We start from the raw sequence: 72,089 nt of genomic DNA, 5'->3' as shown, positions 1-72,089 counted from the left end.
CATCTCTCTTGAAAAACCTTCAATCACCATGGGAGCCGCCATTGATAAACTTCATGACTGTCAACAAATCAAGTGCAACAGTTATGAAGGGGTGACTCCGCATCTTGTATGATATCTCAGACTGATATCTGGACTCATTGAACTTCTTCGCAAGTCTGCAAAAGAAATAAACAAAGAGATAAGATTCGTGATGATAGCTGAATCCATTATAAGGTTGTAGAATCAACTTCAAAAATATTTGTTAGGCTAACTAAGAATGAATGGAGCTTCATCTTCAACAAGATTATAGTTCTCGACGTCCGAATTTCATAGGATCAAACTGTTGGTGATTTTAACGCTCCTAGTTCAAGATACAGTTTTTCTGGCCGAAAGCACGCAAACCTGAAAGTTCCCTACGGTCAGTTTGACTTTCAATATTTTTCTGTTTCTAGCCCGAGAAGAGTTCCGGGATGGAATTTTTATGTTTGTAGCTCTAGGAGTTTTCTTTCCAACGGCACAAACGAATTTAATTCCGATACTCCTAGCTCAAGATACAATTGTTTTCGCTGAAGGTACGCAAATCTGAAAGTTCACTGCAGTTAAGTCGATGTCGCAAATTTTCTATTGATAGCTTGAAAGGAGTTCTTCCATGAAATTTATAGGTATTTCAGGTCTCTGAGTTTTCTTTCTAACGGGGCAAATGGATTGTAATTCCGACACTTGTAGCTCGAGATATGAATTTTTCCACCATAGAGCGCAGAGCTGAAAAGCAATTTCGCGGACATATGGGTCAAGTTCAGAAAGTTGCTGCGGACAATCAGCTAGGAATTCTTCTATGATATCATGAAGATTTCATTATCTATGAGTCTTCTTTCCAATGGCGTAGACGGCTCACGATTTGGACATTCCTAGCTTGAGATATATACATTTTGATGATAGCATAGAGAGCAGCAAAGTCAAAATGTCAGCTATGTATACCGGCTTCAAAAGTCGACTCTGGCTAATCCTCAAGGAATTTATCCGTGAATTCTTTAAAGGATGTAACTTTTCAAGTGTTAATTCTTTGAAATGAAGAAGCTTCAGATTTCATTGCTCCTACATCAAGGAATTAATAATTTTGCAAAGGTTCGCCAAGCACTCGCTCGCCAAGGATGAAATATGGTCGCTCGAGCTCCAAGCCTCTTTCTCGCCAAGTCGCAAGGCTGAGATGCACCATGTTCTTACTCGCATGTTGCAAAGTGGGGATATGGCTCGTCGATCAAGCTCTCTTAGGAATACTCTAAATGTCTCATGTCAAGCTGCAAGAAGGGATGTACCAAGTTGCTGTTGTACTCTCTTGAAAACCTGCAAAAATAAGAAAAGATTTGGGAGCCCTCGGTGCCAACAAGATGACGTTTTTGCAGATACGGTGCGAGTAGCACGACGAGTAGCTCGATTAATGGATATTGGTGCCATATCACGACGTTTCTACTTCTTCTGATACGATTCCAGTAGAACAATGTTTCGATTCGGTATGATGGACATCAAGGATTTTCCAAATCAGCATGGAAAGGGAAGTTAAAATTTGGGAGCCTCGCTAATCTCTGGCCTCGACCATGAGTTAGGTTGTTGAGTATCTGAAACCTGAAGTTCCACCAGCCACGCACAAGCAATAAAGACAACGGCACAAAGCTTTCACTCAGCAACAAGAATCGGTGTCAATGACACGACGCTTCAATGCGGATGGTTAGTATTGTGACGTGCACTTCTCCGTCAAATCTCGATGGATCGTACCCTCAATGAACCTACAAAAAAAGGAGTGGTGATCATCCACTTTTTCTCATGATATATATGGGAGAACTCGCCATGTATATCATCTCCGAGCCTGCAACAAAAGAAAAGGGGAAAAAGAAGTATGCTGCCCGAACAATCCTCTCGATTTCGGCGCTCGATTGATCAAAGATTTGTTGCGTATGGATCAAAAGGGCTGGAGCTTCGACGCTTATTGATATTGTATCTCACCGAGTCTTCTTACCAATGGTGTAAACAGCTCGTAGTTCGAACGCTCCTATCTTGAGATATGCATTTTTTTAGCAAGAGCATGTAAAGCTAAAAAAATCGAGCCAGCATGTCAGAACTCGTCTTCCAGATTCAGCAAATTATCTGGGAAAACCTAGGGATATCCTGACTGTGATTTCTACATATGTTGTAGCTCCAGGAGTCTAATTTTCAGTGCCACAAACGGCTTGTGATTTGGATGCTCCCATCTCGAGATAGGTTTTTTTCGCCGAGAGTGCGCAGAGCTGTAAGACCAACGGGTCAGACACATATGCCAAGTTCAAAAATTAATTACAGACAATACAGAAGGGATTTGGCTCTTAATTACTGATATGCTGGATTTGTTTGAGTCTAGAATCAGTAGAATCAAGCGGTTTGCGATTTGGACTCTCTAATCTCAAGATATGAATCTTTTGTCGAGAGCACGCAAAGCTGAAGGAGCTTGTATGTCGAAATTCAGTCACCTAAATCCTAGAATACATCTGGGAAGATATAGGGTCAATCTGATTGTGATATTTACAGAAGTCGTAGTTCGGGGAGTCTAGTTTTTATAGCTGCAAACCTCTGATGATTCCGATATTCCTGCACCAAGATATGAATCTTTCTTTGAAGGCACGCAAAGTTGAGAAATTGAGCGCTGCAGAATTCGAAGCGAAGTTTTAGAAATACTTCTGAGACAGTACATAGCCAATTTGGATTCCAATTTTTGAGATGTTGCAGCACCCCGTGCTAGTGTCAAGGAAATCAAGTGGCCCATGTTTTCAATACTCCTACACCATGATGCGACTTTTTCTCCGAAGGTGCGCAAATCTGCGAGATCAGTAGGCAGATGAGTGCATCAACTTCAATGATTAGTTCCAGATAATCCAGAAGGAATTTGGCTATGAATTTGTGATATGTAGTAGTCCTCCGAGTCTTAGTTCTAGTAGGATCAAGCGGCTCATGACTTGGATATTCCTACAACAAGATGCGCATTCTTTTGTGCAAGCGCGGAAAACTGGCAGTCCCGGACAGCTACTGCAACAAAGAAGAAAATCGTCAGTTTGAAACATTGTTTTGCAACCATGGCAAGTAATTACACACTCCCCTTCATGAGACTATGGATAGCAGTTATGAGAAGTGCATATCCCTCTTGTACAGTTATTGAAGCCGATGGTTTACAAAAGAGTAGGATAAAGAAACCATTGCAAACGTAGGAAACAAAGATGCCAAAAGTGATCAATAATTTTCTCAAGCTAGGACTCTTGCTCACGAAAAAAAATTGCAGGAAGTTTTGATCAATAATTCTAGGGGAACAACTCTATTTATAGCTTTTTCAAGGAGGTTGTATTTTCTTGACCTACAAGAATTTTTCTTTCAAGGAAAGAGTAATTTCTTGTTGATCAGGATTTGGGAAGCCTTGCAAAGTAATAAAAATAAATCTGAGGCAATTATGAATCGGGAAAGTTAAAAGGAAAGTGATCTTGGTTCAAAAAGTGCAGGAGAATTCCTACCAAATTTGCTAGCCTTTACTTGGTCCTACATAAAATGGGGTTTGACATAATAAATTTAAGTTCATCCCTTCATTTTCATAAAAAGAAAGTCGCCTGAGTTTGTATTGGACTAAAATTACTTACGCGAAAACTGAGTTATTTTAGGAGTTTGGTTATACTATTGCTTAGCTTCACATTGATGGCTAATTCACATCGCAAGTTAGCAGTCAAAATGCAACGTGGTTATTATGGTATTTAGTTACTTACCGACGGAAATTGACGCAACTAAATTCTTCTCTGAAATACTAAATTCTTCTCTGAAATGGAGAGAAAATCAAGATGGTTCACTTTGGTACATCTGACTTTTTGGTTAAGTGATTCATAAAAGGACATTGTCTTATGTGGTGCTTCAGGTCTTCTCTTTGATTTCGACAAGCCTACATCACGATAAGTCCTGAAGCAAGGGGCATCTGTAGACATATAAAATTTATTGGGTTTAATCCATACAAAATTTGAATTAAATTCAATTGGGTTAAATAATTAATTTGGGTTTTACAAGTTAAATTAGTCCATTTTATTAATATTTTCAGGCCCAAAGTCCATTTATCTTGAGACCCAGACTTATGTCATGTGACATGGCATATCCAGTCAAACTCCAGGCCAATAAGGTGACGCCACGTGTTAAATAATGTGGCAATCCAAGTAAAAAATCAAGAACCAACCACAAGTCACCAAGTGGCTAAAATGACATGGGCCAATCAGAATTAAGCAAGAGAATTCTTATGTAGCTGGACTGTCCATCCTCTACAACTATAAATAGAGGGGTTACATAACTTTTAGGGGACATTCAGAGTTGGAGAAGAACACTCCACAATTGGTGAAGGCATCCACAAACAGAGAGATCAATCAACAAGTGCTTAGTTTTTCGACAAAAGAGTGATCAACGGAGTTCTTCCCGGAGATCAACCCGTAACAACAAAGTGCTGCTCGATGTTTTTGGCGATTAAATACATCACAAGAAGGTCCGCATCATCCTACATTCGAAAAAGACACTTCTCAAGCCGAGAATTTTAGAAAGGAGAATCAAGGGATACATAGAATTGTACTCATAAATATTTATCAATAAAATCTCTTTTTCTTTATATTACTTTTGTTGCAGTTTATTTTTCGTCTTACGAAAATTTGTTGCAGACAAATAAGTATTCGCCCGAGTTTAAGTGTCTAAATGAAAAATGGTACCAACTTTAGGTGTCTCCGTACGTATTCCGCCAATAAAAAAACTATAGTTCACGACCTGTTGTTTCGTTTTCCTCCCAGTAGCTACTATGAACAATCACCATTTTTAACGTTTTATATTGTTCTTGGTCATACTATCCTGTAGCCCTCTTCCAATATCCCCAGTTTCACGATACTCTAATTATTGATTATTATGCTAATTACTACGAATTAGAGATTATTATTTTTTTACATTTTCTTTTCTTCAATAATGGTCTTGATCATTTCTTCCAAATTTGGGTTGTAGTAAGGCACGTAACATGAAATGACAGACAGAGAGACTATGATTCTTTACACACATAACTAACATTTTTACCGGCCGGTATATGATAGATTATATACTGATTTTTCACAGCTATACATATATTATATGTATAATTTTTTTATATAATATACATCCGCGGATTACTTTTAATTTAAGCAATTGGGTGGAAGATTATTTAGGTTAATTCTTCTTGTTCTTCCTCTTCTTCTTCCTCCTAATTTTAGATGGAATTAATGGACCCGTAAATTAAATTACGAAAAGGGCTCGTCCTTTCTGTATGATCTAATGATCATTCAGATTTCGCAAATATAAGTTGTTAACTCTTATGAAATTCTTGTATTCGTAATCTAATCATGAGGATCATGGAAAAGAAAGAAACTACTAGAAATTCGGCAAAAACCGACCAACTTTGGTCGGTCAAAAAATCGACCAAAAACCAACTAAAGTTGGTCGATTTTTCAAAATATTTTAAGTTTTAATTTTTTTTACGAATCGACCAACTTTGGTCTGTTTTCTTTGGCGCAAAAATGCGGGAAACTATTTTTGAGTCCCGCGAAATTTATTTTTCAAGAAACCGACCAACTTTGGTCGGTTTTTGCAATTAAAATAAATAAAAATTAATATTATTTTTTAACAAAACTGACCAACTTTGGTCGGTTATTTTCGTGCGAAAATACAATTAAAGAGTATAAATAAAAAATAAGACAATCTTAAAACAAAATGCACCAATGGTTTAGTGGTAGAATAGTTCCTGCCACAGTGCATACCTCGGTTCGATTCCTAGATGGTGAATTTTTTGATTACATAATTAAAATACCGACCAACTTTTGTCCGTTTTTTTTTGTGACCAACCTTGGCCCTTTTACCTTTGCGACCAACCTTGGTCGGTATACTAAAACGACCACCAAAATAGCAACCAAGCGTGTTTGGACGCGTTTTGGTCGGTAATTTGTCAAAACCGGTTTTTGTGGTCGCTAATTACCTGATTTCTAGCGGTGAGAGAAGAATCAAAGAGGTGGAAATATAGTAACAAAAGGTTCAATTTTTCATTATTTTGATATTACATTAATAATTTTTCTTTTCAATTAAAATGTATAAAAGCATCGCCAAAAATATTGCAGGAAAATTAGAAGTGAAATATATCATCACTTCCTTAATCATGTCCTAGGTACGTAGTGAATTCTCGTAGACGATGCTTTTGCATTCTCTTTTGACACTTTCTTCGGTCGCACCAAGTTTGATGCCATTTTCGTAACACTCCTTATATGCAAGATCATCTTCACTGTCTGCCACAACAACGTTTGTAGCAACAAACATTGTAACCATGGCGATGAAAAGCACAGCAATTACCTTGTTTGAAGCCATCTTTAAGTGAATAATAGTTTTTTTGTTTTTGAATTTGTTTGTGCGACAGAATTAAGTGATTATATTGTTTAAATGCAATGTATTAACGTAGTTGGATCGATGTTCATCAATATTTATAGACCTTGTGTCACGGCTAGTTAATTTTGAGGTTTGAATTAATTTTAGGAGGATTTGTGGAGAGGTGAACATATAAAAAGTTGGGAAATATTCATAGGTTTGTCCTTGATAAACGAAGGTTAACCGCCTAGTTAAGACATTGTATATTAACTGAATTTATTTAGACCATTCACGTTGTTGTATTATTTTATGTAACAAGTAAATGTCAAAACAACTCAATTTATTGAAATAACTTTTCACATCATTTAAATCTCAAGGAAGAAATCAAAATATTAGGGCAATTTTGAATTATGAGAACTAATTAATATCATGACACTTCTATTAACCGCGAGAAATTAGACGGCAGGTTATATTTACTACAGACCTTATTTTCTTCACTAAAGATAGTACTTGTAATTAGATTTCCAAATATCTTGTTATAGTCATTGTTAAACATTTTCTTCTTCCTTAAAAATTGTGGATCGAATAATCTAACTAAATGCACATAATTCGAAGGGTCATCACCGTAGTTCTTTCTTGTTCCGCGCTTTCGAGACCTTAAAAACCTCGCTTTTAGTTGTCTCGATTGGCGTACACAGTTCGGGCGCGTAGCCGGAAAGTTTTTATGTTAGAATATGTGAATTATGTGAAACATTTGATGAATTTTGGTATTAATATGCATAATGTTGACTTCGGTCAACATTTTGGGTAAACGGACCCGGACCTGTGATTTGACGGTCCCGGAGGGTCCGTAGAAAAATATGGGACTTGGGCGTGTGCCCGGAATCAAATTCTGAGGTCCCAAGCCCGAGAAATGAATTTTTGAAAGAAATTGTTTTTCTGAAATTTGATATGAAAATTTGAAATGAAAAGGGGGTTAGGAAATATAGGTATCTGGCTCGTATTTTGGTTCCGACGCCCGGTACAAGTCTTAAATATGTGTTAAGCACTATCTGTAAAGTTTGGCTAAAAACGGACGTCATATGACGTGTTTCGGACTAAAAATGGAGAATTTGAGTTATGAAAGTTGAAGAAAGAAAAGCATGTGTTTGAGGCTTGATCCTATGTATATGATGTTATTTTGGCGATTTGATCGCACGAGTAAGTTCGTAAGATGTCTTTAAAGTTGTGTGCATGTTTGGTTTGGAGTCCCGAGGGCTCGGGTGAGTTTTGAATGGGGCCCGGGAGGTCTTGGACTTAAGAAAATGCAGGTTCAGGAGTTGCAGACACCAGCGCGGTCCGCGCTGGAGCCGCGCGGCCGCGATGCCTTTCTGTGCGGTCCGCGTGGCTGAGTCTGAGGGCTAGGGTTTCAGGTCAACCAGCGCGGCCGCGCACCAAAACAGTGCGGTCCGCGCTGGAAGGGTTCAGAGAAGCCCCAATTTTTCTCCCACTCGGCGCGGCCGCAACACATTTTTGTGCGGTCCGCGCCAGGTCCTCAGAAAGGTATACAAGTTCGGAAAATCTCAGTCATTTTTTTCACTTTTCAAAAACCCAAAACCTAAGAGGCGATTTTCCAAACAACTTTTTTTTCTCCAAAACAATTGGTAAGTGATTTCTAACTTAATTTCTTTATTCCTTAACATCTTTTAACATAATTTCAACTTCAAATCAAAGATTTTCATGGGAAAAATTGGGTGTTTTGGGTAGAACCTAGGTTTTCTACAAATTGAGAAGTTGGACCTCAATTTGGGGTCTGATTTAAAAACAAATCATATATTGGGATTCATGGGGGAATGGGTAACCGGGTTTTGGTCAGAACCTCGAGTTTCGACCACGTGGGTCCGGGGGTATTTTTGACCTTTTTGGAAAAAACCTTGAAAAATCTATTTTCATGCATTGGGGATGATTCATTTAGTAATTATTAATGTGATTAAGTAACTTATGACTAGATTCGAGCGGATTGGTGGTGGAATCAAGAGGTAAAGCTATACTAGAAGCATGAGTTGAGTTTGGAGCATTCGAGGTAAGTGTTTGTTCTAACTTTGGCTTGAGGGAATAGGATTAGGATGATATTTGCTACTTGCTAATGTGGAGTACGGTGTATAGGCATGGTGACGGTTATCTATGCACCGGAGTCTAGCATGACCGTGAGTCTTGATTGCTTTTAATTCGAATAATGTGACACAAGCTCCTTGTTTATTTGATAAGTTTCATATAATGTGAACGGTTGAGGAAGAATGATTTAAAAGGAGAATGTGTTGTGAATACTCCCTTGTCGGGATGTGTAGACTGATATATATATATTCTCCCTTGTCAGGATATTTTGGGTTGTTAGCTGTACCCCTTGTCGGGTTAAAGGTATTGAGTTGTTATTCTCCCCTAAAGGGGTCTACTATATGAAAGTCAGATATTATGAACTATATTATGGGATCGTGTGGCACGCCGTCCACTTATATATGATATTATGGGATCGTGTGGCACGCCGTCCAATTATATATGATATTATGGGATCGTGTGGCACGCCGTCCACTTATATATGATATTATGGGATCATGTGGCACGTCGTCCACTTATATATGATATTATGGGATCGTGTGGCACGCCGTCCACTTATATATAATATTATGGGATCGTGTGGCACGCCGTCCACTTATATACTATACTATGGGATTGTGTGGCACGCCGTCCACTTATGTATGATATTATGGGATTGTGTGGCACGCCGTCCACTATGTATGTATATATATATATATCATGGAAACCGGTGTTTCTTCTGTTTATTTCCGATATTTCATTTTTATCTGTTACTCCCCGATAGCATGTCCCCTCCCTGTTTTACTTTGTATTGTCTTGTTATTTGTTTTCTTGCACTTGTTGTATATATATCTGTACAGGTTAATTGTGGTAGGTACTGTCTAGCCTCGTCACTACTTCGCCGGGGTTAGGCCAGGCACTTACCAGCACATGGGGTCGGTTGTGCTGATGCTACACTCTGTGCATTTTTGTGCACAGATCAGGGAGCAGCTTACGGACCGCAGCAGTAGGACTTCTGGGAGCTATCTTCAGTCCAGGGACTCTCGAGGTAGCCTAGCTGGCGTTCGCTGGCCGAAGTCCCTTTCCAAGTTTTTTTTGTTTGTTTATCTTGTATCAGACAAACATGATATATTTTCCCTTCAGACATTGATTGTAGTATTCTGTAGTAGTCCGTGAGCTAGTGACACCAGACTCTGGGTAGCATTTTGGTTCAAACTTCCGCACTTTTGGTTTTCAGTTGCTTTAAATTTAAAGTCTTCCGCTTAGATTTTGTCTCGTTTATTATATTGTTTGGAAGAAAGCAGGAAAAATGTTTTATATATTTGGCTTGCTTAGCTCCGATAGTAGGTGCCATCACGACACCCGATGGTGGGAAATCCGGGTCGTGACAAGTTGGTATCAGAGCCCTAGGTTACTTAGGTCTCAAACCTCACGGACAGGCTCAGTAGAGTCTGAGGGATCGGTACGGAGACGTCTGTAATTATCCCGTAGAGGCTACTGATTTAGGAAAACTTTACCTTGTTCATTCTTGTCGTGCGATTCTGTTTCTCAAGTACTGATTGTCTTTCCACTCTGTTCTTTCGCAGATGGCGAGGACACGTGCTTCCTCTTCTACCGCGCAGTAGCCTGAGCCCCCAGCAGCAGCCCCTATTAGAGGCAGAGGGCAAGGCCGTGCCATAGGCCGTGGCCGGGGCAGAGCTCAATCCCGAGCAGTATTTCCAGCGACGGAGCCTCAGGTCGATTTTGAGGAGGATGTTCCGGCCCCAGCTGTTTTAGTGGGCCCAGCTCAGGTCCCAGAGGGTTTTATAGCCACTCCAGTGCTTCAGGATGCTTTGGTCCGACTGGTAGGCTTTATGGAGGGCATTTCTAGAGCGGGTTTGCTTCCCATAGCTCCAGCCACATCTCAGGCTAGGGGAGGAATTCAGACTCCCAATACTCGTACTCCAGAGCCGGTAGCTCCTCAGGCTCAGGTTCCAGCAGTTCAGCCAGCCATGGCAGTTCAGCCAGCTGTGGCAGCCCAGCCAAGTATTGCGGCTCAGTCCAGCGATGGTGCGGCTATGTCCGCGGATGCTTTGTGGAGGCTTGATCGTTTCACCAAGCTCTTCACAACCACATATAGTGGCACCCCATCAGAGGATGCTCAGGATTTCATATTCAGCTGTCATGAGGTTCTACGGACTATGGGCATTGTAGAGACCAACGGGGTCGACTTCGCCACTTTTCGCCTGGCAGGATCCGCCAAGACTTGGTGAAGGGATTTCTGTTTAGCCAGGCCAACAGGGTCGCCATCATTGACCTGGGATCAGTTTTCAGAGTTATTTCTGGGGAAGTTTCTTCCAGTTACTCAGCGAGATGCTCTTCGCATGCAGTTTGAGCGTCTCCAGCAGGGTCCTATGACGGTCACCCAGTATGAGACCCGGTTCATTGATCTTGCTCGTCATGCCATTGTGATACTCCCCACCGATAGAGAGAGGGTGCGGAGGTTTATTGATGGGTTGGCCTAGCCGATCCGTGTTTAGATGGCCATGAGTGCCGGTAGTGAGATTTCATTTCAGGAGGCGGCAGATGGTGCCCGCCGGATAGAGATGGCACTTGCTCAGGGAGGTGGTCATGGGTCTGATAAGAGGCCCCGTCATTCGGGTAGATTCAGTGGTACCTCGTCTGGAGGTAGGGATTCTTATGGTAGAGGCCATCCTTCGAGGCCCTTTCAGTCAGCTCTCCAGGCTTCTCATGGTACACCAGGTGGTCGTGGTTCTCAGCCACAGTATTCTGACCAGCAACTGTTCAGTTCACCATCAGCACCTATCAGTACACCACCACTTCGTTATTCCCAGCAGCCGAGGGCTTGTTATACTTGCGGCGATGTGAGTCACATTGCCAGATATTGCCCTCGAGCTTCCAGTAGCTCGCAGCAGCAGGGTTCTCGCCCAATGATCCAGGCACCAGTTGCCCCACAGCCTGCCCAGCCAGCTAGAGGCGGGGGTAGAGGACATAAAGGTGGAGGTAGAGGTCTTAGAGGTGGAGCTCAGACCGCTAGAGGTAAGGGTCAGCCAGCAGCAGATCGTCCCAGGGATATGATTCAAGGAGGTGGGCCCCAGCCCCGTTGTTATGCCTTGCCAGCCAGGCCAGAGGCTGAGTCATCAGATGTTGTGATTACAGGTACTATTCTGGTCTGTGATAGGGATGCTTCTGTGCTATTTGATCCCGGATCTACGAATTCATATGTATCGTCCTATTTTGCACCCTATTTGGTTATGCCTAGTGAGGCCTTGAGTATTCCTGTATATGTGTCTACGCCAGTGGGGAATTCTATAGTGGTGGGCCGGGTTCATCATTCATGTGTTGTGGTATTCAGGGGTCTTAAGACCCATGTTGACTTGTTGCTCTTGGATATGGTGGATTTCGACGTCATATTGGGGATGGATTGGTTATCCCCGTATCATGCGATCTTGGATTGTCATGCCAAGACCGTGACCTTAGCCTTACCGTGTTTACCCCACTTAGAGTGGAGAGGGACTTCTGGTCATTGTACCCGCAGTGTTATCTCGTATATGAAAGCTCGGCGTATGGTCGAGAAGGGATGTTTGGCTTACTTGGCGTATGTTCGCGATTCTAGCGCGGAGGCCCCTTCTATTGATTTTGTGCCCGTTGTTCGGGAGTTTCCTGAAGTTTTCCCTTCAGACCTGTCGGGTATGCCGCCCGATAGGGATATCGACTTTTGTATTGATTTGACTCCGGACACTCAACCCATTTCTATCCCGCCATATCGTATGGCCCCGCCGGAGTTGAAAGAGTTAAAGGAACAGCTGCAGGATTTGCTTGAGAAAGGTTTCATTAGACCCAGTGTTTCGCCTTGGGGTGCGCCGGTGTTGTTTGTTAAGAAAAAAGATGGTTCGATGAGAATGTGCATCGATTACCGACAATTGAACAAGGTTACAATTAAGAATAAGTATCCACTGCCGAGGATCGACGATTTATTCGACCAGCTTCAGGGTGCGAGGGTGTTTTCAAAGATAGATTTGAGATCGGGCTACCACCAGCTGAGGATTAGGGTGTCTGATGTCCCTAAGACAGCATTTCGCACTCGGTATGGGCACTATGAGTTTTTGGTCATGTCATTTGGATTTACTAATGCCCCAGCAGCATTCATGGAGTTGATGAACTGAGTGTTCAGACCTTATTTGGACTTGTTCATGATAGTCTTCATTGACGATATTCTTATATTCTCCCGCAGTCAGGAGGAGCATGAGCAGCACCTCAGAGTGGTCCTTCAGACCCTAAAGGATAGTCAGTTGTATGCTAAGTTCTCAAAGTGTGAGTTTTGGTTGAGTTCGGTCGCATTCCTAGGTCATGTCGTATCAGCAGCAGGTATTCAGGTAGACCCGAAGAAGATAGAGGCAGTCAAGAACTAGCCTCGACCAGCTTCAACTACGGATATTCGGAGTTTCCTGGGGTTAGCAGGTTACTACCGTCAGTTCGTGGAGGGGTTTTCATCCATTGCAGCCCCTATGACCAGATTGACCCAGAAGGGTGCCCAGTTCAGGTGGTCGGACGAGTGTGAGGCGAGCTTCCAGAAGCTCAAGATGGCTCTGACTACGGCACCGGTATTGGTTCTGCCCACAGGTTCAGGGCCATATACGGTCTATTGTGATGCGTCTCGTATTGGGCTTGGTGTAGTGTTGATGCAGGAAAGCAAGGTCATTGCTTATGCTTCGAGGCAGTTGAAGATCCACGAGAAGAATTATCCGGTTCATGATATCGAGTTGGCAGCCATTGTTCATGCCCTGAAGATCTGGAGGCATTACTTATATGGCGTGACGTGTGAGGTTTACACTGATCACAAGAGTCTTCAGTATCTGTTCAAGCAGAAAGAGTTGAATTTGATGCAGAGGAGGTGGTTAGAGTTGCTAAAGGATTATGATGTTACTATCTTATACCACCCGGGGAAGGCCAATGTGGTGGCCGATGCATTGAGCAGGAAGTCCGCCAGCATAGGTAGTCTTGCTTATATTCCAGTCAGCCAGAGATCGCTTGCTTTGGATGTTCAGGCCTTGGCCAATCGTCTTGTGAGGTTGGATATTTCTAAGCCTAGCAGAGTGTTAGCTTGCACGGTTGCTCGTTTCTCACTATTAGAGCGTATCCGCGAGCGGCAGTTTGAGGACCCCCATTTGTGTGTCTTAAGAGACACGGTGCAGCGTGGAGGTGCCAAGAAAGTAACCTTAGATGATGATGGTGTATTGAGATTGCAGGGGCGAGTTTGTGTGCCCAATGTTGATGGGATTCGAGAGTTGATCTTAGCGGAGGCCCACAGTTCTCGGTATTCTATTCACCCGGGCGCCGCGAAGATGTATCAGGATCTGAGGCAGCACTATTGGTGCCGTAAGATGAAGAAAGACATCGTTGCGCACGTGGCTCGGTGTTTGAATTGTTAGCAGGTTAAGTACGAGCATCAAAGACCCGGTGGTCTATTTCAGAGGATTGCACTTCCCGAGTGGAAGTGGGAGAGGATTACGATGGATTTCGTTACTGGACTCCCGATGACTCGGAAAACGTTTGATGCAGTTTGGGTCATTGTTGATAGGCTGACCAAGTCAGCGCATATTGTTCCTGTTGCAGCCACCTATTCGTCCGAAAGGTTAGCCGAGATTTATATCAGGGAGATTGTTCGCCTTCATGGGGTGCCGCTATCTATCATTTCGGATTGGGGTACGTAGTTTACCTCGCCTTTCTGGAGAGCGGTTCAGCGAGAGTTGGGCACCCAGGTTGAGTTGAGTACAACATTTCATCCCCAGACGGACGGTCAGTCCGAGAGGACTATTCAGATTCTTGAGGACATGCTCCGAGCCTGTGTCATTGATTTTGGAGGCTCGTGGGACCAGTTTTTGCCTTTAGCAGAGTTCGCCTACAACAACAGCTACCAGTCCAGCATTCAGATGGCTCCGTATGAGGTATTGTATGGTAGGCGATGTCGGTCTCCAGTTGGATGGTTTGAGCCGGGAGAGGCTCGATTATTGGGTACGGATCTGGTTCAGGAGGCCTTGGACAAGGTCAGGATTATTCAGGATAGACTTCGTACAGCTCAGTCCAGACAGAAGAGTTATGCAGACCGCAAGGTCAGAGATGTTTCTTTCATGGTCGGTGAGCGAGTATTGCTCCGTGTATCGCCTATGAAGGGCGTGATGAGATTTGGGAAGAAGGGCAAGCTCAGCCCTAGGTTCATCGGTCTATTTGAGATTCTTGATCGTGTGGGAGAGGTGACTTATAAACTTGCCTTGCCACCTAGCTTGTCAGTTGTGCATCCCGTGTTTCATGTATCTATGCTCCGGAAGTATCGCGGAGATCCATCGCACGTGTTGGATTTCAGCACTGTTCAATTGGACAAGGATCTGTCATATGAGGAGGAACCGGTGGCTATTCTAGATCGGCAGGTTCGACAGTTGAGGTCGAAGAGTTTTCCTTCGGTGCGTGTTCAGTGGAGAGGTCAGCCTCCTGAGGCATCGACCTGGGAGTCCGAGTCCGATATGCGGAGCCGTTATCCTCATTTATTTCCCGACTCAGGTACTTCTTTCTTTTGTCCGTTTGAGGACGAACAGTTGTTTTAGAGGTGGAGAATGTGACGACCCGAAGGGTCATCACCATAGTTCTTCATTGTTCCGCGCTTTTGAGGCCTTGAAACCTCAATTTTAGTTGCCTCGATTGGCGTGCGCAGTTCGGGTGCGTAGCCGGAAAGTTTTTATGTTAGAATATGTGAATTATGTGAAACATTTGATGAATTTTAGTATTAATATGCATAATATTGACTTCGGTCAACATTTTGGGTAAACGGACCCGGACCTGTGATTCGACGGTCCCGGAGGGTCTGTAGAAAAATATGGGACTTGAGCGTGTGCCCGGAATCAAATTCTGAGGTCCCAAGCCCGAGAAATGAATTTTTGAAAGAAATTATTTTTCTGAAATTTGATATGAAAATTTGAAATGAAAAAGGGGTTAGAAAATATAGGTATCGGGCTCGTATTTTGGTTCCGACGCCCGGTACAAGTCTTAAATATGTGTTAAGCACTATCTGTAAAGTTTGGCTAAAAACGGATATCATATGACGTGTTTCGGACTAAAAATGGAGAATTTGAGTTATGAAAGTTGAAGAAAGAAAATCACGTGTTTGAGGCTTGATCCTATGTATATGATGTTATTTTGGCGATTTGATCGCACGAGTAAGTCCGTAAGATGTCTTTAAGGTTGTGTGCATGTTTGGTTTGGAGCCCCGAGGGCTCGGGTGAGTTTTGAATGGGGCCCGGGAGGTCTTGGACTTAAGAAAATGCAGGTTCAGGTGTTGCAGACACCAGCGCGGCAGCGGTCATTTCCGCGCGGTCCGCGCTGGAGCCGCGCGACCGCGATGCCTTTCTATGCGGTCCGCGTGGCTGAGTCTGAGGGCTAGGGTTTCAGGTCAACCAGCGCGGCCGCGCACCAAAATAGTGTGGTCCGCGCTGGAAGGGTTCAGAGAAGCCCCAATTTTTCTCCCACTCGGCGCAGCCGCAACACATTTTTGTGCGGTCCGCGCCAGGTCCTCAGAAAGGTATACAAGTTCGGAAAATCTCAGTCATTTTTTTCACTTTTCAAAAACCCAAAACCTAAGAGGCGATTTTCCTAACAACTTTGTTTTCTCCAAAACGATTGGTAAGTGATTTCTAACTTAATTTTTTTATTCCTTAACATCTTTTACCATAATTTCAACTTCAAATCAAAGATTTTCATGGGAAAAATTGGGTGTTTTGGGTAGAACCTGGGTTTTCTACAAATTGAGAAGTTGGACCTCAATTTGGGATCCGATTTAAAAACAAATCATATATTGGGATTCATGGGGGAATGGGTAACCGGGTTTTGGTCCGAACCTCGAGTTTCGACCACGTGGGTCTGGGGGTATTTTTGACCTTTTTGGGAAAAACCTTGAAAAATCTATTTTCATGCATTGGGGATGATTCATTTAGTAATTATTAATGTGATTAAGTAACTTATGACTAGATTCGAGTGGATTGGTGGTGGAATCAAGAGGTAAAGCTATACTAGAAGCGTGAGTTGAGTTTGGAGCATTCGAGGTAAGTGTTTGTTCTAACTTTGGCTTGAGGGAATAGGATTAGGATGATATTTTCTACTTGCTAATGTGGAGTACGGTGTATAGGCATGGTGACGGTTATCTATGCACCGGAGTCTAGCATGACCGTGAGTCTTGATTGCTTTTAATTCGAATAATGTGACACAAGCTCCTTGTTTATTTGATAAGTTTCATATAATGTGAACGGTTGAGGAAGAATGATTTAAAAGGAGAATGTGTTGTGAATACTCCCTTGTCGGGATGTGTAGACTGATATATATATATTCTCCCTTGTCGGTATATTTTGGGCTGTTAGCTGTACCCCTTGTCGGGTTAAAGGTATTGAGTTGTTATTCTCCCCTGAAGGGGTCTACTATATGAAATCAGATATTATGAACTATATTATGGGATCGTGTGGCACGCCGTCCACTTATATATGATATTATGGGATCGTGTGGCACGCCGTCCACTTATATATGATATTATGGGATCGTGTGGCACGCCGTCCACTTATATATGATATTATGGGATCGTGTGGCATGCCGTCCACTTATATATAATATTATGGGATCGTGTGGCACGACGTCCACTTATATATGACATTATGGGAACGTGTGGCACGCCGTCCACTATATATATATATATCATGGAAACCGGAGTTTCTTCTGTTTATTTCCGATATTTCATTTTTATCTGTTACTCCCCGATAGCATGTCCCCTCCCAGTTTTACTTTGTATTGTCTTGTTATTTGTTTTCTTGCACTTGTTGTATATATATCTGTACAGGTTAATTGTGGTAGGTACTGTCCAGCCTCGTCACTACTTCGCCGGGGTTAGGCCAGGCACTTACCAGCACATGTGGTCGGTTGTGCTGATGCTACACTCTGTGCATTTTTGTGCATAGATTAGGGAGCAGCTTACAGACCGCAGCAGTAGGACTTCTGGGAGCTATCTTCAGTCCAGGGACTCTCGAGGTAGTCTAGCTGGCGTCCATGTTTTTTTTTCTTTATCTTGTATCAGACAAACATGATGTATTTTCCCTTCAGACATTGGTTGTAGTATTCTGTAGTAGTCCATGAGCTAGTGACACCAGACTCTGGGTAGCATTTTGGTTCAAACTTCCGCACTTTTGGTTTTCAGTTGCTTTAAATTTAAAGTCTTCCGCTTAGATTTTGTCTCGTTTATTATATTGTTTGGAAGAAAGCAGGAAAAATGTTTTATATATTTGGCTTGCTTAGCTCCGATAGTAGGCGCCATCACGACACCCGATGGTGGGAAATCCGGGTCGTGACAGTTAAACATTTTCTTCTTCCTTAAAAATTGTGGATCGAATAATCTAACTAAATACACATAATTCGAAGATGTTGGAAAAAATTGTTTGCTTTTTCAAAAAAAAAAGATTTAAAACTATTACAGCAGGCGTCCATCTGATATATAACATGAAGAAAAAGTTAATCTCTAAGTTAAATGATATGGGAAGACATGGGATTTTGCCATCAGTTAGAAGTTAGAACTAATCAGGCTAAATTGCTAATGCAGAAGGGGCGATTGTAATGTTGATCGACAGGTTCAATTGAACCCATAATTATCGATGCGGAGTACAAATTTATATGTAAAAATGTAATTAAAATTACAAAAAAGTATACACTACTAGAAATCCGGGGGAAAACGACCGCAAAAAGCGACCAGAGTTGGTCGCTATTGGGCTAAAAAGCGACTAAAAAGCGACCACAGGGGCCTGGTAGCTATATTGATGGTCCCTTTTATTTAGGGACCAAAGTTGGTCGCTAATTAGCGACCAACTTTGGTCTCTAAACTAAATGGACCAATTTTTCCGGATATTGACTATAGAGACCAACTTTGGTCGCTTTATTAATTTAATAATATAAATTTGGCAGCCAAAGTTGGTCTCTAAATATAAAATACGTTATTTATTTATTTATTATTAATCATTAAAAAGCGACCAACTTTGGTCTCTAATCCAAATATTATATTTTAAAATCTGGAAATTAGAGACCAATGTTGGTCGCTTTTTTATTCAATTATTTATTTATTTTATTAAACTAGCGACCAACTTTGGTCCCTAAATACATGAATTTAATTTATTTTTTAAATATTAGCGGCCAACTTTGGTCGCTATATCACCAGAAATTTTATTTTTTTAATGAAATAGCGACCAAGTTTGGTCGTTTTTTGTAGAAATCTGGGTATATAGCGACCAACGTTGGTCGCTATTCTCCAGAAAATTATTTTTTTAACATGAAAAGCGACCAAATAGAGACCAACTTTGGTCGCTTTTCTGTGTATTATTTTGGCAGAAACTGCCTGTTTTGGCAGCTACACCACCTGCCAGTCATACCAAAACCCTAACAAGCAACAACAACAACAATTCAAACAACAATTCCAATAACAATACCAAACAACAACCCAACAACAACAACAACAACAACACAAAAACAACATTAAAAGCTACATTAAAACCAAGAAAGTGTAAATTTCAATAGAACTACCAAACTAAGTTAACTCTTATTACAACCCAATGGAAAACAAATTGCATTTGTCTAGTTCAAATTGTCTAAAATTCATTCATTGTTTGGTACATCATTATCATCACCGTCTGATGAAGTTTCATTATCATCACGGTATTGAGAAGGGTCTACTTGTCGATGACGGGAAGAATGATCACCGGGAGGACGGGAGGAACGACCACTTGAAGGACGGGACGAACGAGCACGGGGAAGGGCAGCCTCTGGCGATGATGGCCGAGACCGGGGAATCGAAAAAGATCCAGCTAGGAGATTTTTGATATGCTCTTGCATGCTCTGGCACTGAGCGACCACGCCAATATACTGAGCATCTCTAAGCTTTTCTCTTTCCTTGGACGCTTCTAGCTCGGATGTGAGCTTTGTCATAGTCTCCCGCATAGCGGAGATGCTCTCCCCATCAAGTTGCTCGGCTTGCGAGGAAGTCCATATTCCTTGCATTCCACACCTATAGCGATGGAATGTCTTAGTAGGAAGGGCGTATACCTTCCCACATTTTGGACCGCCTGCAGCCCGCGTCCATAGTCTTTCAACATCCTCGGCCGAAAGTTGGAATGGCACGCTCGACTCATTAGGTGGCTGGCTGCGTATGAATTCCTCAGCTTCAACTCTGAAGCGATCCTATAAGAAAAAGTAAATTGAATTAGTATTTCAAAATTTACATAAAAGTAAATGAAAATACTTAATGAAAAGTGAAAACTTACATGTACAGTCGAGGCACGTCCCTCGACCCACCTTTCTTGATCTGTCTCTTTCTTCTTCTTCACAATATGAGTCTCCCTGAATAGCTCATCTTGGTTCATCAGATGACCCAACTTCTTTTCCTGAAAACTCATAAATTTTAATTAATAAATAAAATAGATATACTTTGAAAATTAAAATAAATTAAGCAATTACGTACCATTCTTCTTTTTATTGTCCCCTGGCTGACCGCACCTCCAGTGTGCAATTATCCTCCCTTCTCAGATGCGCGAGCTTTATTTCCCTTTTCGCTCGTCTGTAAGAACTCTGCAGTAAGCCATTGCCTTTGCAAATCATCCCAAAACTCCTGAAGCAACCAGCCAGGCTTCTGGTTCAGCTGTCTAGCTATGGAGAAAGAATGCGACAACCGCTTGCGAGCTTTGAGATTAAAATTTGCAGCCACGTCCGCGCTATACTGGTGTTTCCATACACATTTGCTCTGTATTTCAAAAGTTAAATATTATATGGAAATATCATAAATATAAATAATTATCTTCTTAAAAGAACATTTATACCTTAAATTCATTGAAAATTGCCTCCTTCAGTGAGAATGGGAATTCACGCCAAGACGCATAAGGGGCATCATAAAGCTTTCTGGTTGCTTTGGTGATTATCCTCGTAGTAATATTACTCGGGAGGAACCTGAAATTTAATAAATAAAACAAATTAATATTTTAGTAAAAACTGTACAAAAAAATAAACATAAAAATAACAAATAACTCTTACCCATCACCCTCAGGGACTATGATGATCCTGCCATACTGATCATAATGCACCTCCTCATCAGTAGCAGTAGCAGCATCATCGTCCGAAACATGTGTATCAGAGGCATGTGTGGAATGAGTAGGGGGGCCAGAGCTACTATCCCGCAAGCGAAGGCCTCCAATAGGTGGAGTCGCTGATGACGATAGATGTGATCCCTGTGACTGCGACATAGCTGCACAGATCGCAAGTGGCTGTGATACTGACTGCTGTGACCCAAGTGGCTGTGACCCGACTGGCTGTGACATTGATGACTGTGATCCATGTGGCTGTGACATGGATCGATGCGATCCATGTGATGTTGCTGGGCGGGATCCACGTGGTAGTGAGGCAGGTAGACTGTATGTCGGACGCACAGTCCGATGGCCCTGTGAAGAAACACCTGGGGTCTGCACGAAGGTGTAGGGCTGGTGATGCTGTGGCAACTCAGTATAGCCATGGGGTAGAGGCTGTGGCGTAGTGATAGGCAAATCAGAAGATGGTATCGAAGATTGATGAGTAGTATCTTCTACCCTCCTCTTTTGCTTCCTAGCGTTTTCTCGACCCCGAGAATCACTACCTTCATTGTTACCTCGACCCTTGCCTGTCATCTGCATAATATAATACATATTTAGATTGAAACATATAAGGAAACTATCTATAAACGAGAGTTATCGAAGAAATCAACTTTTTAAAGCTCATCAACGTATTCTTCCTCGTTAGAGAATTCTTCTTCCTCGTCAGAGAATTCTTCTTCCTCACTAGTTTGAGCTTCATCAGTTGGTTCTTCTTCCGCGTTTTCTATAATTCTTACTTCATTTATATCAACTTCTTCCAATATGTGTTCAGGATGTTCCAAATCATTTTCTAAAAGTTCGTCCACTATTTGGTGAACACTGGAGATATCGTTTTGATATGCAACATCCAACACATTCTCGACTTCGAACCTACCTACAGGCTTAGTTTTGATTACAACCCACCAATCAGACTTATTCCGCCGAAATGGATAAGGAGCATAATAAACTTGCCTAACATTATGTGCAATTATGAAAGGATCATAGCGATCATACTCCCTCGTATTAACCTCAATTATGTTATATTGATTGTGTACTCTCGTACCTCTTGTTGGATTTGGGTCAAACCACTTGCATCTAAAGAGAATAATTTTCTTAAATGGCCTACCTGAATATTCTAGTTCTATTATTTCTTTGAGCACACCATAATAATCAATATCTCCAACTTGGTTGCCATCACCACCTTGAACCCACACCCCACTGTTGTTGCTTTTTTTATTTTTAGAGCAACCCTCTATATGAAACTTATAACCATTCACAACGTACTTGGAATATGTTGTGACCTCAACCCCAGGTCCCCAAGATATATCTTTCAAAAATTGATTTACACCATTATTTGGATCATTTACCTACATATTGTTAACAAAATTCATAAGTTAGCATAACTTCCAAACATTGTTTACCTACATAGTGTTAGAATATTTTAAGGATATACTTACAAATTGTTTGAACCACCTATGAAATGCCGTATATACAGCATCTTGGCCAAATTGACCCACGAAGTGACTGTGACACATCAAATATTTTTAGTAGTTGCATTGAGATGTAATCACAGTAAATTTTATATTTTGATAACTATTAAATCAATACTTACTTGAGAAATGGTACTACTTCGGGACAATTTAGCAACACATGAAGTGTAGCTGACTTGAACTCTATATCACTCAAATTTCTCTTTCTACCATCCTTAGAACATCGGCCTGGTTGATTGAATATGGACATAGGCGGATATAATGGATCATTCGTAAGGTCGACCGTGTGCCTGTTGGGCCTATTCCTAGCACATGGCACGTTGCTCTCAAAATAATAAGAACAAAAATGAGCAGTTTCTTTTGCAAGATAAGCTTCGCATATAGATCCTTCAATTCTATTCCTCTACTTAACAAATTATTTGCATTTGCCAATTGTCCTACATAATTTTAGGTTAGCCAAGAACATTCAAATAAAACAGAAAATTATATATGGACTATAATATTACCTCTCAAAGGGATACATCCATCTGCATTGAACAGGCCCTCCAAGTCGTGCCTCGTGTACAAGGTGGATTGGAAGGTGTTCCATCACATCAAAAAACCCACATGGAAATATCTTTTCCATCTTACCCGAAGTTACACGAATGTTCTGATCCATCCGGCGTAGGTTTTCTTCCCTTAATGTGGAAGAACACAAGTCTTTGAAAAACAAACTAATCTCAGTGATGGGTTTCCAGATTCTTTCAGGCAAACCAAAAAACGCAATAGGCACTAAGGTCTCCATGAAAACATGACAGTCATGACTTTTCAAATGGCTCAACTTCCCTACCTCCATATCAACTTTTTTCTCAAAATTTGACGCATAACCCTCAGGCATCTTCAATTTCGTTACCCAATCACAAATATGCCGTCTTTCCTCCAAAGTGAATGTGTAATTTGCTTTGGGCTTGAATATATTACCATTGTTTGTTGTCTGCAAGTATAATTCAGGCCACCTGCAATATTCTTGTAAGTCCATTCTAGCCTTCGGGTTATCCTTTGTCTTACCTTTAACATCCATCACTGTGTTGAACAAATTGTCAAAATAATTCTTCTCAATATGCATGACATCAAGGTTGTGACGGAGAAGATTATCCTTCCAATAAGGAAACTCCCAAAATATACTTTGTTTGGTCCAATTATGAGTAACACCGTATCCGGGGAATCTATGCGGTGGAACTTCAGTAACTTTACTGAAGTTCTGGACCCTCTCCCAAATTTCATCACCTGAAAGTATCGGAGGTGGATAATCATATTCCAGTTTATTCTTTTTGAAAGCATTTTTCATCCTTCTAAACTCATGACCCTCAGGCAAGAATTGACGATGGCAATCAAACCATGATTGCTTTCGGCCATGTTTCAAAGTGAATGCTTTACTATTTTCCATGCAGTAAGGACAAGCTAGCTTCCCAGCAGTCATCCACCCAGACAACATTCCATATGCAGGAAAATCATTAAATTGTCCACATTAAATTAGCACGCAAATTGAAATTCTGTTTGGTTGATATGTCATATGTTTCAACACCATCGTACCATAATTGTTTTAGCTCATCAATCAAAGGTTGCAAATATACATCTATCAAACTTTTCGGATTACGTGGACCGGGGATAATACAATTTAAGAATATATATGGACTAGTCATGCACAACTCGGGTGGTATATTATAAGGTGTAAGAAAGACAGGCCAACATGAATACGGTGTCGTAGATACAGAAAAAGGCGTGAAGCCATCCGCACACAGGCCTAACCAAATGTTCCTTGATTCACTAGCAAAACATGGATATGTCCTATCAAAGTGCTTCCAAGCTTCTCCATCTGAAGGATGGCACATAACACCAGGTGGTCTTCTATTTTCAAAGTGTCATCTCATATGAGGAGCAGAACTCATCGACGCATATAACCTCTTTAGCCTAGGTATAAGAGGTAAATAATGCATCGCCTTGATAGCGACCATCTTCCCGCTGGAAAGCCTCTTGAAATGAGACTTTCCGCAAAATTTACAACTGCTTAAATTTGCATCATCTTTATAATATAACATGCAACCATCTTCACAACAATCAATTCTCATTGACGAAAGTCCTAACTTAGAAACTAATCTCTTTGCCATATAGAAATCACCAGGTAATTCAATTTCCTCGTCAACTAGTTCACGCATAAGGTCAATGAAAGAATCCATGGCTGCTTGAGAAATATTCCAATCAGATTTGATACTTAGTAATCTAACTGCAACAGACAACTCAGAGTGCGGACGTCCTTCACGTAGTGGACGACTATCTTCCTCTAACTGTTCATAAAAATGTCTTGCTTCATCATTAGGAGTTTGTTCAACATTTTCGTTGGGCTCACCCCCAAAGTGCATTCCAAAAGCATTCGCAACCATATCATGAATTCTGGAATCACTATTTCTATTCTCCCTCGACCTACTACTTTCACCAACAACCATGTTATGAAATATCCCATGGCTACCATCCATCTCTCCATGATTAGTCCACACAAAGTAATTCGCTATAAACCCTACCATATAAAGATGAACCTTAACTTCCTCCGATTTTCCAAACTTCATACAGTCGCACTTAACACAAGGGCACCTAATTACTCCTTCTTTTATGTATGGCGGAAGTGACATTGCATGTCTAATAAAGTCCTCAACCCCTTCTACAAAATCCTCCCGCAATCCCCGCCGATTAGGATAATTCCTATTGTACATCCAAGAACGATGTTCCATCTATTTAAATAAAGCAAGAACAAATTAAATTAGTTAATTCATAGCCTAATCTTTTTTTAGTTAACTAAAAGTCGAATTCATATCCTATTATTGTTGCTTCATAAAATGAAATTTAACCCCATATATAAATTAGTCTACCTAAATAGTTAATTTATTTGAACCCTAAAAGTATTAATAAGAACCCTAAAAATTACAAATAATATATAACATGGAGAAATTGAACCCTAACATGGAGAAATGAAACCCTAACATGGAATTAACTTTGAACTAAACATAGTTGAACAAATAATATATAACTTTGAACCCTAATATATTGGAATTGAACCCCTAAAATCACTGTTTTTCGGAAAAATAAAAGAAAGGAGAGAGAAACTAACCTTGGGAGTGGAGGTCGCCGGAATTTGCTGCTACCGTCAGGGGTCGCCGGTGGCGGGGGCGTCGCTGCTGCTGGAAGTCGGAGGGGGAAGGGGTTTTGAGTGTTAGAGGAGAAAGATTTTAATTTGGGGAATAATTTTGAAAGAATGGACCTGAAACCCGTTTTGGCTCCTGTTAAAAAAAATAGCGACCAAACATGGTCGCTATTTTGGTAGCCAAATTATTTTTGACTGTTTGACCAAAGTTGGTCGCTATATTTGAAAATAAATAAATAAAATAATTATTTTCCTCTTATATATATATATATATATATATATATATATATATATATATATATATATATATATCCTACAAAAGCGACCAACTTTGGTCGTCTTTTGGTCAAACGGTAAAAAATGGCGACCAATGTTGGTCGCTATTTTGGTCAAACAGTCTATACTTAGTGCATAGTATAGAGTAAGTATGTATATTATATATATAAGCTATATTCGATACGGTATTACCTAATACACTTATACTTAGTGCATAGTATAGCGTAAGTACATATATTATATATATAAGCTGTATTCGATACAGTATTACCTAATACACTTATACTTAGTGCATAGTATAGCGTAAGTACATATATTATATATATAAGCTGTATTCGATACAGTATTACCTAATACACTTATACTTAGTGCATAGTATAGCGTAAATACATATATTATATATATATAAGCTGTATTCGATATAGTATTACCTAATACACTTATACTTAGTGCATAGTATAGCGTAAGTACATATATTATATATATAAGCTGTATTCGATACAGTATTACCTAATACACTTATACTTAGTGCATAGTATAGCGTAAGTACATATATTATATATATAAGCTGTATTCGATACAGTATTACCTAATACACTTATACTTAGTGCATAGTATAGCGTAAGTACATATATTATATATATAAGCTGTATTCGATACAGTATTACCTAATACACTTATACTTAGTGCATAGTATAGCGTAAGTACATATATTATATATATAAGCTGTATTCGATACAGTATTACCTAATACACTTATACTTAGTGCACTTATACTTAGTGCATAGTATAGCGTAAATACATATATTATATATATAAGCTATATTCGATATAGTATTACCTAATACACTTATACTTAGTGCATAGTATAGCGTAAGTACATATATTATATATATATAAGCTGTATTCGATACAGTATTACCTAATACACTTATACTTAGTGCATAGTATAGCGTAAGTACATATATTATATATATATATAAGCTGTATTCGATACAGTATTACCTAATACACTTATACTTAGTGCATAGTATATAGCGTAAGTACATATATTATATAGATATATAAGCTGTATTCAATACAGTATTACCTAATACACTTATACTTAGTGCATAGTATAGCGTAAGTACATATATTATATATATAAGCTGTATTCGATACAATATTACCTAATACACTTATACTTAGTGCATAGTATAGCGTAAATACACATTATATATATATATATATATATATATATATATATATATATAGCTGTATTCGATATAGTATTACTTAATACACTTATACTTAGTGCATAGTATATAGCGTAAGTACATATATTATATATGTAAGCTATATTCGATACAGTATTACCTAATACACTTATACTTAGTGCATAGTATAGCGTAAGTACATATATATATATATATATAAGCTATATTCGATACAGTATTATCTAATACACTTATACTTAGTGCATAGTATAGCGTAAGTACATATATTATATATATAAGCTATATTCGATACAGTATTACCTAATACACTTATACTTAGTGCATAGTATATAGCGTAAGTATATATATATTATATATATAGACACACACGCCCGCTTCGTAGTACTATTCATCCCTTGTATTACAAAAGTGTTAACGACTTACATTTATATTATTTACATAGTAAATACAAAAGTGATTTCTAATTTTGACCATATAGAGACCAACTTTGGTCGCCAACTGTAAATGAATTTAATTTAGCGACCAAAGTTGGTCACTAAAAAGTACATGAATTTAATTTAGCGACCAAATTTGGTCACTAAATTTTAATCAGATTTATTTATATTTTATATAATATTTAAATTAATAATAAAAATTATTAAACGTTAGAACTGGGTCCCACATTGGCGACCAACGTTGGTCTCTATTTCATTAAGCGACCAACTTTGGTCGCTAGCTTTTGAATTATATTTATTTATATTTTAAATTTTTTTAAATAAATATATATTTATTAAAATATTATAACTGGGTCCCATGTTAGCGACCAATGTTGGTCGCTACCAACTTATCCTTCAATTAGCGACCAACTTTGGTTGCAAGTTTTAAATTATATATATTTATATTTTATAAGTTTTATAAAATAATAATAAAATTATTAACAAATTTAATGTGGGTCCCACTTTAGCGACCAATATTGGTCGCTAATCTCAGTATATATTTGACCAAGCAAGTCTGACCAGTCCAGTCAACAATTTGACTAAATTTGCGGCCAAATAGAGACCAACTTTGGTCGCTAATATATTTCAAATATTTTTTTTATTATTTTCGGTAGTTTGGCGACCAACCTTGGTCGCTTTTCTTGACAGACCAAATTTGATCGCTAATTTTTGGTCGCTTTTTCCCGGATTTCTAGTAGTGATATATGAACCCATACTTTTAAAAATATAATGAATTTAATACGAAAACTTTGAAATACCATAGGATTTAAATCCTGGATACGTGGATGTCCATCTAGCCAAGGACAAAAATCTAGCAGACTTTAGTTTCCTGCTTTCCCATTGCCAAAATCCCAAACACTAGAAAACACACTAAGGTGGGTCTATGAAGACCACAAAAGTGAACTTTATCTTAACCAAAGGAAAAGAAGGAAAAGAAGGAAAAAAGTATATATATATATATATATACTCAGACATGGTGATAAGTTACAATATAATAGATTAAAGAGTTACAAAAAGATCTACTCAGACATGGTGATAAGTTACTCCTCCTCTGTTACTTGTTCTACTACTTCCACTACTGTTTTTGATGTAGGAAATTATAAGACTAAGTTTGTGAAAATTGAGCCACAAACATGTAGTAACAGTCATCCTTCTCCTCCAAAGGCTCTCTTGATTGCCACCCCATCATCAGCAGGAAGCTACCCTGTACTGATATTTCTTCATGGCTATCTTCTTTACAATTCTTTCTATTCTCAGCTTATTCAACATGTCTCTTCTCATGGCTTCATTGTTGTGGCTCCTCAGGTTTGTTCCTTTTTCACTTTTTTGATAGTACTTAGCTTATTCTTGTTCTTGGTATCCTCTTCAAAACAATTGAAAGTCTGGTAAAGGAAATATTGATATAATATGAGGTTATTGGGAAGCAGAGATTTATTAGTGCATGCTATTTATAACTAGAATTAACAGTTTTTGGATTAGCAAATTAAGATCTAGGATAATGATTTATAAATCAACCAATCGTTACAGTATACTTAGTGAACAATTATTTTATTTTCACTGAGTTTAAGTGTCATAAAAGGGTAGCCCGGTGCACTAAGCTCCCGCTATGCGCGGGATCCGGGGAAGGGCCAAACCATAAGGCTCTATCGTACGCAGCCTTACCTTGCATTTCTTCAAGAGGCTGTTTCCACGGCTCAAACTCGTAACCTCCTTGTCACATGACAACAAGTTTATCAATTACGTCAAGGCTCCCCTTCATTGAGTTTAAGTGCTGTACGGTGACAGTATTAAAAATCTTTACTAATTCAGGCCATTAATAAGATAACTACTAGTAAATTTCTATGATAAGTATTACTTTGGTAACCGAGTACAGGTGATAACTAATCTGCTATCACACGTTAAACAACTGTATTGATAGTGTAAATTGTTGGATTTTGTCATCTGTTACTGCTATTGTTTCCTAAAATAATTAGTTGTTTAGTTTTAGGAGTAGTCTGCTAGAAGATTCAGAATTTTAATTATAGTAAGAGTTTAGTAATTTAGTTGTAGGAGGAGTCTACTACTTTATTTATTTAACTATTTAAAGCCCTATGATTAATAAAATTTTAGAGACAGTTTTTCAATCCTATTTTTCAACCTTGCTTGTATATTTTCTAAAATCCATAACATAAATTTCAGTGTATGTAACTTGAATCGATTTTCATTTGTGGTTCTCAAAGTGACATTACATTTGCCTTTTACTAGTTATATTTGGTGGAAGGAGCAGATGCAACTGAGGATATCAAATTCACTGCTGAAATCACAAATTGGTTAGCTGAAGCATTGCACCATTACCTTCCATCCGGAGTTGAGCCAAACTTGAAAAAACTTGGACTAGCAGGCCATAGCCGTGGAGGAAAAGTCGCATTCGCGCTAGCTCTTGGAAAAATTGCTAATATTTCTACTAACCTGAAATTTTCAGCATTGATCGGTGTTGATCCTGTTGATGGCATGGACAAAGGAAAACAAACTCCTCCAGCGGTTCTCACCTATACTCGTCATTCCTTCAATCTTGATATGGCAGTTATGGTAATTGGCTCGGGTTTGGGAGAAGTAAAAAAGAACCCTCTCTTCCCAGCTTGTGCTCCCAATGGGGTAAACCATCGCGATTTTTACAGTGAATGTTGCAAGCCAGCTTGTTACTTTGTGGCAAAGGATTATGGACATAATGATATGTTAGATGATGAAACAAAAGGGATTAGAGGCAAGGCTACTTATTGTTTGTGCAAGAAAGGGAAATCTAGAGAACCAATGAGGAGATTTGTTGGAGGGATTCTGGTTGCGTTTTTGGAAGCTTATTTGGAAGGGAAATCAAGTGAGTTGATGGCTATTAGAGATGGGAATGTTACACTACCTGTAGAGCTACAAGATATTGATTTTCTTGTGTAAGTTATATGATTTAGAACTTAGAAGAGATGAAACAAGTTGAGCATCCAAGCAGAGTTATTCTGCATTAATGTGGTATCAGCTGTCTCGTTAAGAATTTGCTATTACAGATTGGACAGAATTTTCCAGTAGTGAACTATGGTTATGAATACATTAATTCTGATTACTCAATAACATTGGTACTGGTTAAGAATTTTGTGAAATATTCTTGTTAAAAAAAAAGTAAAAGAGAAAAGAAAAATTACAACAAATATCCAACAGATGAAACTGAATTAAAAGGACCACGAACAGAAAAAAAAAATGCTTCTATGTGAACCTCTCCTTTTAAGTACCAGATATAGTGATTTTGATTGGATTTATGAGGTTAAACAGGAGACAATTGCTATTCTCTGTTCTTTGATTCATAGCATTGTTCTCTCAAGAAAAGAAGCAAATAACATTTGAAGAACAAATCCAGTTCTGTTCCTGTTTATATTAACTAAATATAAAAAAAGTAAACTAACGAAATCAAGCATTGGTTTGCACAGGAAGAAAATAGCAAAAGAATATAACAAAGTTTCCCCTAGAATTTCAACTAGACTAAAGCTCTCTTCAATCTGTTGATATTGAACATTTGAATAAATATTGATGCAATCTTAAGGTAAATACATATCAGAGTTCACACATGAGATTGCAACGAGTTTTCTGCATAAATCTTGTTAGTAATCTTAATTAACCCTCATGGCCTCGTCTAATCACATGCACTCCAAATCATCTTCCCATTGTTCCAGGACGATAGAAGCAAGAGCAACTCTATACACCGTGGACCTTAAATTTCTAACCAGGACATAGATCTCCTTCCTTCTTTTCCTATCACCTACAGCCTTCCGCTGTTCCTCTCTCAGGCGAGCAAGACAGACAGCTTCGCAAAGAGCCACTGCAACAGGCTTTTTGCTGCAGGATAAATTCAGATGAACTCAGTGCCAAAATGAAAGAACAGATCATAACTTTAGTAAAACTAAATTTTCCTCCAATTTAAATTTTTTTTTATCTGAGATAATACTACAGTTACATTGCAGCATTACTAACCTTCCTCGAACAAATCCTGTTGTAATAAAGCCAATCGGTAATCTACAAGATTCTTTAGCAGCAGGTTCTTCATGTACTTGAAATTCCCATTTACCAGTTGCTTGCTGGGAGAAGCACGATCTCGCAAAGGACTCAGGTACTTGAAAATCTCCTTTGGAGATCTCTGATCTGCAGAATTGATAACTCAAAAGAGGTGCATTTGAGAATAAGAAACACTTAAGGCTCCCATTACTTTCTTTTTTTTTTGGGGGATCAAGTAATACTTCCTTTACTTCTATTTAACAGAAGATTCGCAAGCATCAATAAGATTGTAGGGAGTAATTTATTCATGTATTAGAAGTAGCATAATTAATATCATGTTTGGCAGTCTTTAGTTACTTTGTATAAAATTAGCACAACAGATGAAATGTTTGGTTGGCATTTTACGTTCCACATAAATAAAACACGTATAAGTTTTGAGTCAATTTACATATTATTTTATGCGGGGTAGAAGATGGAATAACTAATACAAGTATAACTAATTCCGGCAACCAATCCCTGCATTACTTATCTGCATAACTAATTCTTGCATAACTATGGCACAATTGTTGAAATGATTTTAAATACTCTGTCTCAAAAGTAGGCTCTAATATAGTGGACAGCGTTAGATAGAAGTTCACGTAGTCATCACATATGAGGTCAAGAATAATCTGCCAAAATGTTTATTCTCAAAACATTGTCATTTAGCAGTGAGCTTAGTCCTGCATTTTCTATTGTGTAGCATATGAAATTCTCAAACTGCTGGATAAAAGCTCCATCAGCAACAAATAAGTATAAGTAAATAGACAGGGCAAGCAAATAACTGAATACAAAATGGATAACAATTGTCACCTGGTTGTCCACAACATTACATCATCGATGTGAGGTGCACAAACAACTGCTCCTTCTTCGAAAGAACCTTCTCTGTAGGCATGCAAAAGAACTCTGACCAAACACAATTTTTGGTCCTGATTTATCTGGTAAATGACCCCATCTGCATCCTCATTGAGAATCTTTTCGTCCTTCATAAATTTGCCGATGCACTTCTTACTGTGAAGCACTTTCGGAAATAAAAGTAGATGGCTACCTTTGATTTCATCCAAAAACTGAGTCAGCACATTACATGTCCTAGCAACAAATCCCTCGAATGGAGCACCACAACTACTCTCTTTTTCTGTTTTGCAACTTCTCAGGTATGGACTATTCATTGCTATATTTCTGATCATATCATCTGGTAAAAGTTGTTCATGTTGTACCCGACCATGAGCTGCCCCATTGAGTGCTTCTATAGCAAGGCGGAGACTGTCCCATGGAGATGGAACTGGAACTTTCCAAGTCCTTGTGTGAGGAGAACGGAGCTCTGACTTTTTATCATAAGCAGCTTCCTCCAAGGCCATGAAACAAGAATATGCACTGCAATCAGGGAATTCCCTTGGAAAGCATGGCAACCCAAGCTGCAAATAGGAAAAACATAAATTGGGATTTAAAAGTGATGTCAGACTCAAATTCAAAGCGAAAGCAGAACATCCATACTGACTTCACAAGATATCCAGTGCTTCTCTCGCAAACCAATCGCTTGAGCACCATTGGTCACAATAGCCATCCAAAAGACCTTGATCCAAGACAGTGGAAGAATAATAGACCATCTGAAGAGAGATTTAAAGGAACAGTTATGAGATATTCACTATTTAAGAACACGATTGCTTGATCGTTACAAATCAAGGAAATCCATATCAAAACATGAAGTGCAATTGCCTCATGTTCTTATACAAACAGATTTACGAGACTCAATGGTGAGTGAACTATGAATACCAGCAAAGGAGATATGACAAGATTGTTGCAGTAGGACCAACAATAGCTTTTTAAGAAAGAAAAGCAAACTTTACTGAAATGAAGTTAAAAGAAAGTAAGGAAAAGGTATAACATGCATACCTAACAGTGAAATTTAAATAAATGTCCTTGATACTGAAAAGTTTGATAGAAAAATGAGTGCATGTTACATGAAATATAAAGATACAGCAGAATAACTATTACAGTATAAAGCTTTTGAGTTTCTATCCATCAAATCAAACTTAATTCGCATACATAATCACTCAAGTTAACACACGATCACAATAGTATTATGTGATTGATTTTGAGTCATAATAACGAGGTTTCTAGCAGCCCTATGACAGAAATAGTTATATGTAGCCTCATTTTGCTTCTCTACCCTAAAAAGATACCAAATTTTAACAATAAAAAAGATTACCAATTTTCCTAGAATTGCAAATATACTGTCTTTTAAGAGTTGATTTAATACGATATTTCATATTTGAGGTGACATTTTTATCCTTTACATATCTTACAATTATTCTTTAAACATGTTTCTTAAAACTCAAATATAACAACAATTTACTTTGGTTTTCCTTAATCTCCTTGAAAAATCTACCAAGACGAAAAAATGAGAGGGCACCACACCAACACCCACACCCACGCATAGGCGCGCGCGCGTGTGTATATATACACACACACTTATCTTCCAGAGAATTATTTTCATTTATTTTTTTATTCTCAAGGACAAAGTAAAACACACTTTTATTATGTTTGTTTTAACTCATAACATTATGTGATACACTTCCGAAAACTAACACAAACCAATAGGACAATTACTCATGCTATGAACACAGGAAGTGCAATAACCACATTTTTTTTCTTTTGTAATAAGATGGTGGAGCTTTAAGGTGGATGCATATAAGTATGTATCCTCAAAGGTTAAGCCTACCAACTAAACCAGAAGAGATGTGTCAGCAGAGCAATACGTGATATGAGAATTACTAAATCAACCTCACCACAAAAGTTGAAAATTTGGACATAGAAGAGGTGTTTGTGGCACGAGAGTTCGAGTTTCAGCACATGCAGTGTGTTTTTGTCATGAAAGTATATTGAGTAACCATGTGTAAATATAAATCAGACTTATTGTTCATTTCCAAACCTTAACGCCGGGAAATTCACCTTATAATGGAAGTTTTCTTGCTATCACTTCTCAGAAGCAGTAGAGGGCAGAACCTATTAAATTGCCTCTCAATAGAAGGGTGTTGTCTGCCTGTGCTCATATCACCAATGCGAAACAACTCCTTACGCTGACGGTGTTTCTCCATGCAAAGGATGTTTTCTTCTATTGGAGGATCTATGTCCTTTTTAGTATCCCACAGATCAATACACTCAGATAAGCCATGACTCCCTTCAGGTTCTAAGAACGAACACGGGAGTAACTTCATATCTCTTTTTGGAGTTCCATTTCCTCCGCGCTCGTCTTTCTTATAAGATAGTATATCTTGAACCTTTGCTTCCGAAGCATTAGTAATATCTTTATCCAAAAATCGAGGATCATCAACAGAGAGAGAGAAGATTGCTGAAGATGGGATTTGATCATCATTCTCAATGTAGGATGCATACTTCAATACGGAAGTATTTACTGAAGAACTGCATCGCAACAACGATATTCAGTTAATATGCTCTTGATTCAGTTAAAAAAGAAAGGTTGTGTCTTCAATAGTATCACCAGGTCGAAGGATGTAACATCTTTTGAAGAAGCTGAGATGCCCTTGATCCCATCACTTCCAGCTTCCCGAGATGGTTCTCAAGGGAAACACAACTAACTCTAGTGCCAGCTGCATCCACCTGAAAATCAAGAAGCAATATTTCTCATCTACATAACAGAAACATGAAACAGGCAAGTAAACTACATGTTCTGTGAACAGTATGTGCATTTATAATCAAGAAAGTAATATGTGTACATCCATCATCATGTCACTACAACATGTAAAACCGAAGAAACTAATAAGGAGACTAGTACATATGAGCTATTAGAAATGGACACCATATGATTCTTTACTCAACCTGCCTTTCACAAGCATTTTGCAACGCATTACATCCTTCTCTAAAGGCAGCAGCATGTATCCAAACCCATAGCCGTCTTAAAGAAGAATGCCCATCAACTTTCTCTTGTTCATCACATATATTGGCATGATCAACCTTTGTATCGGTATTCCTACACTGCTGTGGTTGCCACATATAGGTTACAGGAGCAATTGTCTGAGAAAAGACAGCTCCTACATGATGGAGCTGCCAAAGAAACAGAAGTATCAAGCAAGCAAATTTTGGAGGCGATACCACTCTAAACGAAATACTAAGATGGACCACCCACCTCAGCACTACCGTAGATAGCACCAGAGAGTATGTCAGAACGAGCATCTTCACAATGTGAACATGGAGAAGGCACAAGCACAGTTTCTAGGATTGACAGCAACAAATCCTGGAAGAATATGTGAATGACCACATTATAAGCAGTAAGCACAATCTCTAGTTAGCAGAAGACCGCTATTTCCTTGCTACTGTTTCTTTTTTCTGGGCTCATGATTGCAAGGTTTGGGTAGATAATTGATAGAAAATAAACACAAATGTCTATTTATTTATTTTTTATAAGTAACACAAATGTTCATGTAATCAGATGCCATTGGTGTCAAAGTAATCCAGTGACCAAATGGAAATAAGTTAGAACAAGTATCAAGTAAAGCTTGGCAAGAAAGAGTAGGTAAATGCCTGCCTCTGGACCCTCCAACTGCACAGCTCTGCAATAACTTGCATCATGGACAAGTACTCCTCCTTTTAGATTCTTCAAAAGAGCTCTTGAGCCCCTCCCCCTGCATCATATAACAAAATATAAGATTGAAAGGACCTTCTTCCCACAATAGAAAGCCTACAATAGACAAATTGAAACCTTATATAATCAGCTAAACAAGTGTGTGTTTTCTTGTTTGATGACGAATGTTTTTTTTTTTCAATGCAACAGGATAAAATTAAGACTTTGTAGCTGCACTTTGAACATATCGCGAAAGAGCAGCAAGTTACCATTACCTGCCGTGCACACCAAGGGGCAGATAGAATCCCCAAAGTTTTGTCATTGTGAAACGCTTAGCATGCCACAAGTGAGTTCTAAGTCTCTTAGTCCCATCTCCTGAAGTTGAGAAACCATTCTGAGAATTCTTTGTAAGTTCAAGTTTCCTACGAACATGCCGTGGAAGTTTCTTCGTATCTTTCTCCAAATGGTCTAGGTTAGTTACATTATCCTCTCCTGATTTCTGCTTCTTTCTAACTCTACTCTTTGCCAATCTGTTGTCATGTCCAGTTGTTCGCCTTCTCTTACTTCTTTGAGATTTAAAATCATTACTTAATCGTTCTTTTACAATTGAGTGAAGAGACTCAAGTTCAGAAGCTCGAGACTCGGCAAATTTGTGCACATTAATGGTGCGAGGCGGACCTGCTGCAGGTCGAGGTTTTCCTCTATCTGAATTCATCAAGTGAGGACAAAATTAACTGACAGCAATGTAGGTAGATTGAATTCACAAATCGCTCATGTCTTCAATAGTAAAATTAGGGAAAAAGACAACAAACAAAAAAATCAAACGATATAAAAAATAAGGAAAGAAAGAAAAAGAGGGGAGGAGAGTGGGAAGCGTTTTACAGGTCTAGATTAAAACATCTTAAATTACTATTTTCAATACGGCAACTAGCTTCTCTTAAAGGGAAAAAGAAAAGAGAGAAAAGGGTGAAGGCGTTCTTAAACCCCTTTTAAGCTTTTATATGTGAAAAGACATAATTATTCTCTGTTATTACCTTATCTCTTTTAAATCTGAGGGTAATTTAGTCTTTTAGGTAAAAGGGCAAAATACTCTCTTTTTGCCTTCGAAAGCAGAAGACGATTTTGGGGCGCAGACTCTTTTGCACGAGAACTCCTACTGGTATCCACACTTTGGTAATTTTCTTTTGATTCTTTTCACTATCTTCTGTACTAATTTTATGCTGCAATCCTCCTACTTCAGTACAAAAATTAGTTCAGACATATCTATTGTGCTTTGTGCATAAGCAAACAAAGCTTTGAAGTTCTTTCCTCTATTCTATGGTCCTCTCTTGTAAAAATCTCTAAAGATATGTTTGGTAATTTTTTGTTTTATTTCCTTGGTTGCTCTTCGTGAAGTCCAGAGATAAATTTCTTTTAAATTTTTTGAGTGTTTCTGCATTTTGGAGCGTTTAATTTTTCATCTAATCCCCGTCGGATGTTATTGTATTGAGTATATTCTAGGTGTTCAGTATTGGAAAGGTGTCTTTAATTGACATTTTCTTCTACACTTTGATTGTTCTCGTCTTCATCCTTGCCCATGCATCATACTTTTAGCATACGGGTTCTATATTACTTCATTGAATTAGTGGATAGTTAGAGGCCATTCATGTTCCAGCGTGTGCTATAGCCTATAGAGAGATTAATCTTGCCTTTGTGTGCCACACATTTTTGTCATGTTTTGATGTATCAAAATTATCAAATAGCTTGGAGTAATTCACATTGTGTCGAAGAAGCTTTACCAAAATTAGGATAAAGACATCTAGCTTCACGATATCTAGAGTGGATACTTTTAGCACTTACCTAATAGTTAGTCTAATACCCACGCAATTATAGGAGCATGGCACAAGTGCAAAAACTGAATTCTAATTGCCATGACAGCATCATAAAATACCAATGGACCTTTTCATAAAAATATTATAACCTAGGAGAACACTTGTAATATGCTACAGTATTACCTTTCATTACAAATGTTCTCCCACCCATCCACCCCCATTGCAAAAGAAGAAAAGAAGGAGAGTAGGATAACATGGAAGACTTTGTGTTCTCATTTTTTAAGTACTCTGGCTAAACCAAAGCTCATTCCAAGAAGCCCGAGCCACTAAGCTCTGAAGCTGTGTTAGCATACAACTAATTAGACTTGCCTAAAATGTTCTTTTTGAAACGTTAAAATATATGTGAAATACAAGCAGAAATTGTATTTTATATTTTGTGTCCAAAAGATAACAGAATTCCATGGAGATATGATATTGTAAGTGTAGGAGTTTGTATTTTGTATTACGGTTACACTAACTAACGAAATCCTCAGAGATAAACCGAGCACATTATGTTGCCAAAGCATATTATGTCTTATTAGAAATTAAGAAGTGTTAAACATTGAGTTAGCCAGTAATTATTTCTGAATTCCTGATCAGTTCATTCCTTGGATTCAACAAAGTTATTCCTCCTAAGGAACACTAACACTATCATCCACTGGCCGATCAGCGCGCCAATTTGTGTAACCTGAAACTCCTGGATCATTATTAATGATGTCTCTAAGTCCCTCTAGAAATCATATGAAAGAGCTGACTAATTAACAGCTATTAGTTGGTGCAATTGCTGCATACTGTATGTCCACAACCTCAATAAGCTTCTTGGCTATTGCACTTGCATACACTGTAGATCCTTCACAAATCTTGGAGTTGAACAGAAAACTGTAGTAATCACCAATAAGTCCCCCAGCAACATGGTGAAGATCCAGTTGAAGGTCATCAAGAACCTTAGATGCAAAAAGAAGGCAATTGATTCTCTTTTGCTGAACAAGTTTGATAGTAACTTCATCGTCTACAACGTGAACATCAACTTCAGTATTCTTGGACCTCCTCTGCAGCCATGAACTCCTTAATGAATTTCCATTGTAAGATTGGTCCACTTCATCCATTTGCTTTGAATCATTACCATCCATTGAATTACCACCTTCTTCTGTCTTTTGCCTCTTAATCCTATCTCTACTACATCTCTTCTTCTCCACCATAAGTTCTAAATCATGCACTTCCCTTTTTAGCTCATTGATGTACTCAATAGCATCCTTCACAATTGATGCTCTATCATTCTTGCTAGGATTTGGTACCATACTCCTCAAAGCTTTGTACTTGTCAGTCAAATGCACCCTCCTCTGTCTCTCAGTAGCAAAATGTTTTGTATCTTTACCAATATCCCTATTTTTAGCAATACCATTCATGTCAGCAGAAAACTCAAAAATCCCATTGTCAAAAGGCCTTTCTTCTCCATCTTGATACAAAGCACCACTTAACTGATTTCTCTCCTCCAACCCATTAAAGAAAGAAGTAGTACTTCTTAAGTTTCTCAAGCCATAGCCATGTGGCAAAGAGTGGAATAATTCTCTCAGTAAAGGGGGTTGTGGGGGTAGATTTAATGGAAGTAAAGAAGGATCATAGACTGCACTTGAATTTGAATTTGATGCACCATCTGCTGTTGCTGGAATATTAATGTCACCTAGTAAGCCTAGTGAAGTTAATAAATTTGAAGCTTGATTTGTATTAGTATTTGTAAAGGAAATTGATGATCTAGGCAAAGGAAACATGTTGAGAAGATCAGGGGTTGGGAGATTATATGGAGCTTCAGGCAGTGAATTGATGACCATTTTGTATGTCATGAGCAACATGTTGAAAGTTATTATTATCTTCTTGATTTTGGTATGGAGGAAAGCTCATTTCACCCCAATTTGATTGATCACAAGATATTCCTTGATTATTGTGTTCATGTACCAATTCTTGCATGCTGTTGTTGTTATGAGTAGTATTGTGACACTGTTCCATCTCAAGATTCAGTTGCTGCTGAAGTTGCATTTCTAAGGCTGCTGCAGCCACAACTGCAGCATCTTGTTGATATGTGTTTTCTTCTATGGCAAAAACATTTTCATGTTGCACACTAGACTTGTCTAAAATGTTGACTAACAATGACTCAGGAAGAGAAAAACTAAATAAAGCACTTTTTTCCCTGGGAAAAAAAAAAGGAAAAGCAAAGCTTACGCTTGCTTTTTTGAAATTACAGATACATCCCATTGGCAACGGCTGCTTGTTTGTGAATTGAAGAGTAGTAGTTTGAGCGGTGAAGAGTTCTGGATTCTGGTGATGAAGATGTATGAACACTTTATGATTTTTGTTTCTGATTGAAGCCCATTGCTTCAGTGAGCTTTTAAGTTCACGGTCTTTGTTGTTGGGTCAATTTCTCATACAATATCTTTTGCAGACTTGAAGCAAATGCAGGTGCTCTCACAAACTTTGAAGTGCTTGACTTTCTATGCTCGAGAGGTGCAGGAAGAGATCCTACACGGGTCATAGTTCCTGTTGCACCGTCAGAGTTCAAGGTTGGAAGTTACATTATCCAACTTCTTGTTTGAGAGTATTTCATTAGGCCTGGCAATGGCTGATGTTTGTGATCTTCTAGGTGTATGATTATTTAGAGCAAACTGCTGCTTGCAATCAGACAAGACAAGCAATTGGTGAATTTTTGGAAAAATGTAAAAGTATCAAGCTCGCGAAAGCTGAGATCCTTAACATCATCAATATTAGGCCATCTTCGCTTGTTGAACTTTACCCGGTAATGTTTGGAAAGATGATGCTCTTGGTATATTGACTATTTAAACTTGCAGCATTGTAACTTGTCGACATCTGTGAGCTGTTGTATTATTGTTGCACACCTCAGGTTTTCCATACTTTTAAGCAATGGAAAATATAGATAAATGACCGTTCCCCAATCGAGAGGAAGCAGGAAAGAAGATGTAGTTTACCTCCTTGGTGCACTCATCTAATTTGAGCAAATAAAAAATGGTGCATTCGTCATGGTTTAGTCGTTTACAATGGTAAGCCCCAAGAGTGTGACCTTGTTATTGAGGTGATTGTTGGGATCCTTGGGTACGCTAAAGGAAATTGGTTTACTTGATTAGATTTTGAAGGGTAAGGATGAGACCATGTATCCTCACGAGCTTCCATGGTTGGTGTACAATTGAGTGCGTGGTGTTAATGTGTTGCATTCGGATAACTCCCGCCTTTAGGTGTCATTAGATAGCCAGTTGCCACTTGCCAACCATATGTTGAATACATGCTGATTAACTGTATGAACGTCTCTTCCAACTTCATAATTTATATAAAACTCTAGCATGCTTTCCGAACCAAATCATGTCATTGAGGTCACCCTTTCATTTACATGTTATATTGATTTTGCTTGAGGTTCTGATATATATTTTCTTTTCTTAACATATGCAGATAATAGAGGAATATGACAACCGTTTTGGGGAAGCTACAGAAACAATGGAAGAGTTTGTGGAAACTGTGCAGCTGTTGCCACCTCCTCCAAACCAAATGCAGTCTGAACAAGGAACTGCTGCAGACGAAACAGAAGTTCCAGATGGAGAAAAGATAGAGGTTGCCGAATAGACTCTGTAGGTCATACAAGAAACCTTTTGGTGAAAGTTTTTTGTTTCTTCGCGAAAGCACTGCATATACTAGTTTACATAGATATGGTGTTCTAGTCTTACAAGTACTGAAATTACAAGTTTGGCTTGAGTTTTAGTTATAGATGCTTCTTACATTTCTTGAACAGAAACGGAAGGTCTGAATGCTGATTTCTTTCATTCGTGCCCATTTCCACTTCCCTATTTTGATTATTGTTGTCAATCTTGATATTGGCTTCATACGGCTGGTAGGCTTGTGTTAAATTATATAACGCTAATGAAAATAGAAACTGAGAGACCAATGAGGAAATGATTTGTATTAGTGAGGAAGTTGTTGCTCCTTCACCTCGTAATATGTTCAAGTTAAAAGGATTCAATCCAGCTTCGGATGCTTGCCTATACTTCTTGTCTCGAGCATCTCGGATCCATACATCGAAGGGGTAACGAACATTTTAGTCTAAATTCGACATCAATTGGTCATGCAATTTGGGATCCTCATTTTTGTTTACCGGCCGCGGAAGCTTTTACTTGAGGAGGTGCTCTTGGCCCAGAGAATTTTGCTTATTCTGGTATTTATCAGTGGTGATATACAACCGGTTCCAATTTTTGCCTCTTCTTCTCCCTCTGAATCAAACCTTTCCTTGTCATAATGGTTGAATTTATATTAGTATCCATGATACAATCCGAATCCAAGATGTAGAAATAGAAGAAGGTGCACCCCTCTACGTCAAAAGAAATGAGATTATTCCGTGGACGTGGTTATTGGCAAGAACTTATTGAATGCATCGTTTAGGCTCATTGTAAATTAGGAGTCGCTCCTGCCACTTAGTCGAGAGCCTTGAGCATTATACAAGGACGTGCTATAGGAGTAACTCATTAACTTCTGGGTGGAATTGCCACAATATGGATATCAAATGATTAATGATGACCCGAATCCGCATATTTTCTACAAAATATCGCAGAATTTTAGGACCTAAAGATGTTGATCTTGATGAAGAATTCCACAGTACTTGACATTACTCTAATTCGATCAACTTAACAACTCCCGATGATTTCAATCCATTAGATTATTCAAATTTTAAATTGTGATGTAATGTTTCTTTATCAAGCGAACTTATCAATTACTGTAGTAAAGTTTTACTATTTTTCTTTCAATACTTCTAGTTAATGTAATATACCAAGTGAAAATGAATATTTTTAACTTTATGTCACATCAAATGTACGACATATAAATAAAACTTACTCCCTGTGTTCCAATTTATGTGAACCTGTTTGACTGGACACAAAGTTTAAGAAAAAATGAAGATTTTTGAAATTTGTGGTCCTAAACAAGTCAAAAAGGGGCCCAGAGTATTTATGTGGTTATAAAAGCTTCTCATTAAGGGTATAACTGTAAGTTTAAGCTAAATTATTACCAAATTTAGAAAGGAGTCATTCTTTTTATCAAGTTGCCTTATTCCAGACCACTGTTTATTCAAGGCAAATAAAAGATGTGAGAAATTATTTTTTCGTCTAAAAAAATGTGAAAAATCAATTGCACCCTCAACTTTAAACTGTATTATCTCCCTCCTATTTTAATACCCTCTAAAGTAACCTGCAATGCCTACAGATATAGATGAATCGAACGGGACCATATCGAAAATGTGGTTTTTTTTGACTCAAAATACTGAAATAAGTGTTAAGAAAAAAAGTTATCAAACTATATATAACGCCACAAAAAGTGGCGCTATATTAATTAAAGGCTGACACATCTTACATAGCGTCACTATTTATGGCGCTATACCCCTTATTACCTGACCCCACCAATAATTTCTGGGTTCAATAATTCAAAGCGTATAAAGCCACTTTTTGCGGCGCTATATACAAAAAAAAAAAACCTCTCCGGCTAGCCATTTCCTATATAAACATCGTAGAATCGCATATCTTCATTCAAAAATTTTTTTTAACTCTTGTTGGTTTCTATTGTTGTTAAATTCTCCAGCATTTTTTCATTATGTCTGAAGAACGTAGAATAAGAGTATCATTATATTGGGGGTGGGGGGGTGAGGTTGTGATGGAGAATAACTCTGTGGGCTACAGTTTATCTGCTAAGTGTAATGTTAAATTGCCACTTTCAATGGAGTACGAAACATTGATATCGTTGTTATGCAAAAAAAATGCGTGTGAGAAAACGTTCAGTAATACTCAAAGTAACCGGAAGATATCCGTATTCCGTTACGCCGCAAGGGGTTGCTTTTTACTCAGAGTTTAACATCGATGATGATGACACTTTGAGTGATTTCCTGAGGACTCCGGACGAATGCCGAGAATTTCTTGTAATCACAATATTGGAGATGTACGTGAAGGTCGAAGACGTTCCAAAAAACGAGGTTGTGCATAGTAGAGATAACCCCCAGTCATCGGGTGGTTATTCTGGATCAGTTTTTGCCGGACATGTTCCGGATGAAAGATTTTTTCTTGATTTAAATTTATCACCGTCGGCGAATGAGCAGCGAGAAAATAATTTATACCCTACTTTCCATAATTCACAAGAAGAGTGGTAAACTTCCATTTTCATTTGTGTTAATTATGTATATTTTGGCGTATTGAATTAATTTTAACGCTCATTTATTTAATAGGGGGTACCGGCCGGATATGAATTTTACAAGTGGCTTATCCGGTAGTCATCACCTAACTGAAAACGTCCATCATGGAATGTCATCACATTACGACTTGTAAGTGAAATGATATAGCCATATGTAAAGTATTTATTAATTTAGTAGCTTATATTTTTGTTGAAATGTGCAGTGAAAACGAGCAAGTTGAACTACCCGTACTCACTCAATTGCCCGAAAATGACGTATTACATCAGGATTGGCAGATGCACAGAGTGAGGAAGAGAATAGCGATTACGATAACAATGTCGATGAATCGGGAGACGAGACACCATTTGCTCGTGAGGATGGTGATGAAGAGGACGAGGAGGAAGGACCCGATTTGAAGAGAGCCCCCCATAGACGAAAAGTGTACCAGTCTGAAGTGTCGTTTCATTCAAGGGAGATTCCTTATATTGATAACTTGCCAGCCGTGCCGGATGTGGAAGCTCTCACAAGGGATTTTGATGAAATACGGACAGCAGTGTGGGATGAGTCTAGACCAACGGCGCTTGCAAAGGGGATGCTTTTTCCTGATAAAGCACGCGTAAGCAGGGCTTGTAAAATGCACAATGTTAAAGAGTGTCGTGAGATGCAGGTATCGGAGTCAAGTCCGACGGTATACAAGGCTATTTGCCGCAGGTGGTTTTGGCCATGTAATTGGATGTTGTGTGCATCGAAGAAGAAGACGGGTATGTGGAAAGTGGGTAAATACATTCCCACCCACACATGCTAAATGGACACTTTCAACGGGAATCACTTCAACTTGGATATTGACTTGATATCTCTTGTACTTATTCCGCACATCGAAGCGTCCATAAGGTATAAAATCAAATAGTGCATTACAGCAATCCACCAGGAACATGGCCACACAATTACTAAAAGAAAGGCATATCTTGGGCGCAAAAGAGCATTTGAAATAGTCTATGGTAACTGGGATAAGTCATTTGCGGATCTGCCTAGGTACATGGCTACACTGCAGCACTTTAACCCGGGAACAGTTGTTGAATGGAAGCTTGAGCGGAGTCCGGGTAAACCAGAGTATATATTCAATTACGTGTTCTGGGCGTTTAAGCCAGCAATTGATGGTTTTCCGTATTACCAGCCCGTAATATCGATAGACGGAACTCATGTCTATGGAAAGTACGATATCAAGCTATTGATAGCCGTGGCAGTGGATGCGAATGGACAGATATTTCCTCTAGCCTTTGCTATTTGTGCCTGTAAGCACGTGATTTTTGCCCAATATGAGAATTACTCCCAAAAAATTCAAAAATAAAGTAATTTTTCTTGGTGTGCAATTTGTGATATTTTGAATAATTATTTGTATTTATTTGTGCATGTTTATTTGCTAAATTAATAAAAAATACAAAAATATGTCGCATTTTGCATGTAGGATTTAATTCTACAATTGTTAGTAATTAAAATTGTTTTACAAAAATTAAAAATTATAAAAATAGGCATCGTTTGCATTTTTAGCATTTAATGTCCAAATATACAATTTTATGCTTAATTAATACTTAATTGTGTGTTAATTGTTATTGGGAGTTAATTTGCGCCTTTATAACTTAATTTAGTTCTTAATAATAGTTTAAGTATTTTTATAATTTAGTTTTAGAAAAAAAAATAAAAGAAGAAAAGAGAGCGAAAATATAAAGAAAGTCGGAATTAGGCCTCTTCTTCAATTTCAAGCCACAGGCCCAAAAATGGCCCAATCTTCCCTACGACCCAGTCCATTTCGAACTGGGTCGACCCAGTCCATAACCCAAAAGACCCAATACCCCTATCTTGCATTTCAAAGATACAAAACAAAACAAAAAAAAAACCCAACCCTAAAAATGACCTAAGTCATCCGCCCCCCCCCCCATTCTTCTTCTTCTTCTTCTTTTCTTCTTCTTCTCCTTCTCCAAATAGTGAGCTGCCATGGCTACCCAGCAGCCACCCCCCTTCGTCGAACACCACCCAAGCACCGTCCAAACACCACCAAATGACACAACCTCCTTCGCGTTCAAACGACCCCAACCCTATCCGCCATTGATGAAGCTCGGCGAGCTCAAGCTCGTTGAGCTCGACGTCTATGTTGTTGTTGTTTCTGTCTCAACCAAACAACCAAACGAACACAGCCTCGACGAGTCAGCTGCTGTTCGAAGCTCCCATCGCCGCTGCTCGTCACGACCAAGCTCGCGCGCTGCCATCGGAAGCAATCCATTCCGCCATGGACGTCGTCGACAGTTGCTGCTGCTCGCTGCTTTGGACTGTTGCTGCTTCACATCGTCTCCTTCACTGCTGTGTACTGCCATCGACGACCCCAGGAGTCTTCCGTTTGGTTGCTCACCATTGCACTGTTGTTGACGACGCAAGGCAGTCCGGTTAAAGTCCGGCAAAAGTTCGAGGGTTTTTCGTCAAGTGAAGATCCTATACGTCGTGAGTTCATCGTCAAGTTCGTTGTTTGTTTGGTCGTTGTTCGTCTTTCGATCCGGTTAGTAGTTTTTGAGTTTTATTTTGTCCGTATTTTGTTTTGATATTTTTCGAATTTAAAATCGGCGAATGTTTGTTTTATTCATGTCTATGGTTAGATATTTGATTTTTGGTTTTGTTCATGTTCATGTTGTTTGTTAAATTAATTTTCAGATTTCAAAATAGAAGTTTAATTAGTTGTTTTCATGTTTATTTCATGTTTGTATTATTGTTTAAGTATGTATTTGTTAGTTTGATGTTTGTTAGATTCAAATTGAAATTTAATCAACTATTTCTTCAATTTGTTTCATGTGTTTATGTATTGTTAGAAATTGTTAATATTGATAAGTTCAAGTTTAAGTTCATAATTGTTTCTTCGTCGATCTTGTTATTTGTTTAAAGAATTTAGTTGTATTAAAGGAATATATTGTTTTAATCGTTTAATCCGTCATGTTTGTTGTCTTAAAATAGATTCATTCATGTTCATACTTTGTTTGGATGATCTTGAATCCGAATTTTGTATAGTTTGATTTCTTGTTTACCATTTATGATTATTGCTTGAATTGTTCTCATAATCTTGTTTAAAGTTTAATATAAGAATTGTTTGTTGTAATGTTGTTAGAGTTAATTTTAAGTTATGATTGAATTTAGAAATCTTCATACTTTGTTTGATCCGAAAATAGGATTGTTTGTTGCTAAAATATTGTTCAATCAAGTTTTAGTTGTTCTTTGTTGTTCAATTCGTGTTCATGTGATTTGTTGTTGAAATGTTGTTAAAATCGTGTTCATGTGATATTGTTGTTATGATGTTCATCCATGTTCATATTGTTGTTTGAACATTGTTAGAAATTGATCATATTGTCTATATTTTGGTTAAGTTTGATTAATTGATGTGTTATAGCTGATGGGTAGTTTGGTAAATTTGTAGTACGTTCAGGGGTAGTTTGGTAATTTCAGTAAGGTCGGAGGGGGTAGTTTAGGAATTGTACATTTTGAAATTTTTTATTTGAAGCATGGGGGACAAAATGAAATGGGGTGGGTTGTGATATGATTATTTAATATAAAGGGGGGACAAGATTTAAATTAAAGGAGAATCTTGCATTATTTTAAATAAAGCATGGGGACAAAATATAATGGGGTGGTGTGATATGTTTATTTAATGTAATGGGGATGAGTGGAAAGATAATGGGTTGAGTAGAGAAAAAGTATTGATTTAATTGATTAAAAGATTTATGGGATGGGATTATATATAGGGGAAGTCTTGAAGACAAAGGGGAAGGGAGAATACATATAGAGAGAAAAAAAACGGACAGAGAATAGAAGAGAGAAAAATTCCGAAAAATATTAAGCTTTCAAAATAAAAATAAAAGCTAAAAAAAATACTGCTTTCTTTCTTTGTGTGAAATTAGTATTAATGGTTGTTGTTACATTTAAAGCTTAAAGCTTTTGTTTTTGGGATTACTACTCCACCGGTCTGTTACTGGGTTGTTACTGTTGCTGAGCAGTTGTTGCTATTGCACTGTTATTACTGTTGCTGATTTTCATCTTCATTTTCTTTTGTTTCCAATATCAGGTACATATCTTTTAAACTCATGTTGTGAAGAGCTTCAACATGACAAGTAAATGAAGTTTGGAATTATAAGGATGTCTTCTACTCATTTAGATTTTATTAGTTTAAATTTCAGTTTTGTTTTAGTTGGTTAATATAGTATTAAATCAATTAGTAGATTAGTTCTCTTTCTTAATAACTAATGGCTTAGTTATTTTAGGAACGCGATCAACTCATTTCTTTTAATATATGAAATAATGTCAATGATTTTTTTTTACAAAATATAGAGTTAAGTTTGCAAATAGTCGCATAGGCAGAGAATAAGAATTGGTTTATTTATCTCAAACTCAATCTCTGTAAACAAATTAACCAAACAATTATAACTTTGGACTAAAAACAAGTATATGAGAAGGATATGGGATTTACAAGTACGAATTGCAACATTTTATGTCAAGGATATGTAGAAATAGAATTCGCATTAAATGTAACAATAAAAGTTCTGCAGAAACTATTAATTTGTTTATCAAATTAATTCTTTTTCCAGTTTTATATGCGATTCAATTTTTGGATATCCACGATAAAAATGGTAGTATTTTTAGTTACATGTTGTTTGTTTCTTTTTCATATCATTAATTCTTGAATAGTTTTGAGGTATATAATTCATACGCGTAAAATAAGACTTGTAGCAACGCCTAATAAATTTTGAATTCTTTGTCAAGAAATTTGGTGGCATCCCAATCGGTAATTCTCCACGATTCTTACATTTAAAAATAGATAGATGCAATAAACATTTATGGAAAATCTATACTACTATTAAGAATCTTTTGCGTGATTACGTATGCGTTCGCGTAACCTGATTATATTTCTAAAAGCAATTCGGATTATGCGTTCGCGCAACTTCGAAAGAACATTTAATAAAAAGGGGGCTCTTCGGAGAATATCAATATTAATTTCATATAACTCGAGATGTGCGGTTCAATATTTAATTATACAAGAGCGACGAACGTTCATAATTTTATTTTAGCACAATTTCGAACTTAAGTCCTTTTTTTATATAATAAAATTTTTCGAAAAAATAAATAAATAAATAATAATTATTATATTGTGTATACGTACGCGTGACACGATTTTCACGTTAAAAAATATTAATATATAAAACGAATACATGTACGCGTGATTCGATTCGAAGAAGGGTCTTTAATTATAAACAATTTAAATAGAAGCGGTAACAATAAAATCATGCAATAAAAATGTATTTAATAAATCAAAATAGCCAAGCCAAATATAACAGTTGAGCGACCGTGCTAGAACCACGGAACTCGGGAATGCCTAACACCTTCTCCCGGGTTAACAGAATTCCTTATCCCGATTTCTGGTTCGCAGAATAATAAACAGAGTCATATTCTCCTCGATTCAGGGATTAAAACCGGTGACTTGGGACGCCTTAAAATTCCCAGGTGGCGACTCTGAAACAAACAAACAAATCCCGTTTCGACTGTCCTTTAATTGGAGAAAACTCCCCACGCGCCCCGCGGGCGCGGAAAAAGGAGGTGCGACAGCTCTGGCGACTCTGCTGGGGAACGAACCCAGAACCACTGGTTCAGGGTTTAAGAATTCGAGCTTAAAATAACTGTTATAGTAGGCTTTATTTATTATCTGATTTTTTTATATATGCCCAACGTGCTAAATGACACTTTTACCGCTTTAATATTATTTGAATTATGAATATATACAACTGCTACGAAACCCCCTTCTTTCTGAGTCTTCTAAATTTATGGTGCACACGTGCGCGTGACCCACCTTTCTGTTAAAGTCATACCAAATAAGACGAAGTTGGGACAAGTAACTAGGCCGGGTAGACTTTCGTGCTCCCGGTACGTTGCCCCCGCTTCGGCTCAAACTGTCCGTTTGGGTAAGCCAGGGCTAGATCAATATGCCTCAGGTTTTTCACTTAGAATAACTCAGCTTCATGCCGGATCCCTAGTAGGAGCGATTATTTGCATCACGTGCATTTGACTTTGGAGACTCAACACAGGGGTTGGGTCTGTCTAGGACAGGTGTACCAAAAAAATGACCATCCTGATGCATCTTACTTGCTGCTACTTGCGCATTTATTTGATCCGGATTAGTGTTGACTAACTTTTGAATATGATAAATAATATTTTAAAATTGAAAAAAAAAAAGAAATAGCGGTTAGGGAATTGACTGTTTATTTTTGAAAAAAAAAAAGCCAATGCCCAAATACTGTCAAAACTCTGCCGAAATTTTGAGAAAATGAAAAAAAAAATATTTTATTAGTTTGTTTTATTAAAACCAAAGAAAAAATAGAAAGAAAAAAAAATCGTTGTTCTGTCTTATTTTTCAAAAAAAAAATAAAATCATTGTTTTGTCTTATTTTTCAAAAAAATAAAAAATAAATATATATATATATAAAGGAAAATAGTTTGTCTTCCCCTGAAAATGACAATGAAAAAGAGTCTTACTTTTAAAATAGTTTTTATTTTATTCGTTTCTGAAAAATTCAAAATAATAAAATAAAAAGAGTCGCGTTGAAAGTGGTTTTATTATTTGTTGCAAATATATATATATATAAAAATCCAAAAAGTTTTTCTTTATTTCCAAAAAATGTATATATATCTTTATTTGTTGCAAAAATATTTGTCCTGCCCAAAAAATCTGGAAAAGTTTTTTTTAGACTCCCAATTTTCAAAAAAAAAAATCCAAAAATATTTTCCATTATTGACTTCTTTTGAAAGTTTTTTTAAATTATTAAAAAATATATATATTCGAAAATATTTTGATTCTTCTTTCAAAATTGAAAAGAAAATTCAAAATTCAAAAAATATTTTTTAGAAGCATTTCTTTTATCAAAAGTAAAATTCCAAAAATATTTTTTTTCTTTAGAATAAAAAAAAAGACAAATGGAAATTCGAAAAAAAAAACTTCAAACTTCCTTTTGAAATTCTCAAAGTTCAAATCAAAAGAAAAGGAATTTTTACGAGTTTTTCTTTCAAAAAGAAATCGATCAAAAAAAATATATATATACTTCCTTTGAGCAGTTCTTTCACAGTTCCAATAAAAAAAAATATTAGTTCATTTACTTATTCACGAGGTCCGAACTACGCAAGGTCTGATTCATGCGGGGTCATGATACGTAGGCAATCTCTATAAGATTCGACCACCACAATAAAATATATATAAGAAAATAAAATAAAATAAAAGTGAATAAAATTTTCAAGAAAGTTGGGACGACACAAGCAGTCGAGCAAATGCATAATAGAAAGGGGATATTTGTCTAGGAGCATTGCATCTCAACGTGTAATTATATATGTGTTAAATTCTCAAAAACTAACAAGTTTGTTCATTTCCAGAATTCAAGCAGTTAGTTTCTCTAAAGAGTATACTGGCATATTATCATTATCACACGAGATCAAAAGGACCAATACCCGAAAGTATGTCTATCCCAGAGGTTGACACAGGTATTGAGCTAGAGGAGATGGATGTCGGGAAGATGAAAGAAGAGATGTTTAAACTCAAGCAGCAAATGGCTGAGATGTACCAAGCCTGGTCTACAGGACAGTTACCCCCATCTTACCCAACTAACCCTGCTCCATCAATGACCCAAACTCAGGATAATATTACCACTGAATTATCCCCAAATTTCCCCATTTACCAACACTACCGAGGAACCACCTCTCAGACACCGCAGTCTCCACCTCCGAAACCAGTTTCATACTTTCCTCCACCTGTGACTCCTGTTTTCGTAGCACCTCCCCCGGCTACATTCCACAAATCTCCTAGTGAGCCTACATTCCAGGCCCAGGATAACCAATATTACCCCCCGGAGCCCACCCTCAAGGCCTCCGAAATCTATTCAACTACTCCTCGTTTTGACCTCCCAACTGAAAGTGATAAGCCAGCCAAAAATACTGAACAAGAAGAGATGTTCAGGAAGGTCAAAAGTCTAGAACAATCATTCCGAGACATGCGAGGGTTAGGTGGGCAAGTCAGTGTAGCATACAAGGATTTGTGCTTGTTCCCAAATATACAATTACCAGTTGGCTTCAAGATGCCTAAATTTGATCTATACAATGGGCACGGCGACCCAGTAGCCCACTTAAGGGGTTTCTGCAGCAAGATGCGAGGAGCTGGGGGAAAGGACGAATTATTGATGGCTTACTTCAGTCAAAGTTTAGGCGGATCAGCTTTGGAGTGGTATACACGCCAGGACCATGGGAGATGGTACACCTGGGATGACCTGGCACAGGCATTCGCATACCATTTCCAATACAATCTGGAAATCATCCCAGATCGACTATCTTTGACAAAATTTGAGAAGAAACACAATGAAAGTTTCAGAGAGTACGGCTTCCGGTGGAGAGAACAAGCAGCAAGAGTGGATCCTCCTATGAAGGAGAGTGAAATGGTAGACTACTTCCTCCAAGCCTTGGAACCAACTTACTATGCCCATTTGGTTTCAGCGGTTGGGAAATCATTCAACGAGGTAGTGAAGATGGGGGGTATGGTGGAAGAAGGCCTCAAGACAAATAAAATTATGAGCTATTCAGCAATTAAGGCAGCTACTCAAGCTATTCAAAGCGGGGTAGGAGAAATCGGAAGAAAAAAGAGAGAGGAAGCAGCGGTAGTTGATTCAGGAATTTGGTCGGGACCCAGAGGTTCACCGCCTTACTATAATCAACAACGACCTCGCCAATCAACTTACCACCACAATTCATCCCAACACTACTATCACCCTTCAGAGCCCCATTCTTCTATTAATCAAGCCCAAACATACACTCAGCCTCCGGTTCGCTCGCAATGGCACGCACCGGCTCCCCAGAACACACATACACAACTGCAAAACACCTATTCACCACCAAGAGCCTTCAAGAACCCTCCAGGGGCAGGTTTCCGGGGAAATCAGGCTTTCAGAAATGAAAAAATACAAAGAACATTCACTGAGTTGGGGGAAACCTATACTGCTGTGTTCCACAAATTAAGGCAGTTAGGCTTGTTAAGTCCTGTTGAGCCCAGATTGCCAAATCCCTTTCCCAAAAATATGGACCACTCGGTAAGCTGTGAGTATTGTTCGGGGGCTCCCGGACATGATACCGAGAAATGTTGGAAGTTGAAACATGCAGTACAAAATCTTATTGACACCAACAAGATTGAGGTTCAGACACCAGAGGCACCCCACATCAATCAGAACCCGTTGCCGGCACACCTTGAAACCCACATGATTGAGCTAATGCACGAAGGAGGGAAGCTAAAGAAACCCTCACAAACAGTGATGATGATCCGTGTCGGTTCAAAAGAAATGTTAACCAGTGGGAAAACGGTGGTATAGTTGGAAAAGGTGGATGACAAGCCAGTTATGGTGTTGGGAAAAGGGTCCAATGAGGCAGATGTACAGTTTGTGGGGTTGAAAGCAAAAATCAACAATTGAATGGCTACTCCTCTTCCTATACGAAGGGAGTCTTGGTAGTGGGCTCTGATTTTCTTTTTTGTTGTCTGGATTATTCCAGGGTTGTAATCCAGATCTTTCTTGTGGTCGCCAAAGTGTGAAACCTTGCTATCCTGTATTTTAATATAGTAAAAGTTTTTTTTTTCTTTCCTTATTCCTTATATTGTTTTAATTTTTCTTCTTATTTTTCTCTTCTGAACAGTTCTCTTTCTACTGGTTCTAATGACATGGCATGCACGACGGATCTTCAGCCTAGTCTAAAAAAATCAATCTGATTTCGAACTTATAGTACAAGATTGTGATGATAAGTCGGAATACGATAAGGATGAAGCCTTCGAAGAAATTAACAAAGAGTTGAGCCAATTTGAAAAAAAAAAAAAGCCCAACTCAAATGACACGAAAGTCGTCAATCTAGGGGATGCGGATGACATCAGGGAAGCTAAGATAAGCATCCACATGGAACCAAACATCAGGGAAGAACTAATCAAAGCACTTACTGAATTCAAAACATTTTGCATGGTCATACAGCGACATGCCGGACTTAAGCACCAATCTAGTGGTTCAAAAATTGCCCACTGACCCGGCATTACCCCCCGCCCAGCAAATTTGAGGAAGTTCAAAACCAACGTGAGTGGGAAGATTAAGGAAGAAGTGACCAAACAGCTGAATACTAAGGTTATTCGGGCCGCTCGATATCCTGATTGGTGGGCTAATGGGGTGCCAATGAAAAAATAAAAAAAAAAGAAAAAAAAAAGAAGAAGGAAAATCCGAGGTGTGTGTTGATTATCGCAATCTAAACAGAGCAAGCCCGATGACGCTTTATGATCAACAGATATCGAAGGGAAATGCGTCAACATGGCTATCAATTCTGACGCAGTTAAGATATATTATGATTTCTTGTAATTATAATTATTGTTTGTTTGTACTTAGCATTTATCAGAGAATGAAATGACGGAGGCAATTCTTTCTTCTATCCAAACACTTTGACCTTTGCTTCCCTTTTGAGCCTTATTTACTCTTTCATACCCCTCTTTTGGAATCAGTAATGAAAACGAAAAAAAAGTAATGATAATAAGAACAAAGAAAAGTCAAAAAAAAACAAAGGAATGGGAACTACGTTTGACCTGATTCCTCAAAGAAGGATACGTAGGCGCCTCACGGCTCGGTCATTGTGTAACATAGTGTGCATAAGGTAATATATTGTGACAAAATAAAAATCCCCAAGCAAGAAAAACTGGGGCAGAAGTTGGCGCTTGTAATTTTGGCAAGAAAGTTTGATTCCAAGAGTTGTACTATTTTACCCCTAAAAATTATTTTTGAACTTTTGATACCCCCTTCTCCTTTCAGCCATACACCAAAATCCCTATTGATGTCCAAAAAAGACCTCCCGATCAGTATCTGAGAAGTGCTAAGTCAATGCAAATGGAAGTCGGGAATAACACTCTGATCCCCAGCAAAGAAGAAGATCATAAGCTGGAACTGAATTGATAGCCGAAAGAATCCCCAACAGAGAGAGTCATATCGGCAACACTCCAATTCCCAGCTGAAAAATAAAATAAAATGAGAGAGTCTTATCGGTGAAAACCTTCACAGACACCATAAGGCGACGAGAGTTGATAGAAATGAGAGAGTCTTATTAGTGAAAACCCCTCGAAGGGCACTATGAGGCGACAAAACAAGATTGGCGGGAAGGATCCACAAAGAGTTGAGTGCTTGTTTATCCCCAGCAACATGAGGCCATCCGAAAGGTTGATTGATACAAATAGACTGGGTTGATTAATCCGGAATGCGCGACATGATCGTTGGAATCGGTTATATCATTCAGATAAGTTCTTTTCTTTCCTTTTCCCCAGCATTTGTTCAGAAAGACTTCTTTTTTTTCTATTTTTTGAAATCATCACTTTTTCATTTCTTGGTTTAAAAGACTTTACCTTCCCAGCAGTTTGTTTTTGAAAAGGATTTTCAGAGCTTACTACCAGTTGCCAAAATGATGCAAAGCAAAATGCGAATAGGACACGCCAAAGATAAGGCGATAAAGAGAAAAGAAGTTGGTCGCAAGACCAAATGATGAAAGGGATATAGATCCCAATAGGACCAAATTTACAGGGGAAGTTGGAGAAAAAAAGGAAAACAACAGTTGAGAAAATTTTGGACCTAATTCCAAGAGGGCCTCCGGCAGATCATCGAGATATAGGAGCATCCCCGACAGATTTTCGACCAAGTTCCAAGAGGGTCAGACAACATAGAGTGGAGAAGGGAGAAAGGGAAAAAACCATCCCAGAAGGAGTATCATAACCAACTACCGGGTTTTTAAACTAACAAATTTTGTTTGGTTTGAAACAGGTAAAGGGAATGGCAGTGAAGACCATAAGGGAAAATGCAAACTGGGGCAGAAAATTTTCTTTTCAGTTAGAAAATTTTCTGGAAATCAGGTACCCATTTGGGGAAGAATAAAGATAGCACCAAGGAAGTGGTCTTTGAACCAGGGTTGCCACCAACATAATAAGTTTCCAATGGAGGAAGTTGATCCCCAGCATACAGAACAAAGAGATGACATTTGTGCTCAGAAAAGCAAAGAGCCATTATCATCCCCAGCAGCTTTCAAAAGAATGAAGCATCGATTTGAAGGGATAAAATTCTCCAGCAGCGTTATCCTCAACAACGTTATCCCAAGAAAATAACACTTTTATCCCCAGCAGTGTTGAAAAAAAAAAACCAAAAACAAATTTGAAGGAGGGGAAGAGTGGAGGATAAAAAAAAATTGAAGAAGAAGTCAGGCGTCCACCTGGAGAATGAGGATGAAAAATTGAAGAAGAAATCAGGCGCCCACCTGGAGAACAAGGGAAAACAGTTGAATTATCAGAAGTCAGGCGTCCACCTGGAGAACAAGGAAGGACAGTTGAAATAGCAATCAGGCATCCACCTGGAGAACAAGGAAGAAGAGTTGAAATATCAGAAGTCAGGCGTCCACCTGGAGAACAAAGAAAAGCACCAAAACTAGGGTAGAAAATTTTCTGCCATTGTAGAAAATTTTCTCGGAGGAACGAGGAAATTAATTCAAGTTTTAAGAGATAGCAAGACAACAAGATTTGGAGAAAAACAGTCGGAGGTAAGACAATTCCAAGATGTTGAAAATGGGATCATCCGCCCTCGAATAGGATATTTGGGTTCATCCGCCCTCGAATAGGATATTATGGGTTCATCCGCCCTCGAATAGGATCTTTTGGGTTCATCCGCCCTCGAATAGGATATTTTGGGTTCATCCGCCCTCGAACAGGATATTTTGGGTTCATCCGCCCTCGAATAGGATATTTGGGTTCATCCGCCCTCGAATAGGATATTTTGGGTTCATCCGCCCTCGAACATGATATTTTGGGTTCATCCGCCCTCGAATAGGATATATGGGTTCATCCGCCCTCGAATAGGATATTTTGGGCTCATCCGCCCTCGAATAGGATATTTTGGGTTCATCCTCCCTCGAATAGGATATTTTGGGTTCATCCGCCCTCAAATAGGATTTTATTTTTAAAAGTTGTTGAAATCTTGCCAACCTAAAGAAAGGAATGTCGATGTATTGGTTGAAGACAGGAGCCCGCTGAAGAGAGGAATGACATTCATTTTTAAAGTTGTTGTTGAAGTTGGGAGCCCGCCCATAGAACAGAGGCATACATTTCAGTCTTTAATTTTCAAGCATCGAACTTGGGAGCCCGCCCAGATAACAGAGGCATACATTTCAAGTCTTTAATTTTCAAGTATTGAAGTTGGGAGCCCGCCCAGATAACAGAGGCATACATTTCAAGATCAAGTCAGAGGACAATAAAACAGAGGGTTACAATAGGAATCCCCAGCAGGAAACAATAAAATTCCCCGGCACCGGGAAACGGAAAGTTGCAACAAGAGGTCACAGCATAAACTCAAGTGCATGTGTCAAAAAGAAGAAAATCACCGGAAAAAATGCAAGCAAACAAGAAAGCAAGGCAACAAGAAAAATTGCAGTATAGCTTAGCTTCTTGTTTTCTTTTAAGCACGTTGTAACAAGGAGATCGGTAAGCAGTAGTAATAGCATGCAACAACAGTAACAGTGCAGTCCAACGGTAGTCCCAGCTACCAAAGTTTCCGAACTACATTGACCTGATTCCTGTTTAGCCCAGGATATGTAGGAAACCTTTGAAGCAAAGGTTCGGTCAAATCTTTTTCAAAAAAATGCTTCAACGGAGTACTCGGATGGGCATAAATCGCTCGCTTTATCTTTGCACGAAAACCCTTCGTGTCTTCGGGCAAAGAGGGGCAGCTGTAAGCACGTGATTTTTGCCCAATATGAGAATTACTCCCAAAAAATTCAAAAATAAAGTAATTTTTCTTGGTGTGCAATTTTGTGATATTTTGAATAATTATTTGTATTTATTTGTGCATGTTTATTTGCTAAATTAATAAAAAATACAAAAATATGTCGCATTTTGCATGTAGGATTTAATTCTACAATTGTTAGTAATTAAAATTGTTTTACAAAAATTAAAAATTACAAAAATAGGCATCGTTTGCATTTTTAGCATTTAATGTCCAAATATACAATTTTATGCTTAATTAATACTTAATTGTGTGTTAATTGTTATTGGGAGTTAATTTGCGCCTTTATAACTTAATTTAGTTCTTAATAATAGTTTAAGTATTTTTATAATTTAGTTTTATAAAAAAAAATAAAAGAAGAAAAGAGAGCGAAAATATAAAGAAAGTCGGAATTAGGCATCTTCTTCAATTTCAAGCCACAGGCCCAAAAATGGCCCAATCTTCCCTACGACCCAGTCCATTTCGAACTGGGTCGACCCAGTCCATAACCCAAAAGACCCAATACCCCTATCTTGCATTTCAAAGATACAAAACAAAACAAAAAAAAAACCCTAAAAATGACCTAAGTCATCCCCCCCCCCATTCTTCTTCTTCTTCTTCTTTTCTTCTTCTTCTCCTTCTCCAAATAGTGAGCTGCCATGGCTACCCAGCAGCCACCCCCTTCGTCGAACACCACCCAAGCACCGTCCAAACACCACCAAATGACACAACCTCCTTCGCGTTCAAACGACCCCAACCCTATCCGCCATTGATGAAGCTCGGCGAGCTCAAGCTCGTTGAGCTCGACGTCTATGTTGTTGTTGTTTCTGTCTCAACCAAACAACCAAACGAACACAGCCTCGACGAGTCAGCTGCTGTTCGAAGCTCCCATCGCCGCTGCTCGTCACGACCAAGCTCGCGCGCTGCCATCGGAAGCAATCCATTCCGCCATGGACGTCGTCGACAGTTGCTGCTGCTCGCTGCTTTGGACTGTTGCTGCTTCACATCGTCTCCTTCACTGCTGTGTACTGCCATCGACGACCCCAGGAGTCTTCCGTTTGGTTGCTCACCATTGCACTGTTGTTGACGACGCAAGGCAGTCCGGTTAAAGTCCGGCAAAAGTTCGAGGGTTTTTCGTCAAGTGAAGATCCTATACGTCGTGAGTTCATCGTCAAGTTCGTTGTTTGTTTGGTCGTTGTTCGTCTTTCGATCCGGTTAGTAGTTTTTGAGTTTTATTTTGTCCGTATTTTGTTTTGATATTTTTCGAATTTAAAATCGGCGAATGTTTGTTTTATTCATGTCTATGGTTAGATATTTGATTTTTGGTTTTGTTCATGTTCATGTTGTTTGTTAAATTAATTTTCAGATTTCAAAATAGAAGTTTAATTAGTTGTTTTCATGTTTATTTCATGTTTGTATTATTGTTTAAGTATGTATTTGTTAGTTTGATGTTTGTTAGATTCAAATTGAAATTTAATCAACTATTTCTTCAATTTGTTTCATGTGTTTATGTATTGTTAGAAATTGTTAATATTGATAAGTTCAAGTTTAAGTTCATAATTGTTTCTTCGTCGATCTTGTTATTTGTTTAAAGAATTTAGTTGTATTAAAGGAATATATTGTTTTAATCGTTTAATCCGTCATGTTTGTTGTCTTAAAATAGATTCATTCATGTTCATACTTTGTTTGGATGATCTTGAATCCGAATTTTGTATAGTTTGATTTCTTGTTTACCATTTATGATTATTGCTTGAATTGTTCTCATAATCTTGTTTAAAGTTTAATATAAGAATTGTTTGTTGTAATATTGTTAGAGTTAATTTTAAGTTCAATATGATTGAATTTAGAAATCTTCATACTTTGTTTGATCCGAAAATAGGATTGTTTGTTGCTAAAATATTGTTCAATCAAGTTTTAGTTGTTCTTTGTTGTTCAATTCGTGTTCATGTGATTTGTTGTTGACATGTTGTTAAAATCGTGTTCATGTGATATTGTTGTTATGATGTTCATCCATGTTCATATTGTTGTTTGAACATTGTTAGAAATTGATCATATTGTCTATATTTTGGTTAAGTTTGATTAATTGATGTGTTATAGCTGATGGGTAGTTTGGTAAATTTGTAGTACGTTCAGGGGTAGTTTGGTAATTTCAGTAAGGTCGGAGGGGGTAGTTTAGGAATTGTACATTTTGAAATTTTTTATTTGAAGCATGGGGGACAAAATGAAATGGGGTGGGTTGTGATATGATTATTTAATATAAAGGGGGGACAAGATTTAAATTAAAGGGGAATCTTGCATTATTTTAAATAAAGCATGGGGGACAAAATATAATGGGGTGGTGTGATATGTTTATTTAATGTAATGGGGATGAGTGGAAAGATAATGGGTTGAGTAGAGAAAAAGTATTGATTTAATTGATTAAAAGATTTATGGGATGGGATTATATATAGGGGAAGTCTTGAAGACAAAGGGGAAGGGAGAATACATATAGAGAGAAAAAAAACGGACAGAGAATAGAAGAGAGAAAAATTCCGAAAAATATTAAGCTTTCAAAATAAAAATAAAAGCTAAAAAAAATACTGCTTTCTTTCTTTGTGTGAAATTAGTATTAATGGTTGTTGTTACATTTAAAGCTTAAAGCTTTTGTTTTTGGGATTACTACTCCACCGGTCTGTTACTGGGTTGTTACTGTTGCTGAGCAGTTGTTGCTATTGCACTGTTATTACTGTTGTTGATTTTCATCTTCATTTTCTTTTGTTTCCAATATCAGGTACATATCTTTTAAACTCATGTTGTGAAGAGCTTCAACATGACAAGTAAATGAAGTTTGGAATTATAAGGATGTCTTCTACTCATTTAGATTTTATTAGTTTAAATTTCAGTTTTGTTTTAGTTGGTTAATATAGTATTAAATCAATTAGTAGATTAGTTCTCTTTCTTAATAACTAATGGCTTAGTTATTTTAGGAACGCGATCAACTCATTTCTTTTAATATATGAAATAATGTCAATGATTTTTTTTACAAAATATAGAGTTAAGTTTGCAAATAGTCGCATAGGCAGAGAATAAGAATTGGTTTATTTATCTCAAACTCAATCTCTGTAAACAAATTAACCAAACAATTATAACTTTGGACTAAAAACAAGTATATGAGAAGGATATGGGATTTACAAGTACGAATTGCAACATTTTATGTCAAGGATATGTAGAAATAGAATTCGCATTAAATGCAACAATAAAAGTTCTGCAGAAACTATTAATTTGTTTATCAAATTAATTCTTTTTCCAGTTTTATATGCGATTCAATTTTTGGATATCCACGATAAAAATGGTAGTATTTTTAGTTACATGTTGTTTGTTTCTTTTTCATATCATTAATTCTTGAATAGTTTTGAGGTATATAATTCATACGCGTAAAATAAGACTTGTAGCAACGCCTAATAAATTTTGAATTCTTTGTCAAGAAATTTGGTGGCATCCCAATCGGTAATTCTCTACGATTCTTACATTTAAAAATAGATAGATGCAATAAACATTTATGGAAAATCTATACTACTATTAAGAATCTTTTGCGTGATTAGGGATGCGTTTGCGTAACCTGGTTATATTTCTAAAAGCAATTCGAATTATGCGTTCGCGCAACTTCGAAAGAACATTTAATAAAAAGGGGGCTCTTCGGAGAATATCAATATTAATTTCATATAACTCGAGATGTGCGGTTCAATATTTAATTATACAAGAGCGACGAACGTTCATAATTTTATTTTAGCACAATTTCGAACTTAAGTCCTTTTTTTATATATAAAAATTTTCGAAAAAATAAATAAATAAATAATAATTATTATATTGTGTATACGTACGCATGACACGATTTTCACGTTAAAAAATATTAATATATAAAACGAATACACGTACGCGTGATTCGATTCGAAGAAGGGTCTTTAATTATAAACAATTTAAATAGAAGCGGTAACAATAAAATCATGCAATAAAAATGTATTTAATAAATCAAAATAATCAAGCCAAATATAACAGTTGAGCGACCGTGCTAGAACCACGGAACTCGGGAATGCCTAACACCTTCTCCCGGGTTAACAGAATTCCTTATCCGGATTTCTGGTTCGCAGAATAATAAACAGAGTCATATTCTCCTCGATTCAGGGATTAAAACCGGTGACTTGGGACGCCTTAAAATTCCCAGGTGGCGACTCTGAAACAAACAAACAAATCCCGTTTCGACTGTCCTTTAATTGGAGAAAACTCCCCACGCGCCTCGCGGGCGCGAAAAAAGGAGGTGCGACAGTGCCAATGAAAGCACAGAGATGCGGACAATGTTTTTGAACTACCTGAAAGAGCACGTTGTCAAACAGCGTTCAGGTATTTGTCTAATATCTGATCGGCATGGGGGTATATTAAGTTCTGTGGAGAACCTTCCTGCATGGCAAGAACCTTATGCATACCATCATTACTGTGTGAGGCACTTGAAGGCCAATTTCCAGAAGGCACATCCCAAAAAGGATCTACATGATTTGATGTGGATGGCAGCAACAGACCACCAACAGCATAAATTCCGGAGGCATATGGATTCTATCAGGCAAGAAGACGAGGCAGCATATCGTTGGTTAATGCGACATGACCCTGAAAAGTGGACGTTGCATGCAGATGGTGGCAGACGCTGGGGAATTCTTACTACAAATGTGTCAGAGTCCTTCAACGGGTTATTAAAGTCGGCAAGAGGATTGCCTGTCACAGCCATGGTGCGTATGTCGTTCAAGCAGATGGCGGAGAGGTTTGTGCAACGGTCTGCAGCTGCAACGGAATTGATGGAAAGGGGTGTTGAATTTATGCCAGTGCCTATTAAGAGATTAGAGAAATACAGACGGCGAGCACATTGGCATTCCTTTTTGCAATATGATAACGAACGAGGTATTTTTGAAATTCGCACCGCTATCCTGCATAATCGGGGTAATAATGTACATATTGTAAATGAATCTACAAAGTTATGCTCATGTGGAAAATGGTCAATCTACCACATGCCTTGCTCACATGCCATCAAGTGTTTTCAACGTGTTGGTTATGCGGAGACCAACTATATTGATCAACAATATAGTATTTCCAAATACCTAAACACATATAGTGGTCAGTTGCAGCCAGTGGGTGCTGAACATTACTGGCCCCCAGAACCATTTAAAATGGTGTGTAACAAGTCCTATTTGCGTAAAAGACAGGTGTAGAAGAGAACGCGTATACGGAACCAAATGGATGTTAGTGATACCGTATATGCGCGCAAATGTGGTATATGCTCGCAAACAGGACACGACCGTAGAAAATGTCCTTTGGGTGGCAACAGTAATCAAGCTCAGGGCGGGTGTTCTTCTATTGTACCTAACTACCCATGAGTTCATGTTGTAATAATTAGTTGTTATGTATACGATTTAAGTATTTATGAAATAAAATTTCCTTGTTTGTTAATTATGATTTGTACTTTCCCATTTTACCTATTTAAATAATAATTTAATATAATTATCGGTATATTTATTATGTGTGTGTTTTCTTGTCGACATCATGATATTTAATACGCAAAATATAGCGCCATTATATATGGCGCTATGTGTGTGTTGTCTTGTCTTGTCAACATCATGATATGGCGCCATTAGATATGGCGCTATATGTGTGTTGTTTCGCCTATAAATAATGGGCTCATTGTAGTTATTTTGTGTGCTCAAAATTTTCCCCAGAAATATTTCATTAAAAGTAAGTAAGTTTTTTTTTATTATAAGCAAATATTTCACAAATGGCTCAACCTGGTCGTCCACCAATTTGCTTCTTTGGAAAACCATGCATGATGGATTGTGGGTGGGAAGGTGCTAACGCTGGACGCCGCTATTGGTGCTGTATGAACACGCTGTACAAGCAACCCGACGAACCTACTTGTGAATTTGATGAATGGGCTGAGGAACCATGTTATCAGGAAAGCTACAAGAAGAGATTACAGGATTTTCATAATATATGGTTATACCAGCAGAGAATACAAAAGGAGGGAGATAGAATTATTACAGAAATGAGGGAGAAACTGAAGGAGGTGGAAGATAAAAAATGGAGAGCAGAATGGAATTGTGAAGCACACAAGGAACGCAATGAAAAATATAAACGGGAACTTGCGGAGGTGAAGGCGAGAGTGAAAGAGTTAGAAGAAGAAAAAGAACAAATAGAAGAACGATTTAAGTGGTTGGAGCGAAGAATAAATGGCAACTAGGACTAAACATTGGCGTGTATGTGTTTAGTATCATTTTCATATTTCATGTATTTTTATTATGTTGGCCTCTTATGTTTGTGTTTGTGTTGTAGTAATGTTTTTCTTATTTGTTGTACTAAATTTTATTTTAATTTAAGTGGAAGTTAAGTTTAAGTTGTTGTGTTACTATACCAAATACTATAAAACGAAATGAGAACTAAAAAAGTAACTGTCATATTCGATTAAATATTGTTGTTAATGTATACAAAAATATTATTTACACCAAAAAAAACATAAAAATGGAAGACCGAATCAATGTGTCCCGCATCCGGTGTGTCTCAAAGTAGCCGTTGGCCTGAGGTGCATCCCCTGCTGCCCGGGTACGCTATCAGGATCATCATCATCAAGTCGTCTCCTTATGGCCGGATGCGGCATGGGATGACATGTATCAGTGGTGCTATCAAGTCCAGTAGAAGGCTACATAATAATATCAAACTTAGTATAGAAAACTACATAACAATTCACAAAAATTTATATTGTCTTACCGTAATCGTGTCTGGATCCTGAATGTAGTCATCTGTCGCAGCATCGCATGAAGCCTAAAAAAGTAAATTAATAAAGTTAAAGAAAATAAATAAGTTATAGTAAAAACAGTAATAAAATTAATACTAATAAACTCATACCTGCGCATGTGATGAGCTGCCATAACTCAGTCGGCGCCCACTTTCAAAATCTCGGACCGGTCGAGACTCATCAGTGGTAGACGGGCCAAGGAAATATCTACCCAACTCCACTCCTTGAAAATCCGAGCCCGTGATCAAGAATTGACCCGATGGGGTCACCTGCGACGTCCCTGGAGTGTCATAAATGCCAAGGCTGTAAGACGGCATGTCGGTCTCATGCATGCCACCTCCCATATCAACAGCAACATCATCAGCAGGAGCCTCAAACCCCCCTTGATGGGGACCTCCTCTCCACCCACGACCACGTCGTCCGGCACCAGCAGGTCGTCGGGGAGCAGCAGCAGCTCGTCGGCCACCACCTCGTGGCATACCACGACCTTGCTGGTGATGCAGGAAACGGAGGCTCACTAGGTTCCCCGAAGTGTTCGGGAACAAGACCCCCCAAATAGAAGGAGCAACAACAGCCTCGTATATTGCTCCACATCCGCCTCCGCTGAGTCGTCGGTGATAGTATCGTGGATCTGCACCAAGTGGTCTCTAATGGGGACCAACTGCATACGACTGCTCCCAATTGCTACATCTGGGTCCTCGGACCTGAAGCCCGTGAGCCTGTGCAGCATATCCATATATGAATCCCGATTAAAATATCTCATATTCCCAGACAGTAAAACTGGCAAGCCATCAGTGGACAGGCCATATAAAATCTCGACGTCCTGGAGTGTGATGGTGGCTTCGCCGATGGGCAGATGGAAAGTGTGCGTCTCCGGTCGCCACCGCTCAATTAACGCCGTGATCAAAGCATAGTCGAGCTGTATCCGGCCAATGCTAATGATCCTATATAATCTCATCTCCTCCAGGTGATGGACCACACGGGGATGTAGAACGCGGGAATGAGTCAAAAACTCCCACAATAAATCCACTCTCCTGCCCCGAAAAGTCTGCGTAAGCAACTCTCCCCCCATATATGCTCGGATCTATGCTGGGGCTGTAGGGGTAGTAGCTCCGACGTCCGAGGGCCGGGATGTATAGGTGCATCCATGTCGTCAACTGTAAATTCATAATTTTTAATAACTATCATTAATAATTATGTGTTTTTTTATAATTTAAATTCATATTTTTTAACAACTTAATTGTAAAAATTATATATATACTTATGGGTTCCGGGCTAGATTTTCTGAGGCCCAGTGGTACCAAACTATCATTAATAATTTTATCTTTTTTTATAATTTATATTCATATTTTTTAATAACTTAATTGTAAAAATTATATATATATATAATTTTTATAATTATGGGTTTCGTGCTAGATTTTCTGAGGCCCAGTGGTACCAAACTATCATTAATAATTTTATGTTTTTTTTATAATTTTTATTCATATTTTTTAATAACTTAATTGTAAAAATTATATATATAAATTATATATATACTTATGAGTTTCGTGCTAGATTTTCTGAGGCCCAGTGGTACCAAACTATCATTAATAATTTTATGTTTTATATATAATTTTTATAATTATGGGTTTCGTGCTAGATTTTCTGAGGCCCAGTGGTACCAAACTATCATTAATAATTTTATGTTTTTTTTTATAATTTTTATTCATATTTTTTAATAAATTAATTGTAAAAATTATATATATATATATATATATATATATATATATATATATATATATATATATACCTATTGGTTCCGGGCTAGATATTTAGAGGCTCAGTGGCACAATATAAGATAATTAAACAAAATGAATTCTAAGCTAAAATACTACACAATACTACGCTACAAGACTCTAAATTTTACTACACTAAAAGGGTCTACGTTTTACTACGCTAAAAAGGTCTACATTTTACTACGCTAAAAAATAATCTAAACTAAACGGCATAAAAACACATAAATATACATGAGGATATTAACAAACACATTTTTAGACTAATTTACATATTTTTATACAACACTAAAATTAAATCCGGATAAAATTTAACATGCTAGTTTCGGAAAAAATAAACACAAACCGAAATAGAACACATACAATTCAAGTAATATGCATTGTTATAAAAGTTTTAACTTAAAATAAATCGAAATACCTCGATTTAGAATTTTCGGAATGTAAATAGATCGAAATTTTGACTCCGGAAGAGTGAATCCACAATAACACGACGTGGGACCACCAATCTTCAACTTTTATGTGCCGGGGGGACCCAAAAATTTTTTTTTTTTAAAAAAATGGGGCAGAATCGGGGGGGACCGGGGTAAAATAATGGAGATGAAACGAAGAAGAAGAAGACGGAGGGATTTTTAATAAGGCGTATAACGCCATTAATAATGGTGCTATGTCAGTTTTTAATTAATATAGGCCACAAAAAGTGGTGCTATACAGTAACGGTGCAGTTACCGTTACTGTATAGCACCACTTTTTGTGGCGTTATATATAGTTTAGTAATCTTTTTTTTAACACTTATTTTCGTATTTTGAGTCAAAAAGAATCACATTTGGTCTTACCCTCTGAATCGAACATCACCTCAAGTCATTTCCCTTCTTTTTCTTTTTGCTTTCTCTAAAAGTTATTAATTCCGTATATTAAAATAATGCAACAGCATTTCAGAAAAGATGTACTTATAGTGTGTGAAATGGGAATGGGCAGACCGCAGACTGACTACACCTTTGGCTCTTTATTTAGACGCGTCTGTCCCTTGCGACTCAACGTATTTGACCAAATCTTTTTGTTAAGGCTAATTAATACAATAAGCAAATGATTTGTAGAACAAAATCTAATAAATAGAATTTCCTTCATTTGCTTGACGTTTACCTGTTAGTAATATAGTCCTGAACCGAAATGTTATCTATTTGGACTCAAAATATTTAAATAAGTGAAAAAAAAACTTAATGACCAAAATATGTAAAACGCGGTTATGAACCACGTTTTACCTTACCTTAACGGTCGTTTGCGACTATAAAACATGGTTTCAAGCCGCGTTCTCCACCGCAACAAGAGTATATGAACATGTCCCTCTCTCTTTCATCAGGGGCGGCCTGACAAATTTTGTGGCCTAAAGCCAAACTTTACGAGGGGCCTTAATTTTTAATTTTTTATTATTTGTTTGAAGTCTATTTTTTTTTATCTTTTCTTAGATACAAAATTGTTAATAATTTTTTTATAATCAATAACTCCTAATAAGTATTAATCAATTGACAATATAGCTAATCCGTTTAACCTTTCTTGTGAAATTGTTGATCTTAGGTATGATTTTATCAGTTTTAATTTTGTAAACTTCTTTCCGCTGAAGCAACAGTAACATGAGTTATTAACATTTTTCCATAAGCAATTTAGGCATTTGGAAAAGAATTAAACCCTTTTATTTTAAGGAAAATGCATAAGTACCCTCCTGTCCTATACCCGGATTCCCAACTACACACTTTTTCTTTGCGGGAATCCTATTACCTCCCTAAACTTATTTTAAATGTAATTATTTTCACCCTTAACGTTGACAACCAAACTCTTGGTAACTGGTGAGCTACACGCGCCTCCACATGTATTTTTAGTACTTTTTTTATTCTTTCTTCTTTTTCTTATCCTTTTTTCTTATTTCTTATTATTCTCATATTTTTTTTGGTTATTTCATTCTTTTTCCTTTTGTTTTGGTCACCGGCGGCATAAAATAGTGGTCGTCGGAATTTCACAAACACTATTTTTTCCGGCGATTTTTTTTTCCGACAACAGATTTTTATCCCGATCTAAGTGTGTTTTGTTATATATATATATATATTTTTTCTTGAAAGTATAATTTATGTGTGGGAGGAAGAACAAAAGAAATAAAACCGAATATAAGCTGAGAAAATTTTTTCCAGTTAAAATTTCAATACATCATGTTTTTGAGATTCATTATTAACATTCGCATCAAATTATTACTTCCTGTATATCACACATTTCTTACAAAATTCGGGCTCGATATTCATTTCAAGTGCAATTTCCTTGGTAGAAATCATAGCAGTTGCAAATCATTCTTATCTATATTTGTCAAAGAAAGAAATTAGACCTTTTCACTTTGCAAAACTTTTTTTTAAACTTATACATAGTTTATAAGGTGTTAAAAAAAATGAGGCCCCCACAAATATGGGGCCTAAAGCGGTTGCTTTACTTGCTTTATTTGCTTTGTATATGTGTGTGTGTGTGTCAAAAATGGTAAATTCTAAACCATTACTTAATAATATAATATAAGCTACATTTGTCACTGTCAAAGAAAAGGACAAATGAAAGACAGGGACGATATATATATATATAATAAAAAAATATTAAATATTTTTAAATCTATAATTTTAAAAGTATAGTGGATCCTATAATTTAAAGTCTAAATCCTTCAAATTTAAATTCTTAATTCATCTTATTCTTATAGCAATATACTTGTTCGTCTATTAATAACAAGAATAACAATATATTCGGTATATTTCTATTAATATACTTGTACGTCTATTAAAAATAATACTTAAAATCTTCGGTGCAAGAATACATATCTATTTTTCTGCACGCGTAAAAGAATATATCATAACAATGTTAAGAATTAGTTTGTCTTTTTGTTAGTAGAAATTATTGTTTCAAATAAGATGAAGAGGATTATGGGAATTTGGGATATGGCGGGGAGGCAAGTGTGTCAGAGTAGGGTACTTACTATAGTAGTAGGTTTTTACAAAAAATGGGAGTGGGACTCAAGTATTTAATGGGAGGAAAAATGAAATTGTGGAAAACGCGGTTTGAAAACACAGTATTAAAGCGCGTTGTACCTTAGCGTCCCAACCGGCCGTTAAGGTAAAATGTTGTTCATAATTGTGTTTTGCATATTTTGGTCATTAAGTTTTTTTTTCCACCTACTTAAATATTTTGAGTTCAAAAAGACAATATTTCGGTTCCAATCTCGATAGTAATATTCATGCACAACACGACAGCACCTCTATAAAGTACATAAATTTATCATTAGGAAAATTCTTTTTGAGAAAGATATTAAATTGCTACAGTTATTTGACATATTTGATGATTTGATCCGTTCAAATTAAAACATGATTCTAGGACGTCAAGTATTTTAATAACAATAACAACAACACATCCAGTATAATCTTATAAGTGGAGTTTGATAATAGTAGTGTGTGCGTATGCTTTATCCTACCTTGTGAAGGTAGAGCGGTTGTTTCTGATAGATTTTCGACTCAACAAATCACAACAGTTTTGAAAAAGAAATACAATAATGGATCGTAGAAGCCATAAAAAAAAGTAGTGACACAACAAGATAATAAAGTTACCAAAGCAAAAGAAACAACAGATAGTAATAAAAATTTAAGAATAAGAAAATTATGGGAATAATATCAATACTACTTATATGCAAAAGAAATTGTTCGATTACCTACTAACCTTCCACCATCCTATCTAGAGGCGGACCCAGGATTTAGAGGTTTTGGGTGCTAAAAATTTTGAACATAGTCATATTACAATTTATATTGTCTAAATAGGATATAAATTTAATCGATTTGGTCTATTTGGATTTCGGTTCGGATTATTCATCTTTGGAGTTAATATAAACAAATCGATCGAGCAAAAAGATTGCGTAATAATTATAATAACTTGAAAAAAAAGCATAAAAATTCAACTGGATTATGTATTTATGACAAAAACTTATACTAATAAGCACTCTAAACATTAAGTAAGTTTACAGACATTTTTCAATTTATATTTTTTTATGAAAATTATCTCACTCGATATTATATACAAACTGTCCTACTTTAGAGCAATCTGACAACAAAATAAACTTTTATCATTGACTAAACAATAACTTATCAATATTTTTTTTTATTTTGGTTTCTACAAATAGATTATCAGAGTTGTGGTCCTGAAGAAAACAATGAATTTTTCATTATCTATTAATAAATCAAGGAGTTAGGAAACTGCAACAATGTAGATTTCGTTGAATAGATTTGTGAAAGAACTTTTTTAAAAATATTTTTTGTTAAATGTTTAAAGGAAAAAAAGGAGAAAAAAATTTCAAAATAAATTAATAAAATCAAAGAAAAAGTCAATAGGACCTACTAATAGACAAAAAGGTGCAATTAAGTAAGGAGAAGGAAAAAACGAAAATAAAACAATAAGCTAGGCCAGATTTGAACCCCAACCATTGGGGTGAAATTGGTGGTGCCTTACCAGTGGCACCTTGAGCCATTTTGTTATTGAGGGTGCCACTTAAAATATTTGTATACATTCCTTCTATATATACATGTATGTATATATATTATTGCATAGTCTCGGCCTACTCTCATTTCTACAAATGACTAGTGGAAAATGGCCTGCGCTGACCCCGGACCCAAACCTAATAAAAGTATATAGTATTATTTTATGAAAGAAATAAAGAACTTTTCACATAGAGTAACCTATACTATGATTAATTTTTGGAGTTGTGATGTATCAATTTCGAGTACTCAATCTGATGATTTGTTATTTGAAATATACATGTGCAAGTCCACAGTTATTAGCCCTGAAAGCTCACGAAATGGTCTCTGGGTAAAATAAGTGTATATTCAAAATGTTGACCAATAAGTAATAGAGTAATATCTATGTTTTTGGATCTAAATAAAGACGAATGTCTTTTCAGTTTGGCGCACTTTTATTTATGTCATTTACTGCTTTTTTCTGGCAACGAAAATTGTACTAAAGACAATAGTAACATCACATCTCCTTTCCAATTATAGATTGCAATGGAACTTCTCAGATGGATACCAGAATTAAATTAATTGTTCTAAGTAAAAGAACGAAAATTAAGAAAAAGTAAAGGGATAATGCATAAAATCCTCCCTGAACTATACGTGAAGCTGGTACGATACACTTTACCTTTGCGGGGTCCTATTACACCCTTATTCCGTAATTCTTTGTACCTTTATTGTTGACGTGAAGCACTGCGTGAGAACACCCCCTTCAAGCGCGTGAGAACTTAAAAAAAGGGCTATAACCTATACGAAATGGTCACGTGTCAATTCCAAAGCTGATTTTCAAGAATTCTTCATCCCATTTTATCACCCATTTTCAAGAGCTCCAAAAATAATTTTCGATGTCAAAATTCAACAAAAGTAGGCTAAATCAGCACCAATTAAGCTCAAATTTCAACTACACTCTATAACATCATCATCATCATACCCCAATGATCAATTTGGCCAACCACCAAGAATTTTGACAAACCCATTTTTTTTGTTCTATAAGTTTTTTCAAGGTTTAACAATGGTGGATTCGAAATTCTTTTTTTATTTTCGAATCTCGTCTAAAACTATGAATTTAGAATGAATTTAGTACTTGAATCTCAACTTTAAAACTTCAACGACGTCCGA

At 37.6% G+C, this 72,089-nt stretch overlaps 3 protein-coding genes and 1 pseudogene across 5 annotated transcripts; 2 read left to right on the top strand and 2 right to left on the bottom strand.

The window, feature by feature from the left end:
* Positions 1-28,194: 28,194 nt before the first annotated feature.
* LOC107812657 (chlorophyllase-2) lies at positions 28,195-30,356 on the top strand. The gene is made up of 2 exons (XM_016637805.2): positions 28,195-28,572; positions 29,512-30,356. The coding sequence occupies exons 1-2, from the start codon at positions 28,297-28,299 to the stop codon at positions 30,193-30,195; spliced, it is 960 nt and encodes a 319-aa protein (XP_016493291.2). The 5' UTR covers positions 28,195-28,296; the 3' UTR covers positions 30,196-30,356.
* Positions 30,357-30,693: 337 nt separating this feature from the next.
* Positions 30,694-36,838, bottom strand: LOC107812658 (ribonucleases P/MRP protein subunit POP1). Its single transcript, XM_016637806.2, has 10 exons — positions 36,175-36,838; positions 35,864-35,960; positions 35,465-35,572; positions 35,158-35,382; positions 34,820-34,938; positions 34,270-34,740; positions 32,816-32,924; positions 32,131-32,732; positions 31,261-31,428; positions 30,694-31,125 (listed from the first exon to the last, which is right to left on the bottom strand). The coding sequence occupies exons 1-10, from the start codon at positions 36,612-36,614 to the stop codon at positions 30,927-30,929; spliced, it is 2,538 nt and encodes an 845-aa protein (XP_016493292.2). The 5' UTR covers positions 36,615-36,838; the 3' UTR covers positions 30,694-30,926.
* Positions 36,839-36,978: 140 nt separating this feature from the next.
* On the top strand, positions 36,979-41,580 carry LOC107812661 (uncharacterized). Of its 3 annotated transcripts, none has more exons than XM_016637809.2 (5): positions 36,979-37,072; positions 39,989-40,076; positions 40,187-40,304; positions 40,385-40,537; positions 41,203-41,580. In XM_016637809.2, the coding sequence occupies exons 2-5, from the start codon at positions 40,069-40,071 to the stop codon at positions 41,371-41,373; spliced, it is 450 nt and encodes a 149-aa protein (XP_016493295.1). In that variant the 5' UTR covers positions 36,979-37,072; positions 39,989-40,068; the 3' UTR covers positions 41,374-41,580. The 3 variants fall into 3 exon arrangements, with proteins under 3 accessions (XP_016493295.1, XP_075075436.1, XP_016493294.1); XM_075219335.1 differs by having other exon boundaries at positions 37,036-37,058; XM_016637808.2 differs by lacking the exon at positions 36,979-37,072 and adding an exon at positions 37,132-37,254.
* Positions 38,371-39,984, bottom strand: LOC107812660 (transcription factor bHLH91-like; annotated as a pseudogene).
* Positions 41,581-72,089: the final 30,509 nt, after the last annotated feature.

The sequence above is a fragment of the Nicotiana tabacum genome, chromosome 8 (assembly GCF_000715075.1).
Source record: "Nicotiana tabacum cultivar K326 chromosome 8, ASM71507v2, whole genome shotgun sequence".
Classification (NCBI taxonomy): domain Eukaryota; kingdom Viridiplantae; phylum Streptophyta; class Magnoliopsida; order Solanales; family Solanaceae; genus Nicotiana; species Nicotiana tabacum.
The sequence above is the reverse complement of the archived record's forward strand: the minus strand, read 5'-3'. Positions and strand labels throughout refer to the sequence as shown.

Bases quoted from the DNA above. Each gene is read 5' to 3' on its own strand.
- LOC107812658 (XM_016637806.2), bottom strand. From the start codon at position 36,614: ATGAATTCAGATAGAGGAAAACCTCGACCTGCAGCAGGTCCGCCTCGC. The intron at 35,961-36,174 runs GTAATGGTAACT...TATATGATGCAG, and splicing joins CCCCTTGGTGTGCACGGCAG to GGGGAGGGGCTCAAGAGCTC. The intron at 31,126-31,260 runs GTTAGTAATGCT...TTTATCCTGCAG, and splicing joins ACAGGATTTGTTCGAGGAAG to CAAAAAGCCTGTTGCAGTGG.
- LOC107812661 (XM_016637808.2), top strand. The intron at 40,305-40,384 runs GTTGGAAGTTAC...GTGATCTTCTAG, and splicing joins TTGCACCGTCAGAGTTCAAG to GTGTATGATTATTTAGAGCA. The intron at 40,538-41,202 runs GTAATGTTTGGA...TAACATATGCAG, and splicing joins CGCTTGTTGAACTTTACCCG to ATAATAGAGGAATATGACAA.
- LOC107812657 (XM_016637805.2), top strand. From the start codon at position 28,297: ATGGTGATAAGTTACTCCTCCTCTGTTACTTGTTCTACTACTTCCACT. The intron at 28,573-29,511 runs GTTTGTTCCTTT...GCCTTTTACTAG, and splicing joins TCATTGTTGTGGCTCCTCAG to TTATATTTGGTGGAAGGAGC.